Here is a 72,089-nt window from a genome sequence, read left to right as displayed (position 1 = left end):
TGATGGGAGGAGAAAAGAATACATAAAAAAGTCATGAAGGCCATGTCCTTGTGCTGAGCCTCCAGCCTATGTGGCCTCGGCATGCTTCTTTCTTGGTCCCTGGGTTTCTCATGAGGGAGTGAGCCAGCTGACCTCCAAGGGCTCTTCCAGCTATAAGTGGCCCCTCTGCATGGCATCCGACTTCACCATGCTTAATCACAAAGCTAACAGCAGAGATGAATTCTGGTAAAAGAGCAACTGGATTATTTCATTGTGTTTGTCTAACCAGTTGAGTGTTTTGATATAAAAGAAGCAAAGAAATATGTGAGAGAGTAAAAGAGGAATTCAACACACTTCATAGTATTTTTAGCCCATCACCAGCATTTGTTCAGAGTCTTTTCCTTTAATCAAGTGGTATGTATTTATCATACAATCATTACCTTATTTAGCTATAATAAATATCTAGTTAAGTGTATACAGGCCATTTCTGTTGCAATTTAATTACCAACACAGTTAATTAGGCAATATAATTCATCACCATTTTTATTCAAAAACTTTCTCAACTTTATTAAAGCAGTTTTGAGGAAGAACTGGTGGACCCAAAACCCTTGGTTAGGAGAGATGGAGAAAACCATAAACCACTGCCACCATTTATTGAGTGCCTACTATGTGCCAGTACTTTATAGAAACTGTCTCCAAATATCTATAATGATTCATTGAAGGGCCTTGGACATGGAGAATGTGTGTTAGAGTGCACTTGGTCAGAGGGCCAGTAACACTTGCACCTTTCTGTCACAGACAGCAACTATGTGCTTAGGAGGCACAGGGAGAAGAGCCGGGCACTCTGCTCTGATCCTCGCCCCTCAGAGCTGCCACTGGAGAGCCCTCTCAGAGTTTCTTTGGAGTTTGTCCCAGTGCCAGATGCACCAAGGTGGGGTTTAAGGCACCATGGAGGAAGCCCAAATGTACCAACATTTCTCATACAGCTAGAGAAAAACAAGTGGAATTCCATCATTAAAAACTTTTGGCCCTCTCTTAAGTTCTGAAGGATGTCAAATGCATCTCCTCATAGGAAGCCTTGGATTTTCAGCTGTTATCAAGCCCTCAGGGGGAATGAAGAAATTTAGGAAATAGCTATTGATTTATATGCAAGGAGAATTAAGATAGTTGGGGGATTGGGTGGAGGTGGGCCAGAGGAGGAGAGCAGAGACAGATGTGGAGACTTCAGACTTATGCCCAGAACTGTCCTGAGATAGCATGACAGACTAGCTCTGAAGAGAAGGGACATATAGGGGTTGGAGAATTTGATGCAGGAGTAATTTGGGAGCCTACTCGAAGGCATGGGTCTTGGACTCTGATCATCATGTATGTTAATCTTTACCTGATTACTAAAATCGGAGGCACTGTTTTCTGATACTTGGAAAAGGGCAAGGAATACCTTCATCTTACATCAGTGAAGAGGGTTCAATGAATCAATCTGTACTAGGTTGAAAATGACTCATTTTTCCCCCTTCTAACCCCAAAGTAGGTGCTCAGTACACATGGGAAAGATACCAGGATCATGGTCCCTGATTTGTCATTTTATAAGATATGTGTTTTGGTGCTGTGTAGTTGGTTGCAAGGTCATTTAGCAAGCACCAGGTGCCTTAAATTTTTTTTAAGCATTTAGGAGAGTATCCTTCATACATATCAGCCATTTATTAAATATATTTGAATTTGTTGATTAGCCATAGGATTTATTTTAATCACTTAGTCACATGATCCATTATATAATATTTTTAAAAGAAGTATTTTACTGTCTTATACCATTAGCAATTGATTTTTGAACTACTTATTTCCTTGTTTAGTTTTGTGTTGTGGGAGAGTGTGGGTGGCAAGTGGGCAGAATCTGTATGCCCCTGAAGGTAGGGGACATGTATAACTTGCCAGCCATTGTGTCTTAAATTTGTAACACAGTGTCTGACACATAGTAGATACTCAATGAATATTTGTTGAATAAACACACTTTTTCCCCCCTGGAGTGACAATTATGTAGAGGTCATGAAGTATTAAGCTGCTGGGAGAGAGGATGTACATATTTAAACATCTAACCTGAAGCCAAACTGACAAGGTGAAGCATGCAAAGGTACTAAGCAGTGCTAATGTCCACCATGTACCAGGTGAGCTCTAGGCCCTGGGGACACAGCGATGAACTAATCAGACAAAAATCCCTTCTTTTATGACACATCCTAGGAGGAGAGAGATGATAATACAATATAAATACACGGAGAAGAAAGGGATGGGGAGTGTAGAGAATGTGTGAGAGTAGGGTTGGAAATTTTAGATAGTGTTCCTGGGAAGACATCACTGATAAGGGGACTTTCAAATGAATACCTGAAGGAAACAAAGGAGTGAGCCATGAAAATATCTAGGAAAAGAGCATTTCTGAAGGAATAGGAAGTATAAAGACCCAAAATAGGATCATGCCTGGTACACTGAGGAAAAAAGATACTAATACAAAGGGAGTGAGTGAGGGCAGGGGTAACAGGAGACAGGATTACAGAGGTAAACTAAGCCCTTAGGTCATTATAAGGACCTTGGCCACTACCTGAGGAAGATGGGGAGACACTAGATTTTGAGCAGATAAGTTACATAGCCTGACTTCCAATTTAACAGGATCACTTGGACTTCTGGATTAAGACTAGCCTATTAGGGGATCCCTGGGTGGCGCAGCGGTTTGGCGCCTGCCTTTGGCCCAGGGCGCGATCCTGGAGACCCGGGATCGAATCCCACATCAGGCTCCTGGTGCATGGAGCCTGCTTCTCCCTCTGCCTATGTCTCTGCGCCCCCCACCCCTCTCTCTGTGACTATCATAAATTAAAAAAAAAAAAAAGACTAGTCTATTAGAGGGCAAAAAGGATGGAATCAGGTGGATGGATTTAGAGATGGTAACTGAGATGAGAAATAATGGTAATTCTGACAGGGTTGTAGTAGTGGAGATGGTAGGAAGTACAGCTGACCCTCGAACAACAGGAGGGTTAGGGGCACTAACTGCAGCACACAGTTGAAAATCCACATAAACTTTTACCTCTCCAAAAACTTAACTACTAATAGCCTACTATTGACCAGAAGCCTTACCAATAACATAAACAGCCCATTAGCATGTATTTTGTGTGTTACTTACATAAAATACTTACTATAAGGTACACTAGAGAAAAGAAAATGTTATTAAGAAAATTGTAAGGAAGCAAAAATATACTTACAGTACTGTCCTGTATTTATTTAAAAAATTCTTGTGTAAGTGGACCCACGCAGTTTAAATCCATGTTGTTGAAGAGTCCACTGTACTGATAGTCTGGATATACTTTGAAGGTAAAATCAGTTGGATTCTCTGATTATGCAGGAGTGAGTGAAAAATAGACAAAGATGATCCCAAGATTTCTGGCCATTTACTGAGTTGGGGGGAAGGGGGAAATTGTGGAAGAGGCACAAGCTGGGGGATTGGGGAAATTTTAGGATTGCAGGTTTATACCATTACCTTTGAAATGCCATTTTAGTATCAAAGTGAAGCTGTCAAGTAGGTAGTTGGATGTATGTAATTGGAATTGTTGAAGAGGTATGAAGTAGGCATAGAATTAGAAAAGCACCTGGATTGAGATACCGTTAGGCCATGAGACTAGAGGAAATCACTAACCAAATGACAGTAAGTAGACAAAGAAAGCAGCCCAACAACTGAACCCTGGGGCATATGAGAATTTAGGAGAAATCAGGAAAAAAGACAAATCAGTAAGTGAGATGGGAGGAAACCCATAAGCAAACCATTAAAATAAAGTGCTCCAGGGAGGAGGAAGTAGTCAGGGGGTCTTGTGCTGCTGCTGGGTCAGGTAGGATGAAGACCAAGAATTAACTATTGTATTCACTGTATTTGGTGAGGAGGAAGTCACCAGTAGCCTTGTCAAGGGAATTTTTATAGGAATAGTGTGAATAAAATCTTGATAGATGTGTGTTCAACAATTTGGACAGAGAAGTTAAGGATGGGATAAAAAGTTTTCAAGAGGCATTGGTATTTTTATACCAAATTGTACTGCTGCAATTGGTTTTCTGTGTGGAAAATAAATTGGATCCCAATTTCATACCAAGAAGGAAGAAAAAATAATGTAAGCAAACTTTAACACTTATAGAAGAGAATATAGAAGTATATCATTATGGTATAGGTGTAGGTAATAATTTCTTAAATGAGGAATAAAATGGAAATCATAAAGCAATAAGCAATATTTTTTCTCACATTCAATATTAAATTTTTTGTATGACTGAAGACAGCATGTATACAAAGTTCAAAGACAAACCACACATGGAATATGTGTGCAGCAGCTTTAATCAATAAAGGAATGGCAACCAGAATGTAAAAAGACGTTCTACAAATCAGTAAGAAAAAAGCTAAACAGTTTAATAGAAAAATAAGCTAAGGAAATGATCTAACAGTCAATGCACACAAAAGGAAGCTCAGCTAGTACATATTCAAATAGGAGCTCAGATGCACTGATGATTAATAACAATAATCTTAAAACAAATTCTTCATCACACATGTCAGTTAAAAGGTTTAATAATTCCAAGTCTTGGTGAAGGTCTGGAAGACATGGAATTTTATGCATTGTTGATAGGAAATAAATAGGTAACAAAAATTTCAAAGAGCAATTTAACAATAAAGTAAAAATGGAAATAATCTCACTGTTCTCCTTGGTGTATACTCTAGAAAAACTCAGACCCAGATATAGGAGTCTTTAAAGTCTCTTTTTCAGTATGGTCAGTGTTAGCAAACAATGGAACAAACATTGGAAACAATGTATATGTCTATCAATACAAGAGCTGATAAAAATTTGCTTGTTATAAATTGTATGTTCACCTAATACACATGTATTACAATGAATGGACCGGGGGGCTTGCATCCATATAATGATCTGAAACCTCAATACTATGTAAAGAATACAGTACATACAGATGAAAAGCTTGAAAATGGTGTATGTGCACTTTTATGGCTATCACATGTAGTAAAAATAAAGTCATGGGGAAAGAGCAATGTGGGCATCTGTTCTTGAGACATTCAGGTGAATGAGATAGGAGGGAGGTATAAAGAGAACTTTAACCCTATCTGCAACCATCTACTCTCTCAGGAAAAGAACCACCTGAGGCAAATATGTCAAAATATTAATATCTATTAAATCTGTATGGTGGGATCCCTGGGTGGCGCAGCGGTTTGGCGCCTGCCTTTGGCCCAGGGCGCGATTCTGGAGACCGAGGATCGAATCCCACATCGGGCTCCCGGTACATGGAGCCTGCTTCTCCCTCTGCCTGTGTCTCTGTCTCTCTCTCTCTCTGTGACTATCATAAATAAATAAAAATTTAAAAAAAAATCTGTATGGTGAGAATACAATAAAAATTTTCTCAAAAAAAAAAAAAAAGACAACTTAGATAAAGATACAATGAGTAAGTCACAGGAATTTCAAAAAGAAAAAAAAAAAAAAAAAAACAGTGAACAAGCATTTAAACAACCAAACAACCCAGCCCGTGTGGTGCTTTTCCACAAATGAATAAATTTGCTGTCCCTGTGGGTTGCCAGGCAGGTACTAAATGACCCTTTATCAGAGAATCTAAAAGAAGAATCTTGCTTTGAATGAACTCCTTTTACACGATCTGGAAGTTTCCTTACACATTTAAAGTGATAGGTCTTTGGCCCAAAACTATCTGTGGCTCTTTCAGGTATACATGTGGTAGTGGCAGTGGGCAGGACTCTACAGGGTGCTGAGAGGGCAGCAGCTGGCCTAGACTGGTATGTGGGTGTGCAGAGGGGTCTGTCAGAATGAAGGGGGCCATGTGGAAGAAACAACCCTCCCTGGTCCTCTTCTTTCTTCCTGATAGAGCCTCTGTCCTCTGTGGTTCCCTCCCTTTTGCTGACCCTTACTTCCTCCCTCTATACCAAGTCTGATATTTTCGGGTGCTAGGTTGTATAGGCCTTTAGGTTTTCTCCATCAGGACTGCATGTCACCAGGTGATGGGTTTAAAGACAGCTGAGTTACTGAATTTATCAGGACTCTTTGGTTGCAAATGACAGAAAACCATCTCAAACTAGCGTAAATAAAAAATAAAATGTATGTATGGGAGTTCTGCCTCTTTTGGCTCATATCACCAAACCACAAGGAAAGCAGGCCTGGAATACAGCCAACCTTGGGAAGGGCTGGACTCAGGGTCAGACCCCAACAGGGCTCTCCACTCCTTTCTATTTGGGTGAGGGCCAAACCAGCCTTCTAAGGCAAGAATTATGACTGTGGGCAGCTCCCAACTCATATCCTGCAAACCTCACTACTAGAAAGGAAGAGAAGGATACAAATGAACTCAAATGGCACCCCAGCACAGGTGCCAGGCAGCACAGTCCATGCATCTTTCCTTTTCTGGTCAGGTCTGGAAAAATCGTGGAAAAGAATTCTGATCAGCCTGGCTTAGGGTACATGGGACATGCTAGCTATGAAACCTGTATCGGTTTACCTAATATCTCTATGCTTTAATGTCCTTTACAAGGGAATAGTAACAGGGAGAGAATAATAGAATATCCCTCATAAGGTTATTGAGATGATCCATGCAAAGCTTTTTGTTTTTAAGATTTTTATTTATTTATTCATTCATGAGAGACACACAGAGAGAGAAAGAGAGGCAGAGACAGAGGCAGAGGGAGAAGCAGACTCCATGCAGGGAGCCCGATGTGGGACTTGGTCCTGGGTCTCCAGGATCAGGCCTTGGGCTGAAGTCGGCACTAAACTGCTGAGCCACCCGGGCTGCCCCACACAAAGCTTTTAACAGCAGGCTGGGCTCAGAGTAAAAGGTATTTTAAAAATAACAACAAACAAACCTTAGGCTGATATGATTAGGTTAGTGAAGGACTGTGATTGGCTGAGCCTGGTTAAAGATGACCCACCTTGTCTTCAGGCTGCAGCCTGAAGGGTGCTCAGCAGAGCCAAAGGATGGCCACAGGTGCTTACTCAGGACTTCCCACCTCCTCAGCTGTGCATGCTCCCTTGGTTCTTGAAGAATGTTCAGGACTGCAATCCCATTCTTTCCTCTGATATCTGCATGTTTATCATCAGGTTTTGGCAGGCAGGCCTGCAGGGGGCCTGATCTTCCATTGTCCTAAATCTTTTTTTTTTTTTTTTTTTTTTTAATCCTAAACCCTTTTGATTTGAGTGCATAGCTTGGTGGGTTCTAGCTCCCTGCTTGCTCCCCTCCAGTGATGGTTTCAGATGGTCCCTGGATTCCACAATTAATTATTAAGGCATCTCTGGTCACTAAGTATCCTTTCCTAACCTTTAGCACCAGCTTCTAAGGCTTGGCAGCTGAATGTTCTGTGAACAGTACACCTCTGGGACGATAATACACCTCTGGGGGTGGGGGCATCATTTTTGGCAAGTAACTCTGGGCAGACAAGTATTCCCTCACTTAACCACACAAGTACAGCATTTCTGTGTATGTCTGCTGAAAAGGACTGTAAAAAGGTACAGGAGAAAAGCTGAAACAGGAAGAAGGAAAAGAAGAAGGGTACTGCATTTCCACATCACCTTATTTGTGAAGAGCCCATGATGAATATGTATGTATTCCCATGTACTCTTAGAGAAATTAAAGCTCATAGAAGGTAAATAATTTGCTCAAGGTCACACACTTTTTGGATGAGAGAGAGGAGAAGACAAGGATGAGAACTAAGAAGTATGGTGGTGGCTGCATGGTATCCTTGATTTCAATTAATTTTTAATTATTTATGCAGGCTCACTGAATGCTAGCTATATGTTCAGCTCTGTGCTCCATCACATGGAACAGATGAAGGTTTTCTTGCTTTGGGGAACTGAGAGTCTATTGTGAAGATAGTTCATAAAATAAAAAGAGATGGAGTAAGTTTCAAAGTAACAGATAAAAGAGTGTCTACCATGGACAGGACCTTAGGATTCCTGACAGTGGACTCATGGGCTGGGCAGCAGTGAGGTAAGGTCCAAAGGGAAGAGGTTGGCCCCATCTGCCCAGAGGGATCCTCTCTGGTGACTGGCCTCTGTGGTTCACCCAAAACACACAGGTGGATATCCACTGTATTGAACATTTGGCTTTGCAGAGGAAACTACCCCCTACTTCCCTCAAATGTCTGTCTGGATGCAGCCCCCAGTCTTACATAACTAGGCAATAAACCCATCTAGGCCCATGAATTCCAGAAATGAGGGAGGAGAAGGGGTAGACATTTCATTTTTCACTGAGATTCAAACTTCTGTTTTGAAAAAACAGAGGTCAACTTCTATGGACCAAGAACTATTATTTTGCTGAGAATGCTGTTCTTGAGACTAAAAATGCTGACATTCCATGGGAAAAAAAGCCAAATTCATGCCTGGAAGCAAATTTGCAAAAAAAAAAAAAAAAAAAAAAATGTTTTTGCATTGCCAAGGCAGAATTTTCTCTCATCTTTTCCCTCAGTCATTTCCCCACCATTTTCGCCACCTTATTCTTTGTAGGAAAGACAGGTAACTAATCCCAGATCCAGTAAAAGCTGTATTAAGAGATAAAGTGATTGGTTGGGGATATGTCTTTCCTGTCTTAATTTAGCCATGTAATCATGCATAGAACATGACCACTGTGGTAGCCAGGAGAACAAATTATGTATATTGCTAACAAGCTGTTAACTTGGAGAAATCACTTTCTTTCCTTGGCCCTTTGCCTCAGTTTCTCCATATGTAAAGCGACTCTCGGTGGTTTTCAAATTAGGTTCTGCAGAGTTTTCTCAGGAGCCCCCTGCAGGGCAGGGACAAGAAGCAGAGGTTAAGAGCATGGGGCTCCAGCCTCCTTTACCCCTCATCACTGCTTTGGGCACAGCAGATGTGCTTTTATCTGCTTGATAAATTTATGCTTTCTGGTAAAATTTCATTTGAAGAAATGGTTTTGCCCATCTGTCCCTTCCATTGTAATACCCCATGGCTTTAGGTCTTCAAACAGAGTGTCTCTAAAACATTTGGATCTGCCGCTGCTCTAAAACAGATGTTGTTCCTTCCTCAACTGAATTCATCACCAAACGCTAGATGGGGGCTACAGGCCTGGGCTTCAGAACAGGGAGGGAGCCTCCATGTTCAGAGCAGCCCCGGAAAGCCTTGTGGAAGAGGTGGAATGTGACTGTAGGACTTGATTTAATAACACCAATTGTATGCCTGCCATGGTCTGCTTAATCATAAGCACAGCCCGGGTCACACCATGTGAGGGATCTTGGGCAAACCATGCTGCTCCCGGGAGCGCATTACCCTGCCCAACTGTGTCTAATGATTGACGTGCCACTGGTGGGAGTTGGGCTTATAAATTTAGGTTTTAATCCCATCGAATGTGTTAATAGCCCTGTGGGTGATTCCCCAGAGACCGAAGCAAACATGTATTCTTTTGTAATTATTGGATAACTGAAAACAGGGTTTTTCAGGCACACTTGAGCCAGTAGGATATTATGGGGTTTGGAAGAAAGATGTGTAAAATGGACATTTCTGCAGGTTTCTGATCCTTTCTGTGCAGCCACATTTCTGCAGAGAATCATGAGATCTCTAACAGAAAGGCCCCTTCCCTTGGGGCATGTGCTTCAAACCCTAACCAACACTGAGTACTGTCCTGACACATGGTGACCCTGATTTCCTATGCAGTCTTGGTGAAATAGAACTCACAAGACTCGTCCACTTATAGAGCATTCTGGCTAAGACAAAAGTTCTTTCTTACAATGGCTTAAAACTTTCAGCACTTCAGTAATTTTCATCCTTTATCCTGGCAGCTTTGCAGGAATGATCTAGCACTCCTCCCCAAACAGTCTACCAAGGGGTTTAAAGGGAAATATCTATCATGTCCCCTTCTGCTATACTACTCCATCACATGTGGCTTTTCTATTCTAGTTAAACATCTAGTTAAACATTCCAGCTAAAAATTTCTTCTATTTTCTCTTATGACCAGGCTTCGAAGTCTCTCGCTTCCCTGGCCTCACATCTGAATGAACTTATTGTGTTGTCAGGGTCCCTGCTTCAGTTCCAAGCCCAGAACTGAGCATGACAATGCAGAGTTCAAGGAACACAAGAGTCTTCTTCTGCTGGGGCAGACATAATAGTTATCTTTGCTAGCCTGGGACAACATTAGATTCTCCGGCATCTGCATCTAACTGTTGTTAGGCTTGTCTTTCATCGAAACTTCTGTCTTTTCTTTATGTGAATGGTTCTTTTTTTTTTTTTTTTTTTTTTTATTCATGAAAGACATACAGAGAGAAAAGCCGAGACATAGGCAGAGGGAGAAGCAGGCTCCCCGCAAGGAGTCTGACGTGGGACTCTATCCCAGGACCCTGGGATCACACCCTGAGCCGAAGGAAGGCAGACACTCAACCACTGAGTCACCCAGGCATCCTGTGAATGGTTCTTAAATCAGTTTTTTCCAATCCTGTTCCTAAGGGAGTAATTTTTTAAAACTTAGATAGAAGCCATAATGGTTAGTTTATGTGTCAAGCTGACTGGGCCACAAAGTGCCCAAGTATTTGGTTAAACATTATTTCTGGGCGTGTCTGTGATAGCCTTTCTGAAAGAGATTAACATTTGAGTTGGTGTACTGAGTAGGGTAGATTGCCCTCTTCAGTGTGAATAGGCATCATCCAATCCATTGAAAGCCTGAATAGAACAAAATGTCAGAGGAAGGTTGACCTAACTCTGCTTGGATGCTTGAGCAGGAGCATCCATCTTTTCCTGTCCTTGGCATTCCTGGTTCTCAGGCCTTCATGCCCAGACTGGAATCTGAACCTTCAGCTCTCAAGCCTTCAAGAGATACCACTGGTTTTCCTGGGTCTCCAGCTTATTACAGTCAACTGATTGTGGGACAAAAGCCAATATCTTCTGATAAATCATATCTATCACCCACAGTTTCTTTTTCTCAGGAGAACCCCAAGTTAACACAGATTTCTTTATATTTTCCCCTGCTGATCTTAGCATTGTTAATTGTCAATAAGTGTCTTCAAATTAGGGTTTTGTCAGTCAACCTGTCCACTACCTCTGCCTGGAATGCACCCACTTTCTGTGACTTCACTCTGGTTGCCGCCCCGGAGGCTCTTAGTGCAGTGTTTGGTGCAGGGCAGGCACTCAGTAAGTAATTGCTGGAGTAATGGGTAGAGGAGTGATTGAATAATTAGGTTCAGAAGAGCCTTTATGGCCCATCTCCAACAACCTGTGGGTATGATCAGTGCCTGCAACCATGAATCCACTTCCTGCAACCCTGGACAATATGCCATCCCGTATTTCTCTATCTTACCTTCAAGAATATCGTGAGCTATTTTGTTAAATCATTCATAAAAATTAAGGTATGCTTTATCTAAGAAGAAAATGAGGCTATTTTTATATTGCTTTTAGTTAACTCCTTTAGGATCTCTGTGATTACTTTCTTATATAAGATATTCCAATTGTGTTCTCCATTCTAGGGTAGAGTTTCTGAGCCCAAAGACTTGAACTAATTTAAGAAGGCTAAATATTAAAATTCTAATTAAATGCACATACATAGGCACATACAGACACACAGAGAATGGTGGAGTGATAGAGAAATATGACTGGTATTTAATAATGTTCTGCCCTGAATGGTGGTTGTGGATGTTTATAATTTCCTCCTCTCTACTGCTTTATTTACAATTATCCTATTCTGTGTATGAATTACCCATCTTATAATCAGACATAGGAATTTTTAAGAAGTGGATATGTGTGTTACTGCCATCCTTCTACTTATGGTGGAATTTAATTCCTTCTTAGCTATGTTACTCTACCTCTTAAGTTAAAGTTTATTAACGTCGTCAGAGGAAACAGCAAACTAGAAAGTTAGGGAGTGAGATTTCTCACTACTATCTCTTAACCTGATATTATCTTCCTAAAGCAATAGATTTATCTCTCCCTTATTGTCTTTAAAATCACACATGCTGTTTTTATGGAGATTTTTAATATCTTCAGTCTTGTTCAAGCTGTAACCTTCCCAATACCATTTATATAGATTCATATGATTCATATGTTACATAGAAGATATAGGTAATTTATATATTTCTATGTATAAGAAACTGGTCAGGGGAAATTGTTATGGAGCATGTGTTTTGCTCAGCTCCAGACTTACAGAAGATCTAGGAAAGCTGTGGTCTCTAACTTCAGGAAGCATCCAGGTTTATAGCAGGGGGGTGGGGGTTAAGACTTTCACAGAGGGACACATAGTGGGCCATCGAAGAGTCTACAATCAAGTATGAGGCTGCGTAGGGCGAGCTATGCATTTTCTTGAGAAAGCATGATAAAGGTCAACGAAAAAAATACTAAGCCCTAAGGCCATCATGAGCAAATTTTGGAGAGGAGTTATATGAATTCCTTCATTATATGAAGAAACTGAGTCACAGAGAAAATATGTTAGTTGGTCAAATATTACACACTGGCGCATGTGGAACTAGAAATCAGGATTCCTAAGGAAGGGCTATTGCCACCTGTCTCTCTCTTTCTGTGTGTCACACGCACACACACACACACAGCCTCTACCTCTGTTTCCAATTCTGCTGCCTCTCCTTCAAGTGCTGTGCCCTCCTGCCAGATGTTGTCACCTGTCTTTTCTTAGAAGGCCTTGGTAAAGTTACACAGCTGAGCCCGGCAGGCGGCTGCCCCAGGCCAAACAAACAAACAGAAGAGAAATCTTTCAGGCTGGGCACCAGGGAAAAGTGATCTTGATGCCGTCCGTGGCATGAGCCGAGGCAATTGATGACTTGGCATTCTGTCCCCAAGTCATCAATCATACAGAATCAATCTCAGCTCCCTCAGGAGCTGGCCCCCGGCTCACATAATTCTCTCTCCCTGCCACCAACCTGAACAGTCTGATCCCAGTGGTGGGAACTGTTTTGTTCTGCGTTCAGCATTGATTCACTTGGCCTTCAGTAGTATTTTCTACATTCCCTAGAAATGTCACTTATTTATCCTCTCCGAGGTGGCTAAGTTGCCTGGGCCTCATAGCATCAAATGGGGCAGGGGAGCAAAGAAACATGTCTGGCTTTTTGCATCAAGGGCATGGGCCTTGGGCCCCCAGACTTGAAAATCAGAACCCTCCTCTCAGGTTCCTGCCATTTCCTCTGAGGTTGGGGGGTTGGGGGGGGGGAGGGTTGAGCACAGAGGCCAGGACCTGGGGCTTTCACACCCAATGGTCCTGGGGTGTTTCCACAATTCTGCCATTTCAGAGCTATGTGATCTTAAACATGTTACTAATCACTTTATGCTTCAGCTTCCTCTTCTGGTAAATAATATTGACAATAGCACCTACCACGTGGAGTAGTAGGACTAAGATGAGAGCAGGGGCACATGTGTTTGGCACAATGCAGGGGCAGATGTGATCAGTAAGTGTAGGTGATTATTACTGCAGTTATTAGGATGCAATATGGATTTGTCTGGTTGACCATATAAATCATAAAGTTGGTGGCCATGAGAAGAAGGCCTTGAGAAAGTGGCCTGTCCAGAAAGAACTGCTTTTCTAACTTGTCTTGGAAGCTAATATCTGACTGGCACTTGCTTGCTTCCATATCTCAGACTCTGAGTCTGCCCTAGCCTGAAGGTTTGTGTCCTCTTAGAATTCATATGTTAAAAGTCAATCCAAGTGGGATTAGGTAGTAGGAGGTGGGGCCTTTGGAAGTTGATTACATCATGAGGGTAGAGCCCACATGAGTGGGATTAGTGCCCTTATAAAAGAGACCCTAGAGTGCTTTCTAGCCTCTTCCACCATATGAGGATATGGCAAGAGATGTAAGCAGTCCTTCAGCAGACACCAAATCTGCCAGAAACTTGATCTTGGATTTCCCAGGCTTCAGAACTCTAAGAAATAAACTGTTATTTGTAAACCACTCAGTCAATGATATTTTATATAGCAGCCTGAATGGGCCAAGACAGAGCCCTTCTTCCAAGCAGTTGGGAGTGGGTCACACAGAAACTGGCCCAGCAGTGTGCAGATGGACTAGAAGGAGGAGGTAGAGGGAGTGATCAGGAAACTCTTCACAAGTTTTCTGTAGGCCAGCTCAAAAGGATGTGCACAGATGAAGGGGAGAATCCTCATTCCTTCTATGCAAAGACTTTCTTTCTTCCTCTTTGTAAGTGGAGAAGAGGAAGAAGGAGCCTTGCTGGCAGGTGATGTGGACTTCCTGGACCCTTGTGGGGGGGAGAGGAAAGAAAATTGGCACAGGAGTGGGTCAAGCTGCAAACCTCTGGGAGGTGGCACTGCCCTGGGAGGAACCATGAAATCCTTCCCTTAGGCTAGATCTTGGTGTATCTCCACATATTTCTGTCCGTTTCTCCTGGCAACTGGAGTCATCTTTTCCAAGAGATTCTGAGGGCTGCTTTATTTGTTAGGAGACAAGGAGGCACTAATAAATTCCTCTGTGTGAGGTATTTAATTACATAATAATGTGTACACTAATCAGGGTAAATGTGTTTGTGAAAACACCTTGATATGGGAACAGTTAATCACCCAAGGCATTGCTTCTTAACACACCTTGGAAGTTAACTTAATTAAATTAATTACAACAATGAAAAAATTGAACTGTTTATTGGTCCACAATGGCCTGAAGAAATGCTTCCCCTCTACTGCCGGAACATCTCCCACACTTGCAGACCATTTTCCCCCAGACCCTCAGCCCTTACAGCTATGGCTACACCCCAGAGGCTTGCAGCTGGCAAAACAATCCAGTGTTTTACCTTGGTGTCATTTCCTGTCAGAGACAGAAGGCAGTCTACGTGCCTGCATGCATGCAGGTATATACACACGAGCATGCCCCCCCCATCCTATCCCCCGCCCATACGTGTTCTTCTTGTGCACCTTACGAGAAGCTGAGGGAAATCAAGAAAGGTTTTACCCAGGATTCCTAAAGTGTACGTTTTGCAGTCAACCACTGAGCTGGCCAGCCTGTGCTTTCTAAAGGGAGGAAAGGAAGAATGTTTTCTGAGGGATTATTATAATCACCATCATTGCTATTACCATCATCATTATCTGTTAATAATGATAGTGTTAATAATCTGAATTTGCATAGTGCTTAAAAAAACTCTCTATTTCTTAACTCCACCTCTCTCTCTATTTGGGCTTTATATAAGGTAACAGAAAATGCACGATGTCTGCCCCTCGGGAGCCTATAGGCTATGGCATCCAGCCCTGACAAGAACAAACTTAAAAGCCCTTTGACAACTGCACAAACATTGAATAGTGTGCACATTTAATTAATCAATGAAGAATGAGCTTGCACAGCACGAAAGCTGAGGGCCACTCGGGGTGAGAGTCTTATTTTGGCAGAGGAGTGCCCAGAATGAAGAAGGTAATAGGACCCCAAGAGACTGTCCCCGAAATCCAGGAGCAGGAGGCCTCAACGATCTGGTGAATTGCATACATCATAGTCTGCTTCTTCCTTAAGAAGCCTCCTTGACCTTGACACTGCCACAGAAGTATGGCACAAAGCTACCTCTACAGAATGAATTCACCACTATGAAAATAAGAGACTTGATAATATAATATCTGGCCTGGAATTACTTTTTGCATGTGTCTTCCCTTTCCTCATTTCAAAAAATTAGAAAGAAGTCAGTAAAAAAAAATCTCTCATGGGTTTACCATAAACCTTCCTTTCTGAAATTCCTATTAGCTCCAAGATAAGAACATGAACCAGGGATGACGCACAGAAGAGGCCTCCTTCCACAATGTGCTGAGGACAGAGCCTAGGAGTTTGCGTCCTCTGAGATTTTCTACTGTGCTCATCATAAACTTATTGATGGGACTTTTCACAATTTTATTTGATTAGTCAAGATCGAGGCTTCAGATGTTGAGCAAATCTATAGAAGCAAGCCTCCAATGAGCTCAAATATCCCTGCATTGCTTGGTGCTATTTCAAAAATCAAACTGATCCTCACTCAGTAGAGAAATAGAAAAGTGACCATCCTCTTTCTCACTGAATATTTCTTGAGTCAGTGGGACCTCATGTCTGTCAGGGTCCTTGCAGGAAGTAGGGGTAGGAAGCACCCAAATAGGGTGGGGGCATTGGCAATATTAGGAAATCAACAAAAGTTGTTAAAGTTCTCAGAGCTGGCAAGAGCAGTGGACATGACCAGCGTTAGCAGCTCAAGGCCTAGATGATGTCCTACCTATCCAGAAATCTTTTCTTTGCTGCTCCCAGTCCCCCTGACCTCCAAGATTTGTGACCCCCAAAGGTGGAGCTTCACTCTTTACAATCTTGACCTCTTCGTGGGTTAGATTTGTTTTTCCCAAACACACTATGAATGGATGCCATGCTTTTCTTCCTAAGTAGCTTCCATGTTGCCCATCTGATTCTGGAAGAGGGCTCTTTCCAAATGGGACCCAGGGGACAGATATTTCGGATTGCTATCTTTTATCTTAGTGATCTGCCCCAATATCTGGAGAGGCATACATACAGGCAAACCAGGTCTTCTGACAGTGAAATGCATGGTTCTGGATAAACTCAGCCCAGTTGCAGGGACTCCACACCCACTGAGTCGATGATCTAAGTTTCTGAGCCATTTATCCAACTCCAAGTTAACGTTTTTCTCAAAGATGATTATGGAGGGAAGATGCGAACGTAAGCGGAAAAGGTCTTCCGTGCTTCATCAGCTCAATCCCCCTGTAATTACAGCCCCATCAGATGGGAAGGACAAACGTGTTCCTGGGACCTGATTCCTCAGCACTCCTCGTTCATCACCGGTGCTCTCCGCCCCTGGACTCCTGCCCTTGCCTTGAAGCCCCTCCTCCTCTTCTCTGGGTCTTATTCTGGTTCCCTTCCTGCTTGTCCTTAGGACCTGAAGCCCCCCACCCCTCCTTGTGGATAAGGTAGAAACCTTAGGGCTGCTCTGGATGTCCCCTCTGTGTTATTACTGTCACTTCATTTGTGAATTCTTGATAGCTTTCCAATGCATTATGCCCCTCAAGAAGCATAAAAAGCAAAAGGCAAGAAAAAAAAAAAAAGAAGAGAAAAATCTTTCATTTCTTCTGCACAGTTAGATGCCTTTCCCCCAAAAGTTCATACATAAAACCCAGAACAGCATGTGGTGCAGAAAGATAAGACCTGCCCAGAGGGAGCTGCAGGCCAGCACAGGGAGGGGCTGACTCCTGTAACCCTAGATGGTTTATCTGATGGTCATACACCTTCACATGCCTTTCACGATTACTGTAATTGTTGGATAACTTGAATGTGTCTTTGTGACTCTATAGCTCCAACTGAGCTGAAGCTGGTCTAAAATTCCGAGTGGAAGTTTCCATCTCTTTAGGGGAATTTGGTCCATGTCTGTTCATTTCTCCATCTTACAATTTAGATCTGTTCATTCAATTTGATTTCATTCAGTTTAAATGCATATTGACTTTTAGAACATTTCATGTTGTGAGGTGCCTGGGTGGCTCAGTCAATTGAGTATCTGACTCTTGGTTTCTGCTTAAGTCAAGATGTCAGGGTCATGAGATGGAGCCCTGCAATGGGCTCTAAGCTTAGCAGGAAGTCTGGTTGAAATTCTCTCTCTCTTTCTCCCTCTGCCCCTGCCCCCCCACTCTACCCATTTGTGCTCTCTCACTCTCTCTGAAATAAATGAATAAATCTTAAAAAAGAATATTTCATGTTTTAAGGAGGTAATACCTCATAGTGGTTTTGATTTGCATCACCCTGATGAAGAGTGATGTTGAGCATCTTTTCAAGTGTCTGTTGGCCATCTGTATGTCTTCTTTGAAAAAAATGTCTATTCTGGTCCTCTGCCCATTTTTTAATCAGATATTTTGTTTTTGTGGTGTTGTATAAGTTCTTTATGTATTTTAAATATTATCCCCTTATTGGATATATCATTTGCAAATGTCTTCTCCCATTTGGTAGGTTGCCTTTTTGTTTTGTTGATGGTTTCCTTCACTGTGCAAAAGCTTTTTATTGTGATAGTCCCAATAGTTTATTTTTGCTTTTCCCTTGCCTTAGGGAAAGATATATCTAGAAAAATGTGGCTATGCCTGATGTCAAAGAAATTACTGCCTATGTTCTACTCATATGTAAAGCCTAAAAAACAAATGAATAAACAAACAAACAAAAAGCAGAATCAGACCTATAAATACAGGGAACAAACTGATGGTTGCCAGAGGGAAATGGGGTGGAGAAAGGGCACAATGTGGGAAGAGGAGTGGGAGATACAGGATTCCAGTTATGGAATGAATGTGTCATGGGAATAAAAGGTATAGCATAAGGAATATAGTCAATGATATTTAATAGCATCATATGGTGACAGGTGGTGGCTATACTTGTAACCATAGCATACTGGAGAGAAGTTAAATCACTGTGTTGTACACCTGAAACTAATGTTACATTTTGTGTCAACTATAATAAAAAATTGTTAAGGAATATTTTGCATTTTTTTTCACACACATAGGTTCTATGTCCCAAGAAGTATGGCAGAAATGAAGTTCTTCACCAGACAATCTAGTTCTGCCCTTTTATCCCGGGCAGAGTTGAGCCCTGAGTTCTGTCCTTCCTCCTAAGCTGAAGTGGCTAAACAATCACAGGGCATCCAGTTCCCTTTTTCCTGGCCTTTCTCCTTTAAGTCTGCACCTACACTTGCCCAGAATTCATTCATCCATTCCTGGTATCCATTGATTACCCATTGCTTCATGGATATCAACTCATGTTTATTATTGGCAGTCATTATGCTAAGCGATAGAGGTATAATGATGAACATGAAAAGTTTTCCTTCATGGAATTAGGACAAATCCATGGGTTTCTCTACTTCAATCAACTGTCTCCCTCTACCTCTCAAAGGGACTTGCCAGTCAGTTCTAACCTCTTCAGCTCCTCCAGGTCCCCTGACTTTTAAATTCCTTATTTTTATCTGAAGTCTTATGTCATGCTCAGGGGTGTGGAATTTGCCCCTAAGTGGAGAAGCAGGTGATAGCTTTCCTTCCCTTGACTGAGGATGCAGCATTTTCTATTTTTAAATTTTAGTTGATTGACAGAGCATCTTTTCTCTTTCTGAGTTGGCTTCTTATATGATCTTCCTCTTACTGGGCCTTGGATTTTTCTCAGATTTCATGAAAATCCAGTGAGGTAGTGAGGCTCTGGAGCTTACATTTATTCTTTACTGAGTGTCTTATACCGGATTCCATGGAATTTGTAGATAAATAGAATCCAGACCATGACTCCAAGAGGCTTAGGATTAGGTAGGGGAAATAACATATACACCCCAAATTATTTTAAATTGATTAACATGAAGAGTATAGATGAAATTCTCTGTTAGCTTAGGATAAACAGTGAGGCTTTTCAGGACTTTAGAGAGGTAGGATTTGCTCAGATCTTGAAAGATACTTAATAAAAAGGAGAAAACACCTTTATCCTTCCACCCATTTTCCCACATCAGGCCTGCGGCTTCTGCCAGTTTCTTCTTTGCTCCCCTTTAGCCCCAACAAAGAAGAAGGAATAGCTCAATCTCATTAACTGAGTCTGGCACTATGACTGGGTTGCATTTACTTGTGGGTAGGTCCTTGAATTCAAAGGCACAGATCTGAATGCAGCTCTATGTTTTTCTTAATACGAAGCTGGAAAGGCCCGATGGTCAGGCCTGGCTTTGGCAACCATCTTGCCTGCCTTTCCTACCTCATTTGGGAAATATAGCTAGGAGGATGATCTGTGTCTCAGCTTACCCTGAAGACTTATCTTTCACATTTCCTTTCCTTTCTCAAGTTTACTTCTACTGTGTTTCCCTCCAGAGGTGATGAGATTTCCATTTGCTTCATCGTAGCTGAATTCATGGGCACTTTGCATTGGGTTATATATCTGTTATATACGGCCTTGTTTTTGAGATATCTGTGAATATCCTACTCCACTCTTAACCCTGAAATGTGGTCAGATTAACATTTTCTTCTTTGTTTTGTTTGTTTGCACCAATATAGTATGGCAGAGCTAGAGTAGCAAATGGGTCTTTTTTGAATAAATGAATGGAGTGTTCAAGTATGGATGATCTATGGCTCTTGTTTCCCATATACCCTGGATGTCCTCCCTACCTACACACTCTTTATGATCTCAGCAAATGGAAACAGAATTGTATCAGTTCACCATGTTTCTAGTCATCCATGTCTGTGCCTTCAAGGCTATGGCTAACTATCCCCTTCTTTCCCACTTTGTACAGGATTGGTCTCTAGGATCTGCCTAATTTCTCTTCCTATTTTCACTTGAGCTGGCCTGGGGGCAAACCCTCATCATGGCATGTCTGCATGTTGGCAAAAGGTTCCAGTGAAGAACTCTGCCTCCAGGCTCATGTTCCAAGCAGACACATCCTGCTTATGGCCTCCAGGTTAATCCTCCTGAGACAGCATGTTCACATTAGTTCTCTGGGACTTCTCAGTTTCTGTAACATTCCCATATTCTAGTCTCTCCAGAATATGAATTTACTGTTCTTACCCAAGTTCATGTCTCAGTATTCCCCAGTAAATATGGCCAGTTCTTACTGACTTGGTCATGACATTCTGCCAAAATCAAAGTACCAGTGTCTCTGAAAAGTCTTCAGAAGGTTTCATACGAAATGTGAATCTATAACAAAGACTTGATACCCATTCTTACAATAATTATGAAATTGTTGCTACTAACCAAAGGACATAAAACTCCTCAGCAGAAAATGATTAAAGCATAGCTGGGATGGGTTATGTATTAGGGTGAGAAATCAGCCCATGAAAGGAAGGTATTATGTGTGAAGTGTGATTGTAAAGCAATGTTCATGCCATAGAGTGATGGTGGATGAATCCAGAAAGCAAATGGATTTCGCCACTAACTTTGCCCCTTTCCCTTGTTCTTGACCTATATATAGCAGCAGTATGACAGGATATAGAGTTATACTAACAAAACAAAACACAACATGATGAAGACTATTTTGACCAATTGGTCCAGTCCTAGAAGCCTGGAGATGATGGCCAACCAGAAGTAAGAGTTACAAATACAAAAAGTTGGATGAGGTTTGTGGGCTTCATGGGCCTCTTTGAATCCTTTTACTAATTTAGGATCACTTATTAGCAATAGACCCAGGTTGCCTCACTATGATTAATAGCCATGGTTTATAACTATCCATCTTTGTATGGCTTGATTTGTAGGTTTATTCTTATCCCCTCAAATATATTCCACCTAAGGAAAGTTGGAAGACAAGGATCTATTTAACATGAAATAGACAAGACTAAGGAGACCAGAAAAGCTATAGTGACTATTAGCTGTCATCACATGGAGGAGATGAGAGACTGTGTTATATATATATTTAAAAAGCCTTTTTTTCTGGGGATCCCTGGGTGGCTCAGTGGTTTAGTGCTTGCCTTTGGCCCAGGGCGAGATCCTGGAGTCCCGGGATTGAGTCCCGTGTCGGGATCCCAGCATGGAGCCTGTTTCTCCCTCCTCCGGTGTCTCTGCCTCTCTCTCTCTCTCTCTCTCTCTCTCTACGTCTATCATAAATAAATAAATAAATCTTAAAAAAAGTCTTTTTTCTTCCAAATAAAAAACAAAACAAAACCCAGAGCACTTGGGTAAAGTTCTAAGGGCCTGTGGAAGAACTTGTACAGATCCTACCTATCTGAAAACATCTTGTGGGCTTTATTAAAAAACACATTCTCTGCCATGAATTGCTAAAGCTGAGGTTCAGTGCTGGCTTAGACGGGCTTTAGAAAGACCCTAGCATTCTAGTGGGAGGCTGGAATTTTGAAGTCTTAAGGTTTTTTTTTTTTTTAAGATTTTATTTATTTATTCATGAGAGACACACAGAGAGAGAGGCAGAGACATAGGCAGAGGGAGAAGCAGGCTCCATGCAGGGAGCCCAATGTGAGACTCGATCCCAGAACTCAGGGATCATGACCTGAGCCAAAGGCAGACACTCAACCGCTGAGCCACCCAGGAGTCCCTGAAGTCTTAAGTTTTTTAAGTTTTAAGTTTTCCCAAGCCTCCTGAGTTTCCCATTCTAAGCATCTTCAATGTGCCTTACTTGTTCTGTATTTATGCCGGATACTGAAGTGAGCATTACAATAATCATTAAAAATTGTTATTGATTGGTAATAGGTGTTCAATGAAATTTCAGTTGAATGAATGGATATTACTCTGTATAAATAAACAAAAATTTCAAAATAAGTAATCTTCCGGTAAAACTATGTAAATCACTCCAGAATCCAGAGTTAATGACTTTGGGGTTATTCATTTTAATTGGAAGAGTCAGAATATGCTGCTTCTCTGGCTGCTGTTTATCAAGAGGGTTTTTACCTACTGAGGCACTCCTATGATTTTTTGTGAATCGATATTTGTGATGGCACTGTAAGATTGACTGAGCTCTCGTCATGCTGTCTGTTACATGTGATGGGGTTTACTCTTCAGCTGGGGATGGTGTACTGGGGTCTAATGTCCCATGGTTATATCTGCTTAAGATGGAAATAAACAATCACACTTGGAAAAATCAGGGGGAAAATCATGATATTACCAACATGGGACCTTTGAGGGCTTTCTGCTGAGAGTTAGTAGGGTACACCCAAAGCTGAGTTCATGGAAGCTGGCCTTAAGGCTGTCAGCTTTTCTCCTTTGCTTCAAAGACTCAAGGATCCATTTCATCCTCTAGGGAGGGGGTAGCCATGACAACATTTATGTTATATTGCCTGTCAGGATGAGAGGGAGCAAGAGATAAAGAAGGCTCAGGGCTACCTTGTGAAGGGACCTCATGCCTAGTTCACTCTAAGTGGGCAAGGTAATGAGTCTCCACCTCAGTCTGGAGCCTAAAGCCATAATCATATTTATAATAATACTCTGGAATGTGCTGAAGACTAAGGAAAATTGTTCTTTCATTAGTCTCTGATGTACTTAAGTTGTTCCTTGGCAAAATCTGTAATTCCCAAGTTCTCCCTGCCTCTGCTTTCAGTACCCCCAACCCCAGATTAAATACTAGGAACTCATGGGAATGTCTCTGATTGCCGTGTGGCACATAACTATTCTTCAACTGTCTGCAAAACATTTTTAGCATTTTGCTTGCATCTTTCTTTCATCCATGTCTATGGGGGCCTGTCCTCTGAGAGCTTTCTGGTTGATGACTGATGAGCATTACCTCTTCCCTGGGCCACTGCAGAGAGGGTGTCACCTCTCCCCTGGTATTTGTCTTCAAATGAGTGTTCTCTTGGGGAACCAAGGAATCTTGAAGATATACTGGAACATCCAGGGGGGGATTTCCTTTTTTGAATGAGAATTTTAACTTTAATATATAGCTTTAAAATGATTGCTGCCCCTTGCTTCCAAACTAAAAAAGCCTAGTTGGCTTCTTGGCCCTGACTCTTTCCCTATCCCTCTGATTTAAAAATCCATTGGGCAGCACCATGTTTACCTAGTGACTCTGCCCCACAGCTTGGACTCAGCATTAACCCTTCCTTTCCCCATGAACCAGCCATCTGAAAAGTATTTTCTGTTTCTCTCCTTCAGTAACTGGTCCTTCCTTCCCATCCCCTATCCAGCCTACCATCCCCAGCTCACTTTTTCCCGAATCTGACCTGCCCTCCCTCCGGTGAACCATCAAGCCGATCTTGCCCTTGTTTTCTGTAAGGCTGATATGCTTGTGCCCTTCACTTCCTAGCATTTGCCCCATCTCCGCAAATGCTGCAAAGTAGACCTCTTGCTCTGTGCATCATGTCCATATGGGGTATTCCCAGGTTTGACTCCATGTTTCCAACTTCATTTTCCATTTCTCTTCTATACACATACAATTGCATATGCATTATACAAACACACACTTGCACATACACAGACATCTATGCATACACATGTACATAAACACAAGTACATTACCATACAGTTGCACACACATGCACCTAGACACACATATACCACAGATATAAACTTACTCTCGCATATCTATTCTTGAACCATACACTTTATACTTACCAATTGTCTCCTGAAATACCTCCTTTTTTTTTTTCTGAAATACCTCTTATCCCCATTTCCAGTAGAACAACCATAGAAGTCCAGTTTAGATGTTACCTACTTCATAAAGCCTCCACTGATTCTCTTCCAATATGATGCTATCCCATTTCCTAATAAGGGAAGGATGAGGAGGGGTGGGTTACTGTCAATTGGATATTTGCTTAAAAACAGCATATTTAGCATACATCTTAAAATTATTTTTTGCAATAGTCCAAGCCAATACTACTGTCATCATTTTGCAGATAAGCGAATAGACTCTAAGCCATTGGGTTGATTTCTTGTTCTCTTTCTCTTAAACATCACTCAGCTTGTAAATCACAGAGGAGGAGTTAGAATCTTGTATGTTTGTTTGTTTTTAACTCAAATCTCCACTTTTCTCCTTTTCCATGGGTCCTTGCTAAAGCCCTTTGAAAGATTTGTAATGCAGTATTTTTGTCTTTCTAATTAAATATGTCCTTTCCCTGTGTCTTATCTCCTTTGGATCTCTCAGTGTGTAAGGTCAATGACTTGCCCATAGCATATACTTATGAATCTCTGCTCTTGAGAAGTAACTGAAGTTCACACAGCATTTCATTGTGATTCTATGTTTAGCTCTATGTTGAGCTAAAATATGGGTCTTTCCAGCCTATTCCAAGGATTGTCCTGGGGATGACTTAAAATTTTCTGAGATGGGAACATGGAAGCATTTTATAAACTGCAAAGCATGATACACACTTTGTTCAATAGACATTTATTAGACATCTAATATTGACAGAGGCACAAAAGGAGACATGAGCTCTGATGTCAAAGAGATTACATTCCAGGAAGAATCAGATATGTAAATAATCTCAATATACTGTGAAACATATGACCACTAAAATATGACCACACTACAAATGCTAGTGAATGGTAAAGGGTAATCAGGGAAGGTGTGTCTGGTGCTGGAGGATGGACAACATTGACAGAACCTTGGAGGATAAGAAGGGGAACAATTCCTGCCAATGGGGTCAGCAGAAGCAAGCACAGGAAAGATTATTACTTACTGAAGGCATAAATAAATTAATTCCTGGAAGGACTCTGCCTCCATGCAAGGTGATAACTAAAATGACCCACATAGACCATTCTGATGATTTTCAAGATCCATCTAGGAGCCATCTTCTCCCAAATCTTTCTCTTGACTTTGCTCCACCAAATAGAACTTTTTATATAGAACTTTTGGCACTCACTGTACAAATGTTTTCATTTTCTTTAAATGAGTTAACAATGATAAAGAAGTATGATTTGTTATGATTTAAACAACTTTGCAAGGTGGATATTACCATTTACATTGTAGAGACCTGAACCACTGAGGCCCAGAATGATTAAATAACTGCTTCAAAATCAGACAGCCAAATAGTGTTACATTCAGACCTACACATTCAGCAAGGAATATGATCTCTGCCTTGTGAGCTGATGCAGGGGACCTAGCAGGAGCTTCAGGGTCAATAGGAAAAGTGGAGGGGTGGCTCAAATAGTTCTTGTTTTATGATAATGACCTATGTGGTCAGTAGAAAGGTGAGATAGTTATAAAGAGGACTAGCCAGTGTCATTTCTTTCTCCTCAAGGTAATGGTTTCTGAAATCAGAAAGGGGACTTTATTCACCTTCAAACTTTTGAGTTCCCCCTGGAAGCCTCAACACCCTTCCCCAGTTCCAATTATTGCACAGTTTTCAACACAATAAAGCTTGACTTTGGGCTTAAGTATGAGACAAAGGCATGGATTTGTGTCTGACTCTTCTTAACCTCAATTGGGCCTGGCATAGTGTTGTCACATACCAGAGGGCCAATTAAAATTTGAAGAGTGGATGGATGGATGAATACATGAATGAACTTTAGGTCTTAGTAGCACAAGTGATTTTCTTGAATGCGCCTCTGTATCTACAGCTACCTCCTCCACAGCCCAGAATGCATCCAGTATAACCATGACTTTCAACTTCCTGATCAAAACTTACCACCTCGAGAAAAGCTTCCCTAATCAGCCTACAGTTTTTCTTACCTGTTCAGTCGCATTTCTTACCATTGTTTGCCTGGAACTTTTACTTTCTTCTCTACCTTCTTTCTGTTCCCTTTAAACACTTTGCTCCAGTCTTACTGAATTACTGCAAACCTTCCATGAGCCTTTTGGGGTGCTCTTTCTTTGGGCTGGAACACTCTGCTCTCTTTCTCTCTCCTTTTCACCAGTTAAGTCCTTTTCTCTCTTTAGATCTCAATCTAGAAGCCTTCCCTGATGCTTTTGTCCCAAGTTTGAGTTACATGGTCCTTACTTGAACTCTCAGGACTCATAGACTTCTTTGCCCCTAGTTGCTTACTTGCACTTCCATTCCCCCCATCCAACTGAAGGCACCTTCAGAGCAGAGAACTTACTTTGTGGTCTCAGTAACCAGGGCAACACACTCAGTATTCAACATATAGCTATTAAAGTAACGAATGAATGGATGGCTGGTTGGATGACTACAACTAAACTGTTTATGTGTGAGTGTGGGTGCCACTGCATTTGGGTGACGGCTTCTCATAGAAATGCTGCTCTCAAGACATGAAATTGACTAAGAAGATATGAAAGATGCTTATGAGGCTTCTATGTAATTTTAATGGGCCTTTTATGTATCCTACTTCATTAATAAACCAAAGAATGGAGTACTCCAGCATCTTTTATCTCCCATCTGTATTCAAATTCAACAGAAATTTCCCCCAATAAAATTTGAGAGTAAATTAATGATTTTCATTTTCTCAGAAAATTCATTTTTCCCTGAATGGATAGATTGCTGACCCAACACATAAGTGTGATTTCCTGCTTAATAATGGGTACTGGCTGATATGGTAAACTGTAAAATGATCTTTGGTCTTATGAATCTGTGGGCTTTGGGTTCAGTGGGGTTATCCTTTCTGTAGGGGCAGATGTGGGGGTCATGATGCAGGTGCTCCTGCTCTGAGGTCACTGCTCCTGTGGCCCAGTCAGTTCTTGTTGGCTTGACATTCTTGGTCAGCCTGTGTGTGTGGGCTCAGCTTGACCTGTTGTTTGACTATTCTTTTTGCTGTCTTTTGGCTGTGGGTATCTCAGTCTGGCTACATAGGAAACTGGCTTTGGGGACTTTCCAGTAAGCATTTGAATATCTGTGATAGCCAATAGGTTTAACAAATGTGCTTCTGGAAAACACAGAGAAAAGGGTAAAGTAGGTTGGGGAGTGGGCTGGCCACAGAAACCTGTGAGGGAAGGGCAAGTGAGAGGGTTGCCTGCCTGGGTACTCCGGAGAACATACCAAAGAGTGCTTTCCTCGTATAGGATGTGTGAATTTGTGAGAGGCCCACAGGGAAATGCAACAAAGCCCAGGGCTCTGGAGGCAGCCTGTGGTGAGAAGGGGAACCCTAGCAGAGGCATTGGAGTAGACCAGGAACCTCTCCAGATGTTGCAGTGTCCTCATTCTGCCCTGAGTTTGGAGCTGCTTTCAGTGAGGTGGGGTTCAGGCAGAGGGATGGGAACTATGCCCAACAGGGCTATACAAACCAAACCATTTATGGGCAGAATTTCACTGTGGTTAACACCTAGAAATTAGCAAATGCTGTCCATAGGCCAGTTATATACAAGTTCTAGCAGGAAAAAAGTGACACTAGTTATAAGGTCTATTTCTAGAAGGGTAGGAGGATATAGGGAAGCCACATAGGATAGTGCAGTATTCTGTGGGCTAGTGATAGTCAGGGGGCTAACTATTCTTGACCTGAAGGAGCAGAAGTGGAGAGCAATCACTAGACTCTGAAAAAAGAGAGTTGTGTGGAGGGGGCATGTTGACAGCTGCTTTGACCTTTGGTTGAGGGATGATGCATGCAGCCTGGGGTCACCATGGAAGGAAGGAGCCAGAAAAATAATTACCTCTCAGATCTCTGTCCCATGTGTGCCATTGGCCAGACCCACTCAGAAGCCAGAGGGCAAGGGATCCCAATACTACAGTTAATGCAGGTCAATCTCTTGGGATGCAGACCAAGAAAGATAGAAGGATGCAGTGTGGATTTGGAGGGGAAATGGGAAATAGTCTACATGCGTGTACTATCTCATTTAATCCCCACAGTAATTCCACTAGGAGGGCAGTATTTGCCCATTATACTGGTAAAGAAGCTTGCACAGAAAGGTTAAATGACTTGCCCAAATATAGACAGTACATGGTAGAACCAGGGTTTGAACACAGGTAGCCTTTGTCTGGGGTCTGACAAGTTATCACAAATTTAAGAAATCAGCTATTGAATGTATTCCTTTGGTGGTGGGGGACGACAAAATGTTTTCTTTTTTAAAAAAATTCTGAATAATCAGTTTTTGAACATGTCAGACTCATCTCAGGTTTGGGTTTGCCTTTACCTGGACCTGGCTCTCTAGGAGCTGGAGGTAGCAGATATGAGTGCAGAACAACTCTCTTGATTTAGAATCCTGATGGGAATTGGGGTTCTGCACTGCTTGAGATGAGGCACTTGGGAAGAAGAGGTACCATCAATGAGGATCAAGTGTAGCAAAGAGAACTGACAATCATGCCCTAAGTGTCCCTAATTTTGTAGTTCATTGATCGGAGGTAACTGGTTATAGTGGATTCTACTATGCATGGATATTTTCCCTTCTGGACTGGTAGACAGATTTCTAAGATGACAATGAAGATTCCCAGGCACTGGTATACACACACCTTTCCCTAAGTATGTCCTGAAGGCAGACTGCACATGATTAACTAATAGAGTACTAAAGTCTTGAGACAGTTTCCTCCATCTGAGGGGTCACCCCAACTTTAGAGCTGCCTATGGAATGGTCTGGAGTCCCTGTTAATCACACTTTAACTTTTCTCTCTACCCAGTCCTGCCTCCCTCACTCTCTTACAGATGGTTTTCCTGAGAATACGTCCCAGTAAGCTTTGCATGCAAATCCCCATTGAGATTCTTTCTGCATGGAACCAGATTTAAGGCAATGCACTAGATGAATGTGGAATGGGGGTGGAGGAGCAAGAGGATTCTTGTCTGATAGGAGGCCAGCTGGGGAGAACAGACTCCTCTAAGGAGCCATAAAATAATAATGTGAAGTACCACGTGGTAAAGGGTTGGCATTTGTAGTCCAGACTTAGAGGGACCATGTATTTCAGTTATCACAACAAAGACTCTGTTTATATCTATTACCCTGGTGGTTTTAATTAATAAGTACCCATTTGACTCTCAAAAGTACAAATTATATGGCCAGTGTTCCCAGATTCCATGGGATTTGGGGAATGCAGAGGAAAGAAGAGCCAGTTTGGGGAGGGGTGGGCTGAAGATAAGGTAGACTCTGAGCTAGACTTTGAGGGATAAGCAGGAATTTTGTTATATGGAAGTTGCCAGGTATCCTTGTATATAGAAAAAGTAGAAAAGCATGGACAGAGAAGGAGGGCCAGGAACACATATGTGTGCAGAGGAAATGGGGAGCAGCAGCAACAGCAGCAGGAGGAGGAGGAGGCTTTCAGAGTTGGAATGACATAAGGAGCTTGTTAATGGGTGTCATTTTATGAATATATAAAACAAGGAAATCAGTGCACATTGGTCATAGAGGAGATGAGTGCCCACATACAGAATCATGCGACATTTCCTCATATGTCTTGGGGAAAATCAAAAGGAGAAAGGGAACAGATGGCTTGCCTCCCACTGTCTGAGACCAGACCATTTTGCTTATTTGGGCAGCACTATTCTTTTGTCTCTAACCCAGTTTGCTTGTTTGTCCTGTGAAGATGCCTTTGTGGATCGATGATGAAAATCATGATGTTGATGGTAATGACCATCCCTTACTTTTGCAGCCTTTGAAATGCTTTCAAACTTGTTTCACACACATTATTTCATTTCATGTGATCCACGATTCTCTTTTGTCTGCATCACTGTTCTATGTAAAAGGTAAGGCAGGTATTAGTTTTTCTGATTCCACTGAAGAGTTAAAGTCATTGGTTGAAAGAATTCTCAAGGGTAACAGTTGTGGGACTCAAATGACAACATGGATATGGTGGCTCCTACAACAATGGTCATTCACACATTATGAGGAAATAATGGTGGATCTTTGCCCATGGGTGGCCTGAAAAACCCATCACTGCATTGATTCTTTCTTTGGCTTCCCTTCCTGGATTTTGGGTGCTCGTTAGACCCTCTGTTGAATGGCATCCCCACTCTGATAGATCCATGCAATAGAGGAGTGAAATTACCCTGAAAGATTTCTACAGAGGTGCATAGATGTTGTAGCTCTTCTAAGAAAATAGCATTATTTCATTCTAGTTTGGATTGGAATATCAAAAGAAGAATAGTTTTATTTACTGCATGCTATACACTTTACCTCCGATCTTGACCACAGCCCTGCAAAGGAAGGAGAGTGAAGCTTCTATGAAGAAACTGAAGTTAGAATATTGCAATCCCTCACCGAAGGCCACAGATGGTATTGGTCAAGGTAGGGATTGAACCTGACTCTCTCTGCCTGTGTCCACATTCAACACCTTTTCTGCTGAGCCACTTGGGCTTTCTGGACTCTAGTGGTTTCAGTGGGAGTGAAGGGAAGGACCCCCTGGAGCTGTTTTGCAGGCACAGGGTTCTTTGAGAATGTGGTATTTTAGTTATAGACTTTCTCCTTGGAAACATGCATATTTATCCAGTTTTTTGTATGAAATTTCAAGTGACCAGTGGACTGCCAAAGCTGCTCTATGGTCTCCAGGTCAGGAACTCCTGCCATAGGGGAGGATAAAATTCAGGAAAACAGTAGTTGGAGACTTTCAGTAGCTCATGTGGCCTCCCAGAGCTTCTCATTTTTAAGCTGTCAGGGCTTAAAGGGTTTGGGTCTTTGCCTTAATAAAATAAGTTATTACCTCAAAGTCTATTAAAGCAGCAGGAAAGAAGGTGAGCCAGCTGCTGGGCAGAGTGGCAATCCACTATTCTCTTCAGCAAACTCAAGCTCCAGAGAAGTCTCAATTGGGGGCACTAAAGTTTTGTTATTTCAGAGTATGAAATTTTGGGCAATAATGAGGCTTGTACATTTTCTATGACTCATGCACACTCCCTCCCTCTCCTCTTTAGACTGACTGTCTGAAAGCAGTCAATGTAGAGTCCAGTTTTCCTGGATCAGGCTTTTGTCCCAAGGCTGTGTCAAGATGATGAAATACATAAAATCGAGAAACAGTGGAGAGGGCTTTTTAGGACATCTTAAAACTGACTCGGATCAATTTTTAAGATGGCCAGAAAAAAACTATATCTGACTATTAAGAATCTCCTCACATCCAATCACAGTTCCAAGATCAGATTTTAAAAGACTTAGATGCATATTTAAATATTTATTTAGATTAAATATTTAAATATTTAGATATTTCTTTGGGGACTCCCTACTACTTCTTTCTCCAGGAGTATGGCCATATCTGATATCATCCCAGCCTTCATATCCCATTGTATCTCCTACTACTTCTGGATAAAGATCCTTGGTCCCATTTAGGTCTGTTTTCTTGCTCAGCCTCTGAGAATGTCACCCTCCATCCATCTAGAACTCCCCAGCCCCTTCCGCCAACCCCCCCCCCCCCCTCACACACTGGCTGCCACTTCCAGCCTTATGAATTTTGAAGCAGGAAAGGCCTGGGCAATCTGTAGATCTGGTGTGCCTCCTGCTTTCCACCTCACTGAACCTCATTTGCAACACAGGGTTGTATGTTGTATTATATGATATAAATTAAATGAGATAATAAATGTAAAACAAATGGCATTTATAGCTACTCTCAGCTTCCTTCCCCAAGGCCAGAGCAAGTACTGCTTCCTTTAGAAGGTCCCCTGGAAGCTTAACCCAGGATTATATTCCTTTCTTACTCTTGGTTTGCTTGGACTGCCAATGTATTTTTTCACAGTTTTGGAGGTTGGAAGGCCCAGATCAAGGTGCAGCAGAGTTGATTTCTGGTAAAGGCTCTTTTCCTGCTTTGCAGATGGCCACCTTCTCACTGTGTCCTCACACGGCCTTTTCTTAATGCATGCACATGGAGAGAGGAGAGAGAGAAAGAAAGAGCTCTTTGGTGTCTTTTTTTATTATTATTTAGATAATGACACTAATACATCAGGGCCCCACTCTTATCACTTCTTGAACCTCAGCCACCCTACTCCAAATACAAACATGCTAGGGATTAGTTAGGGCTTCACCATATGAATTTTAGAGGGGTACACATACAATCTAGTCCATAACACCCTCCAGTGTAGAACCTCCTTGATACTTATAACAAACACTCTCTCATTTTATGTAATGATTGATTATTAAATATTTATTTAAATTCCAGTGTATACATTTCAGGTATACAGTATAGTGATTCAACACTTCATTCAAAACTCAGTGCTTATCACAACCCTCCTGAATCCCCATTACCTGCTTCCCCCATTCCCCACCTCCCTTTTGGTAACCATCAGTTTGTTCTCTGTCATTGAGAGTCTGTTTCTTGGTTTGCTTCTCTCTATTTCCCCTTTGCTGATATGTTTCTTAAATTGAGTGAAATCATTTGGTATTTATCTTTCTCTGATTTGTTTTACTTAGCTACTCTAGCTCCATCAACATCACTGTAAATGGCGAGTCATTATTTTTTATGGCTGAGTAATATTCCATCCAATATATATATATATATATATATATATATATATATATATATATATAATATGATAACCCCTTTATCAGATATGTCATTTGCAAATATCTTTTCCCATTTCATAGGTTACCCTTTAGCTTTGTTAATTGTTTCCTTTTCTGTGCAGAAGCTTTTTATTTTGATGTAGTCCCAAGAGTTTATTTTTGCTTTTGTTTCCCTTGCCTCAGGGAACATATTTATGAAGAAGTTGCTATGGTCGATGTCAAAGAAGTTACTGCCTGTGTTCTTCTCTAGAATTTTAATGATTTCCTCTCTCACATTTAGGTCTTTAATCCATTTTGAATTTATTTTTGTGTATGATGTAAAAAAGTGGTCCAGTTTCATTCTTTTGCATGTTGCTGTCTGATTTTCCCCACACCATTTGTTGAAGAGGCTTTTTTTTTTTCCATATTGGATATTCTTTCCTGCTTTGTGGAAGACTAATTGGCCGTATAGCTGTGAGTTCATTTCTGGGTTTTCTATTCTGTTCTATTGATCTGTGTGTCTGTTTTTGTGTCAGTACCATACTATTTTGATCACTACAGCTTTGTAATGTAACTTGAAATTTTGCATTGTGATGCCTCTAGATTTGCTTTTCTTTTTCAAGGTTGCTTTGGCTATTTGGATCTTTTGTGGTTCCATGCAAATTTTAGGATTGTTTTTTCTAGCTATGTAAATACGCTTATGTTTTAATATTTAAACATTTTTCATTGCCTGCCTGCATGAAATGTGTATTTCCAGCTAAGACAGCAAGCCTCTGAAGATAGAGACTTTTTTTCCTTCTTACGTATGACTGGCATGCAACAGGGCACTTCTTAGAGTTAATAAATACTAGTTAATGAACTGGCTGTCTGCTTTGCTGGCATGAAGCCAACTAATTTGACTTTTGTTTTATGAAACTGCAGTGATGCATTGAGTGGATGTATTATTCAGGATGGGCTAGATTATGCATTACTAACAAATAATCCCCAAATCTCAGTGACTTGATACAGAAAAATGTCCTTTTTCTTCATACTATGTACCCATCCTGGAACACTGGGTGAGGAGGACTTATTCATGATAGCCACCCAGGAGCCCAGGCAGACAACAACTCGAACACTGCTGGCTGCTGTGCCAGAGAGAGGAGAGAGCATTGTGGGGTCCAGCATCAGTAATAAAATGCTCACTGGCCACAGTTCATTCATTAATCAGAATTAGTTATAGAACTAGAACCCCATCCAACTCCAGGGGCAGGGCAGGAAGTGCAATCCTACCATGCGTCTAGAACATGGAGAGCCGCAATTACTTGGTGAATGTCCCTAATGACCACCACAGTGGAGAAACAGATGTTCAGGTTTCTAGGAAGCAGAACAGTTGACAATCATTTCATAATATTTATCTTGTATGCCACCGGGAGACTGGCTGCTACTTTCTTCTCCTTTTCCATGCAGAATCAGCCAAGAAGATTCACACCCTCTGTAAAGCCTGGATTGCTAGCTCAGAGTTGCAGTTTGTTGCAATTAAAGGGAACTTTACTTTCCATCTAATCCAGGAACTTGCCCAATGACCCTAACAGATCCTAGGAGTGATTCCTTTGAAATGTCTCCAGAGAGGGCTGTAGGAAGGGCTCTGGTCAGAGTAGGAGAGACCCCAGCTTTGTTTCCTCTCTGCCTGATTTAACATGTGTTGCTTCTTTGTTTTAGATATATCTTTGAAAACATAAATGGTGCTAAAGGAAGAAATTGACACCCATAAATGTGGTCCAACCACTTAGTCAGGACATAGATGATTCTACAACATTGTTTCTAAAACCTCAAGCCAATCTTTATGGACTTAATTGATAATGTGCCTCTGTAATGACTGGCACCATGTCTGCCCTTAACTTCAGGGCACTCCCTCCTGCTCTTGATGTCTGCTACTGAGCTTGATTTCAGCTCCTTGCCTGGACAGCTGCGTGCACACACATTGGGCTGCCTCTCTCTGATAGAGCTGTGAAGCAGCCCATTATCATTGCAAACAGAGGTACCTCCTCTCTGCTTGGAGTCCAGTTCTTGTCTTGTTTGGACCAATATATTGTGCAAAGTAAACTAAGGAGGAATTAGAATATTTTTGTCTGCTGTGTCTCCAAAATCGCAGAGTCCCAAAATGCTTAAGCTCCTTTTAAAGTTGTTTTCCTTTTGTTACTTTAAAAACCCTTTCTGAGTAAGCCAAGGACTGATGAGCTGTCCCCAAACTGCTGCACTTACATGCAAATATGGGAGAGTGACAAAGACCCTGATTACAGCTTCATTTGCTTTATGCAAGATTCCAAAGCCAGTTAAAGCCACAGAAAACACAAGTAATGGACTCCAGCAAGTGATGATGGAGCCAGCAGGGCTTCCTGGCAGGCCCTCTGTGAAGTCACACTCTCCCTTCCATGGAGCAGCACTGACTCTAGGCTGGTAGAGGGGCCCTCAGTAGCTTCATGAATGTTGCACTCACACAAAACATCTTTTCTTCCTGCTGCCTGAGGTCTAAAACACTATTTCATCCCTTAGGTTTTAAGTTCAGTTCTTGTTGAAATGCCTCTCTCACCAGGAGGGCACTGTCTTCAAGTGGTCATCGTGCATGATTTCTTCAGTGAGAATGAGTGTGTGAGAGTAAGTGTCTCAGTGTAAGAAGGAGGAGTGAGTGAGGAATCTCAGGGATTGATGATCAGGGGTTGAGGCACTGGGTTGAGAATGGGTATGCTAGGCAAGATTGACTTCAAAAGTTGAAACTGGACCTCATCGTTTTAATGGAAGGATAGCAAGTAATACCAGCTTTTGTCCCAAAATCTATAGTAAACTTAATAATATTACTGAGTGAAGCCTGGCGTCTAAAGGAACAAGGGAGTACATGCACTTGGACTCTTCACCACCAAAGATGTCAGTTCATTAATTTAATTAAATACATGACCAAAACAACAGCGACACCACACATATCTTCTCTAATTAAAGTAGGCAAAACCCACAGCAAATTCTCTCGATTTATTAGATCAAATTATTCAACTCAGTCAGGAAAAGTGAAAGTCCCTGAACGGAGAAGAGTACTTCTGCTTTAAGACTAAACCAGTCCAAATATAAAAAACAGTGAAAGGGAATAAAGGGGAAAGGAGAAAAAATGAGTGGGAAATATCAGAGAGGGAGACAGAACATGAGAGACTCCTAACTCTGGGAAACGAACTAGGGGTGGTGGAAGGGGAGGTGGGCAGGGGGTGGGGGTGACTGGGTGATGGGCACTGAGGGGGGCACTTGATGGGATGAGCACTGGGTGTTATTCTATATGTTGGCAAATTGAACACCAATAAAAAATAAATTTATATAAAAAAAAAGACTAAACCAGTCCAGTCAGGAAAATGTAAAATCTGGTTTATTAATAAGCTTAATGTCAGGAAAACAGGCAGTTAAAGGGTGGTAACAAAGAGTCTGGGGCTTAGGGCCAGATCAACAGCTCTCCAGCCCCTTGCCCACTGCCTGGCCCACAGCAAGGACTGCTGCTGTTTTTATAGGTGTGCAAGCACTATATAAATGAATGAATAAACAAGTGATTGATGGTAAGGGCAGCAGGGTGGCTCTATGACCTCCAAACACTGCAGATGCCCCTCTTGTTCTTTATCCTCAGACTCTTAAGTAAGCATCTTTAGGTAAAAGTCCTAACTCTACCAGAAACAGATTTTGAAAAATGAAATTGATTTGCTACTCTGCTGCCAGAATAATGGGGCCTAGTGACAACAAACTGAGCTGGCTGCATAGGAGGGTCTCTGTGAACATATGCCAAGAGTGCAGTTTGCTTGGTATCATCCATTAAGACATCATAAGTGTCTCTTTGTCCATAACTTGTCATTGATGAACATGACCTTGTGGATTTGGAGCCCAGGTGGGTGTACTGATAACAGACAGGGGGACAGGGAGGACTGAGCCACTTCATAAAGAGATCTGGGTAAGGGGACAGAGGCCAACCGGCATAAGGACAGCATGGGCCTCAAGGAGAAGGGCCTTGAGAATCATAAACACTCTTCCTGAGGGCCTCTCGCTTTGGAGACTGGAATTCAGTGATGGGCAAACAGATGGCTTGCTCCTTCTCTGGTCCTCTCTTCCTCTGGACCATGGGGACATCTGAAGTTTTGTATTAAATTTCAACAGGAAGCTGGCCTCCCAAATATGGTATCTGCCATTCTGAGGGTCATGGGTGTTTATAGAACCCATGAGTTATCGTGTAACTGGGTGGCTGTGCCACTAGGGTTCTGGAGCAACTTCTCTGGCCTCCTGCAGCCCATGATGTGAATTAGCAACACAATTTATAATAATATATAATAAACCTTGAATTATAGCTCCAACTTACAAATATTCAAATTAGCTCAAGATAAATATAAAATAATGATTTCTACGATTGTCTTCTCCTTCCTGCTATTATTATTAGTAGTAGTTGTAGTAGTATTTTACTGCAGAGGCACTGAATATTTTTGGAATCCTGCTTACTGAGTCCTCTCATCTCTACCCTCTTCCTCAAACATAGGCTAGCCTTTTGTCCTTAAACTTATATTGCTATACAGTATGCTTTTGGAAGAAGCATATACTAGGGAAGGGGAGTTGTTCTGGCAACTATTTCTATTACACAATTGATTATACTTTTATGCCCACATCTTCACAGTGATTAGCCTCTTCTTTAGGGCTTATCTCTCACCTCAGATACCCTTATTGTACTATTTAACGTGATAAGAATTGAAGGATATCTGTTTTCCTCACTCCCAAATCAGTGGCAGCACCAAGATTGGGCTTAGAGACCTAGAGCCTTCCATTATCTCCATAAGCTATACCAAAAGTTACTGCAAATCAATAGAAATTATAAGTGAACACAGTATTCTTGCAGAGTAATTGGAACTTCAAAACAGGACTCTCTAGTGACTCCTTCTAACTGGACTGCAATCCCCAACTCTTACTATAGTTTCTGTTACTCTTTATTATGTTTTCTTATGGGTTTTTATGATACCTGAGATTCTTTGGGATTTACTTTGTAATAAATGTCCTTCAAGAGATGTGTGCATTGTCATTGGGGTGAAACATCCTGTCTCATATTCACTGACACATAAACAGGGATTGATTTCCTTTATAAATAATTAGTGGGCATGCAGCATAGAGCGAGCTCTGGGGGGACCAGACTCAGGACATGCATAGGTGATGGGGATGTGGAAGGGAGGAGGCAAAGGGAATGGAGGAGGAGGAGGTGGCATCTAGAGCAGGAGTCTGCAGGAGAGTTGTGGGAAGGTTTAATAGGGGATTATGATTGTCGACAGCAGGAGAGAGAATGAAGTGGCCAAGATAGTGGACTTTGATGTCAGGGATAAGCTTCATTAGGGTATTCTACTAGATGCTTCTAGGGATGTCCAGATAAGCAAGGCCAGGAGAAACACAGAATCACCAAATTTCAGAGTTGGGAGTTCATTTAATCCAATCTTCATCTAATGACTGAACTATAACCAGGACAACCAATATCCAGCCTCTGTTTCAGCATTTCCCAGGATGCAAAAAGGTTTCCAGGGAGAATTAACCAATTCCATTTTTGAACATTTCAAAATGGTGAATTTGGCATCCCTGTATTGAAATATAAAATGACTCTATGTAATTTCTACCCAGAGGTCCTTGTTCTGCTTTTGGAATTCTACCCAATGTGCCTATGACCCTTCCCACATGGCAGGTCTGCAGATATTTTGGTACAAGTTCTGACCTCCAGAGTCTTCTTGGCAGCCTGAGCACTCTCCCTGAACACCCTCCAGTCTTTCCTTGTCCTGGAGAATGCTAGTGATTTCCACTCAGCAGTTTAGTTGGGTTGTGTTTGTCTCTGCTATTTTAGCATATTTATGCTTTAACAGTTTAAATTGAATGAAGTCATATATTTCCCAACTTACATTTGTGTAAAACAATTTCTCTATTAGATCTCACTTTTTGCTTATGTTCAAATATAAAGAACTTTCTTTAGAAATGTGTTTATACCATTCATTTATTCATTCATTCGACAAATAGTAATATGTGAACACAACTGGATGCCAGGCACTCTTTAGGAGCTGGGTATGTACCAGTGAACAAAGCAAAGTGCTTTCCTTCTTGAAGCTTACATACAAGTTAGAGGAGGGAAATGATACATGAAGGAAGAGAAACCTAGGATGATTAGGATGGGCAATGTTGCTTTTCATATAAGCTAGATATGTGTGTTGCTATTTCATAAACTGTATATCTCAGCCTCTGTATTTGTTCCATGCTTATGTCATTCACACCCAAGGGGAGACAATTTTGGATTAGGCCATTGCTAGTTCTATCACTACTAGTGCCACTAGTGCCATGTCATCAACTACACAAGAGAGAAGCTCTGGAAAGATCATGAGTCCTGTGTGGCCAGTCTGATTGGATCTAAAAGCACTTTCTAGCTGTGTAACTTGAGAAAGATTTTTTTTTTTAACTTTGAATCTCAGTTATTTATAAAGTGGGGATAATAACATCTTTTAAGGTTATAGTTTGGATAAGATCAAATTCTGCACTAGTTCTAGTTCATAGCAGTTGGGTTGTAGTTAGCAAACATTAGCTCCATTCTCTTTCCCCTTTCCATGTCTCCGGCTTATATGCTGATAAAAATGTCCAATTAAGAAGGCTGAGAATTGAACCACTGGAATTCCTTCACATATTGACCTTACTCAATAATTTAGGGTCTTTGAACATGGTAGGCAGATTTGGAGTCCATGTAAGTGGAGTCCCAATTTCTCCCTATTTGTATCTTTTTCCATAATGAGCACACTAGCTCAGGAAGATTACTAAAAATATTGTTGTATATTAGATGGGCTAGCTTGGTTAGGATATATAGTTTCAGGCTGAGTTGAATTGTGAAATATGGGATGAAATTGAACAAAACAGTTGTAATCAGGATAGGATATAGGATAGACAGAGGAGAGATGGATGGGAATGGAATAGAGTGGGAGAAGGTACCATGAGTGGGTGATTTGGAATGAAAAGGATTGGAGGACAGAATTGTATGGAAGGGAAATGGGTTGAGACCAGGTGAGCATGTATAGTAATCAGAGTAAAGGCATTTCTTAGACTTTACTTTTACTTTCTTTTTCTACAGAAGCTCTGAACATAACCACAATGAGCATCTTGATTCTCCGTGTGTTTTGCACAAACTGATGCCAGTGTTGACAGAGACTTAGTGCTGCCATCAAGGGATTTACACTGCCTCTTTAATGTTCCCCTTCTGTGGGAGCTTTATGGCCCTGCTGTCCAACCTAATATCTGCAGCTTGCCATTTGGCACATGAGTCTCTCTTTGTCCCAAATGCATGAAGAATGGGAAGGGAGTGAGGCCCTCTGTGTGCAACAGCTTTGTCTGTTTCTGGGCTGGGTCTGGGCTAGGGCCCAGTGACCATTCTGCCCTTAGACTTTTAAATTTCCTGCCCCAGTAGGGTGGTTTTCCCAAGGGAATGCTATGTGTAGCATCTGGACAAGATAAAGGAACTGGGATTTCCATGGGTCACAGGCATGCACAACTTCTCTTGCAAGTGTCTAAATCTCTGAAATTTGATATATTGAGAGCATTCCTTTTAGGTCCGGCAGGGGCTACATCATATCCAAGTGTCTCTTGATATGTGAGTGTTACGTGGCACCTCTAGGAACAGTTCTGGCTGACATTGATTTATCCATCTTCATTTTCCTGCTCCGTCTTGTCTCAGCATCATCTGGGATTATGGTTAGTTAGCATGTGGTTAGGAGCTAAGATCCCTAGGCCAAGGTTTGCCTGGGAATAATTACTCTCTATGGGCCCCTAAGGGGCTGATATTATTGTTGAAAAGCTGGTGGTAGAGAATGTATCTGTCCTGTAAGAGAAAGAGCATGGGTTTTAACTCAGACAGCTTTGCAGGGAGGGCCAGGATTAGAGTGAAGGAAGGCACTCACTCTCAGGGTCTTACAGGTACAGGGGTCAGAACCTGAGAGTGAGAGTTTCCTGAAATTTTATATCTTGGGTACTAAATTTACCTTACCTTGCTCCTGCCTCTACCTATAGGGCTCGAAATCCTGGTTTGGCCACTTCCTAGCTGGGGCCTTGAGAGAGTTATTTAACCTCATGGAGCTTAATTTTTCTCATCTGTAAAATAGGCAGCCTAATGCTTCCCCCTCAGAATTTCAACAAGAATAATATGAGGTATCATAAGTAAGATGTCAATAGAGGAGATGCTTCTGAAACATTATCTCTCTCCTCCAGCATATATTCCTGCTTGAAAATAACAGACAATAAAAAAGAAAACACCAAAGATCTGAGTGCAATGGCAAGGGCTATAGTTGATATTTTCATGGAGTCCCAAGAGATCTCACAGACTTGAGTGGACCTGTCACACATAGAAGGAACCAATGAGCTACAAAGCTACACTGGGACATGGGTTCAAGGTCACCAGATTCCATGCCTTGCTGTACTTCCAGAGCAAACTTTCCACCTCTCTGCCTAGAACAGGCAAACAAGGAAATTATCATATCCTGGTGTCCCCAAAAGGTATCTAAAACTGTCACATAAGGAATTATGTCTGATAAAGATCACTCACATGAGTTTAACATGCTGGTTTTTCCTCATGGCTCTTAACCCATCTGCTGTGTCCTGCCCATTCCACTCCTTCTAAATGCTACCTTCTCCTTAAAGTCCATCTTAGAGTCTTCCTTCTCTTTGAAGTTTTCCTAGCCACTCCAGCTCACCTTTGTTCCTTTGCCTACTCTGTTTTGGAAGATAGTCATCTCAAATCCTTCTGGGACTGGGTTAGGACACAGTTGTTAACTAAGATTTGGTGCTGACTGTGGATCAGGCACTGTACTGGGCTCTGGGCTCTGTCTCTTCTGACACCATTAAAGTATTCTGAACTTCTCCAGCTAGAGATCACTCGATGGGAACACAAGATGTCTGATTCAGGGCAAATTATTGGAAGCATGTGATATCCAAGGTCACACGGTGCCTTAAATGACAAAATAGACTAGATCCCAGATCTTCCTAACCAAGTCCTCTTTCCACAGTTACTTCATAATTGTCACTTAACGATGTACAGCTGCCTTGTAAGTATCCATTGCAGGGCTGGATAACTGCAGACCTCCTCCAACAAACCAGATAGTGATATACTTAAAGGAAGAGGCTGTGTTTGATCAATGTTTTATCCCCATGATGCCCAACACAACATCTGGTACACAGGAGAAGCCTTTAAAAAGATAAACAAAACCCCAAGCCCGCAAATACTTATTGACCGTACCAGAAGCATTCACATTCCAAAAACAATTCCTGCATGGGAAAGAGTTTTGTTATCTAATGGGATTGATTTCCAGTGTTAGCCATATTGAATTCCAGCTGAGTGTGATATGTTGGGGTCAGAGACACCTTTCTCATACCTTTCATATCTCACAGCACAGATAACTATCCAACCCCCAGAGTTGGAGTCTGCTGAAATCCAGGTGACTGAAAAGATCTAATTAATACAGTTTTAATTATGGCAGTAATAATACCTACCTCCCAACATGAGAAGGTAGGATATTAAGTTAGTAATACTAAATTTCCCAAGGGTGCTGAGACCCTTTAAGATGAGTTAATTTGAAAGTTACTGATATGATTAGAGAACAGAAATAGGCATATCTGAGAGATTCCAAAGGAGCAAGCAAACATCAATACATCAGTCAAATGTGCAATCAATCAGCAATCCAAGACACAATGTTAGGTTCTGGCTGTAAAAAAATAGATGTTACCCCTGCTTTTATACCATATATAATGAGACAAGACAGGCAAAACATAGATCTCTGCCCCTCTCCCCAGATTAGTTCAGTGACCTCCTCTTCTTTCCACTTCCCACCATTCATCCTGTGTTAGTTGTTTCAACCTAGCATATATTACCTTGTATTGTTCTTACCTAAGAATGTGCCTTTCTCCTCAACTAGTTGTATACCCCTTGAAGGCAAGAGTTTGTTTTGTATTGCTTTGTATCCTCAACTCTTAGCATAGTATTGGCATTTAGTAGGTACCCTGTAAGTATTTCTTATAACTGGAGATTAATTACCGCAAGAGTCATTAATGTTAGCCTTATTTCTTTGGGAAGCTTTCATAGAGATGGAGAGACTTGACAAAGGATTATTCTGTAAGAGAGAAATAAAGCGTAAGGATGAGTCAGTAGAGTTGGCTTTTATAGGGCATTTACCAATTTGGAGTTTATTGTTCAGGAAATGGGGAAGCATTGATATGAGTGTATCAGGGTGGGAGTTCTAAGGATTCTAAGAATGTTGCTCTGAATGCGGTTTTAAAAATGCATAATAGGTTTTCTCCAGAAGACCCTGTGTCAGCCACTCAGTTGGGTCCATACATTTACCCCACCACCATTTAGCTCAGCTCAGTTTTGCATGAAGTTTCAGACTAAGGCTGGGAGTCTATGCAAAGCCTGAATTGTCTCTCTAGTTTGTTTTAGAATGAACTCATTCATCTAGACCTAGAATTCTGGCCCAGGTCATGATCTGTGTTGCTAATAGATTATCTTTTGCTATTAGTCATATTCTGGATCCAACAAATCAGTGATGATCCCTTATTCCAATACTGTTCTCAAGTTGCCAACCATCCCTCATTTTGTCTCCTCCTGTATCCTTCACTTTTCAGTCCTAGACTGAGCATTTCCTTTACTTCCATGTTGTGAAATTAGCATGCAATATTAAATGCTGCCTTGACATCCTTAAGCCTCACAGGGCCCCAAAGGCCTATCCATGAGTTCCCTTGTTCCTCCCCAGCTGTGTCCCCAATTCAATGAAAAAGACTTTCCAGCTGGCTAGTTCACTTATCAGAAGGACTAGTATACTCCACCAGATTTTTCGCCTGATGGCTAGCCCATGAAATTATTCAAAGAAGCCAATTACATCCACTCTTAGAAACTGGGAGTCACTTTACCCTCATCACTACAGAGCTTGCCTCCTATAACCCCCATTTGTGCCCTGAGGGCAAGCCCTGTGTGGCATGTGCTATGCTATCCCTCTCCACCTGCAGTGTACATGATTAATGAACTATAGTTAATCTCTTCTGTCCAGTTTAAGGTGTCATGTATTTGGCCATCTCATACTACTTAGGGTGAGAGATCCTTCCTGTAACCAATAAGGTGAATAGGAGGTGATCCGAACACATTCCTCTTCCTATCCAGTTAATTGGCACATCAATTGCCAACCCTTCTGATTTTCCTTAACTCAATAGTTGTGGAAAGGGTGGTGGGTTGCTATCTTGGTCTTAGCAGCCCCACATGGCAGGGCTCTTATGTGGATTATAACTGCCGAGCATTTGTTTACTTCTGACCAGTGCCTGAATTTCCAAAGACTTGGATTTGGTGACTGGGTCAAGAGAGACTATAGCTTACTTTTTACATTTATGTCATTTATTCAATCACCAGCTTTTATTGAGCATTTATAAAAACTGCATCCTGAACATACAAAGAAGTATAAGACAGCATGGCCTCAAGGCACCCACAGTCTGGTGAGGAGACAGACAATAGCATCAATAATTTTGACAGAGACAGATATGTGCTATAATAATGAAATGCCTGTAGTATTATTGGAGTTCAGAGAGACAGCAAAGAGAAGAAATTCTGAATTTAACCAAGGATAACAGATTTGAGAAGGATTCCAAGAGATAATGATAATTTTGAAGGTCAGGTGAGTCTACCACCTGGATGTATTGGGGGAGAAAAATATTCTCGACTAAGGAGACATTATGTGCTGATGTTGAGACTGTCTCTTACCACCTTCACTGTTACACCCTTGTTTGATCCACTGTCATCTCTTGCTTGGTTCCTTGGAAGAGTCTTCTGGCTCCCTGATTTTGTCCTTGCCTTCATCCTTGTGCCCAGAGTGGTATTTTTACGATATCAGTTACATCAGTAAGTCTTCTATGGTTTCCCTATTTCACTCAGAGTAAACTCAAAGCCCTCCCAGTGTTCAAGGCCTTACATGAGTTGGTCTCCTTAAGTCTTCTAATCTCTAATAATACTATTATTTTCCCCTTTTGCTGACTCTGCTCCAACCCTCCTAGAGGATCTTTGGGGCTCTCTCTCCCTGAGGACTTTTGCACTATCTGTTTCTTTTACCCAGGACACTCTTCTTTCAGATGTCAGCATGGCTGTCTCCCTCAAGTCTGTCATTCTGTACTTAGATGTTGCCTTCTCTTGGGGCTCACCCTGAGCATACTGTTTAATTATAAACCATAAAAGCTCTTGTTTTCCTTTTATCCTATGTCATTTTCTATTTTTTTCCTATATTACTTACCCTCTTCTTTATGTACTGTAGAGTTTACTATGATTTATCATTTGTTGTTTGCTGTCCTGCACTAGATTATAAGCTCAAATATAGAGAGATCTCTGCTGTTTTGTTCACTGGCATAGCCCAAGGTACCCAGAACTGAGCCTGGCACACAATGGCCTGGCATACAGATAAATAATTATCTGTCAAGTGAAAGCCTGGACAAATGACAGATTGCACTGGGATGCTGCAAGCAGATGGGTGCATCTGAATGCTTTCAACAGACATGGATAAAGAAGAGCATACAGGTAGTTGAGGGCCAGGTTGTGGAGGGCTTTGTAGGCCCTGAAGAAAAATTTCCAACTTTATTCTGAGGGAATTAGAGGGCCTCTAAGGGATTTTGAAATAGGAAATGGAATAACAAGATCAAATATCTATCCCATTAACCAAGATAGAAAATCCAAGGGGAAAATGTCCACTTAAGTGAGATCTTGATATTTTAACTTTCAGGTATCTAGGATATAATGTGAGAAAGTCAGAAATCAGTATGTGAAATTTGACTGACACATCCCAGGGACGATGGCACTTGGGCAGTGTGGAAGATGAGCTGGGAGTCTGGCAGGCTGACTGGAATCTTGGCTTTGACCACTCAGCAGGACAACTCTAAAGAGGGCCCAGAGTTCATAACTCCAGATTTCTCATCACTTTCAAGAGCTGGTGAGGATTCCAGGAGACAAGTATAAAGTGTCTGATTTATTTCTCACTTAGAGTAGACAGTGATTGTTCCTACTTTCTCACAAGTGTGGGATTATGCATGTGTGTGACATCTAGGAAATGCCTCTACATAGTTGGAAGTCACCCTGGAAGATGACAGACCAAGAGCAGACAGGGTGTAGCCTGGAGACACCACCACTCTGGGTGTGGCCTGAGCTATGGGGCAGAATGAGACCTAGGCAAGGCAGGAATGGGAGAATGCTGAGAAACAGGTAGACACCAGTGTTTTAGGCTGGAGAGAGGCCAAGGAGGAAAAGCTCTGACAAACAACTTCAGAAAATCCCTAACTGCCCAAACCAGGTACAGACTTCTTCAGGAGAGGACTGTGTGGAGGGAGAAAGCACCAGCAGGGAGCATATGCTAAGATATGGAGAAGTATAGTCATAAAGGGAAGACAGAATGGACATTTGAACTAAGCTGGATCATGAAACTATATATATATATGTCTTTGGGTGGAAGAAGCCAGTAGAAAGAATATTTGGAGAATGCCAGAAATAAGGCATGGTGGCTAAGTGCTATTAGGGTTTGGAATCTGGGCTGAAATTCTGGTTTTGCTTCCTTGTAGCTGCATAATCTTGAGCAAGTTACTCTAAACTCCTAAGCCTCAAATAAAAATGAAGATAAAATGATCACACCCTCTACTGCTGTGTTGGGGGGCCCAGGTAAGAGACTTGGTGAAGCTCTTAGCAGCATATTGGGGAAGGAGTAGGACACCGAGGAAGGAGGCAGTAGGAAGAGATATGCCCCAGCCCCTGCACGGCAGGGTCTGTCTTCAGATGAGCCCTAAATGTTTTGTTCTGCCAGAGAAGGAATGGAGGTATTTGGCTTGAGACAAGGACAGAGGCAGGTTGGACAAGAGCAGAAGGACCTGGGATGGTTGCTGACTTTACCTGTGAAGTGTGGGTCAGCTCTTCTACAGCTGGCTGGTCAGGAAGGGCAGGGGGGCCAGGAAGGGAGGTGTGGGATAGGAACCCTCAGCTATGAGAATGATGGGGAAGAGCTGGGAAGGGTTAGCTCAAGAAGTTGGTGCCCAGTGCAGTCACACAGGACCTCACAGTTGGGTTTTAATGTTCTGTGCTTTCCATCTCGAAATTTTAATACTTTTATCTTTGAATTGTGTCCTTTAACTGAGTTCAGTGAGAAAATAGGGAATGTACTAGGGACTTGGAGCCTAGCTCACGTGTGGTTCTACCTCCCCGGACAGGTCCTCTGCTTTCTGCTCCCCTGTTCTCACGTGCCTCAGCCTGAGGCAGGAGTTGAAGTCAGATACACGCCTGCATTGAGATGTGAACAAGGCCCAAGCATCTGCAAGAGTCAGCACTGGCCTGCCAGCTAGTGTCCTTGCACTGGAGGGAGCACAACATTAAATAGCAAATAAAGAGATATGGAAGCAAGAAGAAGGCTTTTTCTTTGTTGTTTGAACAAGGATACCTGCATCTTCATTTTGCACCAGGCCCCCATTTATGGGACTACAATTATGTAGTCAGCACCAAGGAGAAGAAAGGATTTGCAGAAGCAAAAGGGCTGCAGAACAGACTGCGCAGAGCAGCCGGACTTGGAGCCCACCAGTTCCTGGTGGGCAAGCAGGATGGCATTCTCCAGAAGCTCCATCAGCCCAGACACAGGAGTGTAGGAAGTAGCGAGGGCAAAAATTAGCGAGGGATGGCTGTGACAGGTGAGAATGGTGGAGCTCCAAGGCAAAGGGACTATCTGTGGTAGGGCAGGAGAATACAGATGATCCAGAGGTAGACCCGTAGAAGGAACTCAACCCAGAAGGAAAAATGTGAAGATGCAGCATGAGGAACAGATTTAGTAGGAGCCAGGTACAGAAGGAAGTATGCTCATGGAAGATTGGTCAGAATAGGGCATTTGAGAGTTCAGAATTTCCTGAATATTTCCAGAACAAGTTCTCGTACATCTCATTAGTAAAGTTTGTAATTTGCACCCTCCTTTTTTTGCCGTGCATTTGCAAACAAAACATTGCTCTCAGATTCAAGATTTAGACTTCTGAATCATAGTACAACTCATTTTTTTGTATAAGTAACATATGTTTGGTGTCTTTAAACACAATTACTTTTGTATAATAAAAGTGTTGATTTGATGATGCGACATTTTCTGCAAGTGTGTTTAAGAGAGTTTATGTTTTCATAAGTTGCAATGAAACTCAATTATGTATGTGTAATAAGGCTTCTGATTGTTACACTTAGACTTTTCTGTATAATGAAGCCAGCAATTAGAATTTGCTTGCTCTATGGCTTAGGAAAACACACTTGTTTTGGAGACAAAAGACTCTTAATGAGCCCCCTTTTTTGTTAATTTTTTTTTGTTGTTGTTAAAAACCAGTCTATAACTCAAACATATAATTAGATTTCTTAAAGGTTTGGATTTTTTTGTTGTTGTTATTTTTTCCCTCTAACCACAAAACAAAGCAAATAGCAATAACTTCAAGGCACACATTGTTTCAAAGCTGTGAATCTTGCTATGATCTGCAGTTTTACCTTAGAGGTACCTCCAGAGCATAGTGTCATCCTGCTTTGCTAAGGAGGCAGAGGCCTGGCATGGCAGCTCTCTGACTGAGTAGAGAAATGTTCTTTACAAGTATTGCACAGGAATTGGTCTGGACACTGCCTCGAGGTGAGCACTGATGTTCTGCTTGAGTGTCAGCCTCAAGGTTAGCCTGGCTCAGGAACAGAGTCCCACCTCCCCTCCCAGAGGCTACTACTTGCCTTGGAGCCCTGCTAGTGCTAAGGTGGAGGAGGCAGTCCCTGCACTGACTGTGTGAGTGCTGGCAGGAGTTATCTCAGTGGCCAAAGGAACTTCCTTGTTCTCCCCCTTTCCATCCCCGCCAGGGTGACAGCAGTTCATCATCCCTTCTTCACTTTTGGCCATACATTTCACTGCTAGCCATTTGCATCATTTTCAGAGAAGGCTGGTTTTCTTCTGGTTGTTCAAGCATGTGGGGAAGGGCCCATGGGTGAAAATTTCCTCCATTATGTATCAGTTGGAAGGAAGCCCTTCTGCCTTTCAAGATGTTCTCTGTGAAGCCTACTGTTAGAAAGGCCCTGTTCTTAAAGGTGCTAAACTGTTTTGTCATTATCAATCATTGTTTACTGAAAATTCATTTTTATAATTTATAATATGCTGAGAAAGTTTTCAGTGGTCTTGATCAGTCGGTATCCAGTGAGGAAAACACAGAAAACTCTATGTCAAGCAGAAGAGGGTTTAATATAGGCAGTTGGTTACACCCATGCTCGAATGATGAGAAGAGAAACATGGTAGCATGGTTTTACCCAGGGCATAAAAGCATGCACTGGTGCTCTGATATACCTGGAGCTCCATGAGAGGCAGATATTGCTGCCATTGGAATCACTGCCCTCTGCTGCCAGCAGGAACAAGGAGCTCACACCCTGCTGGTCAAACCACCAATGATACTGCCAGAGCCTTCAAATCGCCTGAAATCCCTTGTTGTTGCTAGAGCCAGAAGGAGAATAGCTTCCCCCTCCCTCCTGCCTTCTAGTCTCCAGTGAGCACCACTCACTAATAGCCTGTATCTGGCCAAGGGTTCTGGGCCCTACAGTTTCCAGTTTTTCACCCCCTGTGTTAGAGATGAAGGCAAAGCAGGGTGGAAATGGGTCTGAGTATCAACCTACCATATTTGGTACATTGAGGGCATGTGACAAGAGTGATATAGAAAACATAACCTTGTAATCGCCAGCGATATATCCCAGCAAACCCCAACCACAACTGTGGATTTCATGTTCAATCAACTCTCTGAGCAGTGGAGGAGGGAAAACGTAGTGGGGCATTCTGTTGGGAATTATCAATATGAAGGAAAGACAGGTTGGTCGAGTCTGATTGCTGGAATTAACAATCTCCAAAACTAAAAAGTACTCCATTCAGCCACTTCTCAGAGGCAGACTTTTAAATTTTAAACAAAGGATCCAATTAAATTTGATCCAATTTAAATCCATTCAGTTCAGAAACCTTTATTAAATATCTACGATGGATTGTGCCCTGGGCTAGATAGTATAGGAGTTACAAATTTGTGGCTGGCAGGCAGGCTCTATGCTGCCACTATAGATCTAAGTTAGAATAGACTCTTGGTCCCCCAAACTCTTGGTTTTGGTTTCTTCGTTATTTAACTGCATAGACTGTATATCTCCTTGGGAGAGGCATTATCACCCCCATGTTTCATATAAAAGGTCATTTATACTGAGAATTTCTTATGTGCTCACACTATGCTAAGCTCTAGAAAAGCACCATCACATGAAATTCTACCAGGATCCTTGAATGTAGCTATAATCTTAAATTTTATTGTGCTTTTCACATAGATGAAGAAACTCAAGCTCCAAGAAGTTAAAATGACCTGGCCAAGGGAGCTACCAGGCTGTCGGCAAACTGCTAGTCCTTAAGCCCTGTGCTCATACTAAGATGTGCTATTTCTCAGGTAAGACTCCATGTTAGTGATCTAGTCCAAGGAGCTGTGGTATTGTTCAGTTCCAAAGATTTTCCTGCTTAGTTGCACAGTCCATGAAGTCTCTGGACCTGATTTCTATTTCAGCTTCAACATACCTCAACCATGTTGCTCATCTTTGGCCTCCATTCCTTATCTGTAGGATGAGAGGTTGAGTAAGAGACTTTCCATGTGGGAACAGGGCTTGCATAGGTACCTCCAGCACTTCCATTTTCCCTGTCCTGTTGACAGTCTAATTTTCCCTCCCATCATGCCTGGCTCCTCATTGCCTGTTTCACATACTCACCAAACAATTGTATTCTTGCCTGCCTAGAGCATGCTGTCTTTTCTTGCTACTTGCCTGGAGTAGACTCAATCTCTAGGCTCCTCCTCCTGCAGATAGCCTCCAGCTGAACCTGCAGAATGCACAATGTTCTCACCCTCCTCTGAACTCATACCTAGCATACATTTGGTGCAGGTTTTTATCTGAACTGCCCATTTGACCAAGTGATTGGGCATTTTTGTTAACTTTTCACATGGGCAACTTTCACATGGGTCTCCCTAGTGTTTGAACTTTAGAAGTTGGGTGCGACACATGTGGCATACTTTTCTTGTGTCCTCATAATGCCTAGTATGGCCCTCAGCTCATGATGGGAGTTACTAAATATCAACTAGTGAAGGAACTGGAGAACCATCTACTTACGTGTTAGTGGGTCAGGGAATGGAGAGGCCAGTTGTGGCTGTGAGGGTTAGGAAGGAGTTCTCTGAGAAGGTGGGCTTGGAGTAGAGTTTTGGAGTTTGGAGAAAATTTGGAAAGGCAGAAGCAACTGAGTATGAAGAATATAAATGGCACAGCACAAGTAAGGAGAATGTGGGGAAGGAGCATGGTACTTGGGAGAGCCTGCAGAGAGAACTGTTAGTTGAAACATGTGAACAGACTAGGCTATGAGAAAACAGGCTCAGGATGTGGAGTTCATGGGAAATAGACCGGCATCAGAGGGAAAAAGGTGGTGGTAGATTTGGAGGGTTACTTGGCACTTTCTATGTGCTGGGAAGACAAAGTTGGGGAAGAGATAATCTCTTCTTGATTATACAGGAGTTTATAATTAAGGGAGGGGGATGAAGACAAGATCACAGTGAGCCTCCACACTAAGAGGAACATACCTATGTCAACAGGAGAAGTGCTCTAGGGCTCAGAGATGGGCTCAATAAACCCTGGAATGTGATGGTGGTAGGCATGGGCACTGAAGGCAGAGAGCTGGGCCAAACTCAGAGCTCTGGAATTTACTGGCTGCCTTATTGTGGGCAAATTCCTTGATTTCTCTGGGCCTCTGTTTCATTATCTTAAATATGGAGAAACAGTAGTTCCTAACCATAGAGTTACTATGGGGATTAACTAAGATCATGGATATGAAATCAGCACAGTGTAGGACCTGTGTGAGCACTCCATAATTGTAACTTCCTATTGAATATTTATTTCAAAGAAAGAAAAGATGACCTGTGATTGAAAGAGGCTATTCTAGACTTCATTAAGGTGCCATGTGGGATAGACTTTGAGGAAATGGTGGAACTTAGCAGGTGGAAACTCAAGACTGGCATGGCAAGAGACCGGACAGCACAGGGGCCTGTGTGGAGGGGAGGATGTGCCTGGCCCCTGTGGGGAACAATAGATTGCCCAGTTTTCTGGAAGCAGAGTGACAGTTTGGAAAGACAGCTAAGGGCTGTTCAGGGCCTTACAGGCCAGGCTGCTAAGCTTATTCTTAGTGGCCCAAGCAATGGAGTGACTGTGGCATTCCTGTGGACAGAACCAGGTGACATCAGACATGGGCCTGGGATGGGATCCAGAGCAGTACATAGGCTAGAGGGGCTCTGTCCCCCAGATCTGTACTGGTTAACCTATTGAGGCAAATTCACTTTTTTTCAAAGTCAGTCTCAGAGAGAGAAAGCCATGTGAATCCAAATATCCGGGCAGCAATCCCCAGAGGCACCAAAGGTAATGAAACATCGGTATCTGCCACTCTTATCTTTTATTGCTGATATTCAGATAATGATGCCAATACCCAGCTTGGGAGGGAGGAGGAAATGCTGCTGGTGCAGCTTCTTCAGTTCATCTCCTGGATGGTAGAGAGGAAGGGAGAGGGGACAGGGAAAGTACCTGAAAAACAAGCCCTCCTCCTCATTCAGGTATAAAGTGAAGGCAAAATAAGCTATTCCCTACCACAGAGAGCCATCTGAAAATAGTGAAAGTTTCCCCACCCTTCTGCCTGGTGGTAGTGCCTGGCTCCATTACCATTGTACCTCATGGCTATATAATGTTTCATAATTTTCAAAGTGGTTTTACATCTAGTATCTCATTTAGTATGCATCATGAGGAAAACTAGACTCAGGAGGTGACAGGACTCAGGCAGGGAACCTGTCCAAGGCCATTTTGTCACCTCCAGCTCAACTTGAAGAAATTAGTCAGAGTGGGGATGGTGGAGAATGAGGATGCTCCCCAAGTGGTCTCTGGTAGATCTGAGATCAGAGCTGGAGGGTGAGAAGCTGAGTGGCAAGTCTGCCTCACCTGCCCCTTCCACACCTATGGCACACATTGATGATGGGTCATGACAGGCTTTCCTCTGAGCCCAGACAAAGCCTCAGGGTCCTTCTCAAAGCAATGTTGGGCAGCCACTACTAATTGGTCGGAACTGGCATTCAGGATGGAATCTATTTGCTCTTCTGCATTAAGCCATTGTCCAGAGCCTCTCCTTGTTAAAATGTCAATAGTGGAATGTTAAGGTATTAAACCATTATCAGCCCCTGGCACCTTCATGTAAATTCATTTGTCAGATTGCTGTGTGCAAGCCCTCAAAGGAGCTAATCTAGAATGGAAGAGTTTGTTTACTAAGGAATGTAAGGCCTGATGGGAGCATGGAATGACTAGTGGTGACTCCACCAGCAGATAGTCAGATTGTTTAACAATCTTTAGAGAAAATGTATTGTCTATACTCAGAAGTTGGTATGGGACCTTGGGCAAATCATTTAACCCTATTAGTTTCCATTTCCTTACCTGAAAGATGAGAATAAGGACATCTGATCTGCCCACTCCAGAATAACTGTGAGAGTGAAAGCTTGTGAATGTATTTTGTATTTTATAAAGTATAGTACAAATGCAAGGGCTGATCATTTAGTTACATTAGGAAGAGACAAGCTCTCATTCCTCAAGTCGCGTGCACATGAAGGGTAAAGAAAAGAGAGAGAGGGAGGAATTAATATTTATTAGGTTCCCAATTGCCATTCATCTTAAGTATATTGGCCCATTTAATTTCCACAACCACCCAGTGAGGTTGATACTGTGGAGCCCATTGTTCTATGGACCACACAGCCAGTATTTTTCAGAGACAAGATGTGAACCCAAGTGTATCTGAGTGTTCTCCTTACAGCATAATCCAGGACCTCAACTGCACACACGTGTACTCTCTCCTTCACTGACTGCTTCCTGCAGAATAAGTTAGGGCCCAGGTCAGAATGAGATGAGTGGGGAACAGGCAGGTGCCCTGAGACCAGAGCCCTCCAGACAGGCAAAGCTGGCTGGTGATTTGGAGATCCACAAGAAATTATTAGAAAGGCACAATGGGAAGATCAGAAAACTACTCTCCAGGCCTATAGCAGGTGAAGGGCAGCCACCTTGGGCAGAAGCATCCAGAAGACCTTTGCACTCAGGGTAATTAGTGCACATTCCCCATGGGGGCAAAGATCAAGTTATAGAGGGGCAAAGCTGGGTTATAAGTAGAAGCAGCTTGTATAGCTGTTAGAGGTATGAGTGTAAATCCTGAGATGTGTCAAATTATCCATATTCTCTGAAAATATTTTAGCCATGTAATCATCCATTTAAGTTATTTGCTATCATCATAGCAAAGATGGATATGCAGTATGGGTACATATGACCCAAAAGATATATGTTCAATGAAACGCTTAAGGAGCATCGTGGCACAAATAAATGCCAATGGTTTGAAGTAATTTTAGTTTGGCTTTCATGCACTTGAGGAGTTGCACGGAGTTTGGAACACCATGATAAAGCAATGCTTTGGATATGGCTGCATGCTTTGGATATGGCTGTGTGGGGTTTGATGGTTTGGGGATAAGTGATGCTCACCCTGTCAATGTCCCTAAGGGACGTAGCATCATGAAAGATCATTTCAGTGTAACATAACAACTGATTTTTTTCATGCTCTTGCGCTGATTATCTCAAATCAAACATCTTTGATATACTTGACCAAACAATATGGAATACTATTTTTTTTTTCATGTGCTAGTTAAACATAGTTTGTACCAAAGGCTAAAAGTGGGATTGGGGGAAAACAGACTGCCCATGTTTCCTGCTTCATGGTTTTGCTTCACCTTGGAGAGAGAAAGCCCAGGGTAGTTACTCACAGAGGAGAGGCATTGGGTCCTATGGGCCCTTCCACGTAACACAGAAGGAGGAATCTGCAAGAACAGTGTCTCTTCTGGCTCCTTTACTGCTGTGCCAATCTGTATAGTCATGCTACCAGGAAGCTATGGGGAAAAAAAATCTTGAAGGTTGTGGAATGAAAGGAGGAAAAACAGCAGTACAAACAAGAAACAGAGATGAAGCAGGCCAAATTAGTAGATCGTAGCTCAACCTCCAGGTTGAGGAATTGTTATATTTTACATGGATGCAGAATTAAAGTAACAGCTACAGCTCCTCTGGCACTTCAAAAGAATTCCAAAATGACATTCTCAGTTCTCCCAAAGCCGTGGCCCTGGCAGAGGCTGCAGAGGCCTGGCAGGGATGCATGGGGCTGGTCACAGGATCAGAAGACATTCTGGCTCTTTTATGGATGAGATCACTAATTATTAAGAAAAAGGATTCAGCTTGTTCTATGAGGTCCCAAGGGACAGAAGCAGGTCCCAGCGATGGGCATTGTGGAAAGAGATGTTTTGATTCATTATGTGATAGATCACTCTGACAAAGCAGAGTGGTCCAAAGATGGAATATTTTGCGTTAGGCTCTCATATGCCTGTACCCAGAGCAGTGACACTATGGACTAAGTTTGCTGAGGGTGTTAAAATGACTGGCTCCTAAACCTGACTGCATATTGGGCTTACCTGGGGAATTTATTAAAAAATATGGATTCCCAGCCTCCTTCTCTAGAGCTCATGTTTCAGGAGGTAACAGAAGAGAACTGGGAACTTATATTTTTAACAGATTCTCAAGTGACTCTTGTTTGTGGAATAATATCTGGAGTAACTTTGTATGAACAAAATTAAACCAGTGTTTGGCTCATTGCAGTTGGTGTTCTCCAAACCCATTCCTCTAAACTCAATTAGAATTTCAATTTTAAATCCACCCCAAATCTCTAGCTCTTCTGCCCTGAGCAAGTCAAGTTCTGTGGCTCTCTATTGTGTTCAGTGCTCCTCTCTGAGCTCTGTTCAGAGGCTCCATGCAGCCCTAGCTGCTCTCCAGGTCTTTGTCTGGCATGCTTCCTTCCAGATGAAGAGCTGGAACAGGTGCAACAGTAATTCTCAGGCTAGAGTAATTACATGAGAATATTTATGATTTTACATTAAAAATGCTAATAGTTTATCTAGGAAGCAGCCACAGAGAAATAAAGTGATAACCTCATTATTTTTATTAGTATTGATAATAATGATTGTTTCTCAATAATTTTATGGAGGTATATATATATTTTTAAATTCAAGAAAGTGACTACCCATGGTCTAGGTTATTTTTCATCAATCAATCAATCAATTATTATCTCCATCATCTAGTTCTCATTTTTATCTTGCATGTATTTGATGGGGAGAAAGTAACCTGAATCCTTTTACTATCTTATGCATTTGGATACAAAATAAATAGGAGGAAGAGGAAATGGTCAACTCACAATTCAGTCATGCAAGAAATTTCTATCCTTCTTGGGATGACAAAAGTGACTCCTCAGAATGTGACTCTGGCACTTGAGTAGGATAGCAAGCAGGTTTGGACAACACTTCCTAACCCTGGAGGGTTTCTATGTGTTCTAAGCAAATGAGGCCTTTCTTTTTTTTTTTTTTTTAATTTTTATTTTTATTTTATTTTATTTTATTTTTAAATGAGGCCTTTCTAAATGTCAATGCTGTTTTGGGGTCACTTGGCCATACCACCTGCGGGTCAGACATGTACAGACGTAACTGTGGTTGGTTTGTATTGCGTAACAAAAGCCAATTACAGAGAGGAAGAACAGAGCCCCATGAGGGTAGGTCAGAATGAGCAGTCTGGTATTTTAAGACTGTATTTGAATTCATCCTAACCCAGGATTCCTAGGGGACTGATGCTCACTGGAAAGGGGACAGCACTGGGCTGCTATAGTACACCATAAGCTGGTCATGAGAAAAAGAGAGAGAGAGAGAGAGACTGATTCACAGTTAAGATTAAGCTTAGAGCCTCCCAACAGGCAACAGAAGAGTGATGATATGGAATCTACTGATTCCCAAACCCTCTCTCTTTTGTGGATTCCATAATGCTATTCCTGTTACTATGGAGAATGGCAATCCCATTATTGCACATATCACTTCCTATTTGGTATTTATTGAGGGAATGCCACAGACCCACAGTTGATGTTGCTGCCTTGAGGAGAAGTAGTTTCTTTTTGTTTCTTTTTTTTATACCTCATCTCCCTATCCCCATGCTCTGCACACTGTCTTTCAATGTTGAACTACACGTGTTTCATGAAAACACTGTATAAGGCATTAGGAAAATACTGAGGAACAACAGAATTGTTGCTCTATTATCTGGTTATTCTGAATAAATTTCAAATACTCAGTTAAAAGCACACTCTCAAATACTCTGTTGGAATTTTGACTCCATTGCTATTTTAGGGTATTGGTATCTTTGAATAGATTTATGTGACCTGGAGCAAGTGAGTTAATCCTCTAATTCTCAGTTTTTTCATCTATAAATGGGGAATAATATTTAACTGATCTTGTTATGAGGATTCAATTCGGTAATGTGTCAAAATACTCACCAAACAGCCAGATACTTTGTAAACACTTAGCATGGATCAGTTCGGCTTTGTAGGAGCAGCACTGTGTTATTCGTAGTGCTTTTTCACTTGCATGAATTGGACACCTCACCACCTAGAGGTCAGGGCCATGCCTTTCTCTTGTGGACTTCATAGCAACCAACACACAGGAGGTCAAGTAATTTCTTGTTAGATTGCCTCTTTTGGTTCTTCTTACACATTCTACCGAATTGCCTTGCCTCTGGCTATGCTATTTCAATACAGCGCCTTCATCCCCTCTATGTTTTGTGGTAATAAAAATATGGCAATGAATGTAGTCGTGGCATTAATTACACATGGTTCATGTAGTATCTGAAGTGAGTGAATGAAGAAGGAGAATTTGGTTACTCCAAGGCATCGGGGCCTCACAACCAATAATTTACTGTCTCTACTAAGTACTTCTGGATGCTCTCTGGAGAGGGGACATGCTGTTTTATAACCAAGGGCATAATCCATTCCTATGAGATCAGGTGGTCAGAGAGTCAAATGACGGCCACATTGAGTAGAGAGATGGCAAAGACTTCCTTTCCCAAAAAGGTAACAATTTTATTTTTCCTCTTTCAGAGCTATAAGGCAGAGCATATAGGAGGCCACAGTACTCTATGAAGTCATAAGGCAAGAAGATGTTTTGGAGCAGAAAACCATGTGCAGGGCCTGGAGATTGAGGATAACTTTCTGAGATTCAGTGTGTCAAAGAAAGGTTGTACATACATGTGTGTATGTGTATAGGTGGGCATACTTGTGACGGGGGTGTATGTGCATACACAAGGCTTATATGTACATGTGTACGCATATATAAGCATGTGTGTCTATGTGTGCAAGTGAGTGCCCTGTGTATCTGTGTCCTGATTCTGTGTCCCTGGTCCTCTGCGCCTTTCTTTTCTGCTGGGTTTATCTCTCTATCTCTCTCTTTCTCTCTCTCTGTTTCTATCTATCTAAACTAGCTAGCTAACAATATATCAATCATCTATATATTTTTATTGAATAGCCACGTTTTATTGAAAACACTCTGTGGCAGGCACCCAGTGAAGTGTATCTGCATAACAATCCTCTGAGCTTGCTTTTATAACCCTGGTTACCTTGAAGAACCAAGACTTGGAAAGTCAAGCAATTTGCCCAAGGTCAGCCACCTTGTGAGTGGCCCAGCAGGAGCTGAAATTCAAGCCAGCACAGTTATATTTATAAAGTCTACTTTAAAGATTTCTGCCTTCTGGCCAATGTGTCTTCTCTGCAACACTCTCATGTTTTTCAAATTCCTTTTAAAGCATTACATCCAGAACCTCAGCCATGATCCTCATGGAGTTGTCTGTCCAGTTAGTGTCCATTCCTATAGTCAAGCCATCTTTCTTTCTCTAATGTAGTCCAAGGTAACATTATTAGCACCTGCTTTAGAGCAGTGGAATTCTCTTTCCCTGACCTTATACAAAAATTATTGCTTTTCAGACTTGGGCTCCAGAGCCCATGGAGATTTCCATGACTAGTTTACAAAGTATAAAGATCAGTCACAGGTCAAGTAAGGTGGCCAGAGGGTAGCACTGACCAGCTGTTCAGAGAAAGGGAAGAAATGAACAGGTTTATGTGACACTAGGCCTCCTGAGTGCTTTAGGGTCATTTTGGAGCTAGTAGCAGACCCAGCAGTTCTAGGAGAATCCTTTGAGTAGAGAGCCACCCAGACCAACTTCCCACCAACCTCTGCAAAACCACACATGGGAAGGAACCTGTTGCAAGTACTGGAGGGAATGGGAGGCTTCCAGAATTTAATGGGAATTTCATATGCAGGCCTCCATCTACTCAGTCTGGTTTGAATGCCAAACATATTTTCCCTGCCCACATGGTCTGTTTCAATAAGCTGCCCTGGAATGTGAAAATTCCCACTCTAAGAAAATATTATTTAGGAGGGCTGATCAAGCAAATGATGGCTATATTTAGCAGTGTCTCAGGATGAATTCGTTTTTTGAACTAGGCTTTGAAGGGATCTGTGACCTGAGAGGCTGAAATAGCCAGGTCTATGGCTGAGCTTCCAATATGGTAGCTGTTAGCCATGTGTGGCTGTTGAGCACTTAAAATATAACTAGATTGAACTGAATTTTGAAAATGTATTATGAAAAATGAGTACAGAATATCTCATTAATAACTGCTTTTTTCATTAATAACTGCTGTACATTGAATGCATGTTGAAATTTTTTGGATACATTGGTTTAAATACAACATATTAAAATTAATTTAACCTGTTTCTTATTACTTTTTAAAGTGCGACTAACAGGGGCACCAGGTGGCTCACTCAGTTAAACGTCTTCCATTGGCTCAGGTCATGATCCTGGGTCCTGGGATCAAGCCCCTCATCCAACTCACTCCTTAGGGGGCAGTATGCTCTCCCCTCTCCCTTTATCCAGCCCTCCCCCTTTCCTATCCCCCAGTCATGTGTGCATTCTCTCTCTCTCTCTCTCTCTCAAATAAATAAATAAAATCTTTTTAAAAAATCAAAATGTGACTACTAGAATTTAAAATCACATATGTGGTTTGCATTTGTAGCTTCTTTGTATTTCCATTGGATAATGCTGCTCTAGAAGTACAGTCCAGTGAGGGTCTTTGAACTGCCAGGGAGGGAGGCTTGGGAAATGTGGGATTTCTGTGTGTAGCATTGATAGTGGGTACCAAAAGTATACCCTACGTACATTCCAGGCTCTCTTGGGCAGAACTTGACTGCGTTAGCTTATGAAAAATAAGTCTCTTTTGGTGAAGCAAATATGTGTCATACATGTGCATGACTTCACACTTTCTTCTCCTAATAATCAAATCAGCCATTTGGCTTTTACATCTAAAATATCTTTCTAGAGGATCCATATTCTGTACCTTTCAAGTGTCTCTAACCCAGTCTGCTTTAATAGGCTGGTGTCCTCCTCCTATGTACCCATTCCATATTTACACAGATATCTTTTTTTTTAAAGCTCATTTTCTCACTTGTTTCTAAACATCAAGAACATTAAGCACCCTTCAAGTCTCGGGAAACATTCCTTGAATGCATAGATCCTTGTTAATCTTCCTTCATTGACCTTCTTGAGTACTTAGTTCCTAAACTATAGCTTTGATTACACACTGCCTGTCATTCTCCTCTTATGTCACACATGGAAGTCCTGTCTTGTGGGTCATATTTTATCCCCTACTGGACCAACCAGAGTAGATGTGTCAATAAATACTTGATTGCTGGCATCATTGCTTTGCTCTGCCTTGTTATGCCCTCCCATTACATTTGTTCCCTTTGTAGAGAAGGGTGGTGATGGCAGCTTGATGCCAGGTTCCATGATTTCTGCATTTAAGGGCTCATTTTTAAGCTCAATATTATTTACTCAAAATGTGTCCATTTGTTACAAGAAGAAGGACTTGGTGGTTTTTTACTTACCATGACTTGTGAGCACATAGCTGGGCTAGTTGCCATAAATCTATCCTCTGTGGGCCTGACATGGTGCCTATGTCTCCTCCAGCAGAGATGTGTTTTCCTTTATAACTTGGTCTTCTTTGAATATGTACAAGCCTTAAGAGAAAGAGAATTTATTAATCCCCTCACCCAAGAAAAGAGTGAGGCTCAGGGGAGATGCTAAGTGGGGTGTTTATGAGAGCTCTGAGAGAGAAAAAAAACATTAAGGAAGTGTGGGAAGGGGGTCTTCTTCCCAAAATTCCTCAGGGTAAGCCCTTTCCTGGTTCTAGAAAGAGTTCATATCCTCATTCTTCCTTTTATCCCTGTATAGCCAAGGCTGAAGGAATAAACCTCGAGTCAGTAAATCAACAGAGCTGAGAGATCAGTCAGTCAGTCAATCTTAAGAGCATTCTTGGATTTGTGGATGCCTTGAGAAGGATGCTTAGAGAAACCGAGGATACGGTAGTTATTAAAAGAGATTAAAGGGTATTAGCGAGTGCCTCAGTAAGTTATAATTAAAAAAAGGGAACAGAAAGGAAACAGGAGACTAATTTTTCCAGTCGCTGAAATTTCAAGGAGGAGTGAGCTGGCCTGTGAACCATTACCGCTTTATATTAATTCTCCTGTATGGTTAAATCTAACCCAAAGACACGTCTTTCTCAGTTGGAAATGTCCTAGTCAATTTCACTGTGTAATACCAAGAAGAGGCAGCCGGAAGGCCAAGCAGCTACGTTAAACTCAGACCGTATTCTTCTCTGAAGGATCTTAAATCCTGTTCTGAAAATAAATGAATTATTTCTAGGTCACACTCTTGACACAAGAGCGGGTATTATCATGATGTGCATCTGGGGAAGCTGAGTCCAGTAGAAGTAAAAGAGCAGATCCTCCTCGGGCACCCAACAGTCATGTGTATCACTAAGCAGCCCCATTGTGACATGCATGACAATGATTTAGTCCCTTTGCTTGGTTGTTAGTGTGGCAGAAAGAAGGTGGGAGGCCACATACCTGATGAAGTGTAACAGGAACTCTCTAGTTCTTCACTCTCAAAACTCACCAATTTCAAAAACCTTAGACTCCCCATTAAAACTTCTGTTTGATAACTTCAGACATCTCTGTTAACATGCAGATTATCTGAGTAACAACATATTTAATTGATGCCATTCATCTACCCTTAAGTAAGGATTTGAGGTCTGAGAACTGTTTTTGAAGAAAGGCTAGGCTAGATTATTAAATTAGTGGGTAATTGATGCAATAGAGGAATAGATCCCCAATATTTCACCCTCACATTTCTGTGGAAGCTTAGCTTTGATTTTTATTATGAGCAATTTTATTATTTTAAAAGATAGGGCAACAATGGATCTAAAGCCTTTGGTGTTACGCAGGAGAAAATATTTTAAAAACTAGCCACACATCAAGACTTAAATGAAACAGATGTCTGGTTTTATGGGGACTTCTGGATTTCTGATGGATTTTTTCATCTTTAATCCCTAAATTCAGGGTTGAATGAATGAATTTAGCAGAGTCTCACAACGCTTTCCTAGTCCAGAGCAAATTAGAAGAACACAGGCAAAAAATGACAGAATCTGAAAATGGCAGGCAACAGTCTGAGAAAAAGAGAAAAAAGAAAATAAAAAAAATCATCATAAGATTTTCAAAAGGACAGCAGTCTGAGATCAACTGCCATAGGAGCTAACAATACTTTATATGTTAAGACCTCCTCAGATATCACTTTGCACCATTGCAACAACCACTGATTTTCACTAGGGGTGGCCACACAACATAAGAAAACACTGGAATTAGATTCAGTTTCTATCCAAGGTCTAGCTTACAATTCATCTCTTCAAAGAGGTCTTCTTACCCCACATTACATAGCTGTCTTCTTTGTCTGATTTTCTCAGCACTTGTGGCAACTCTGCTTAGTGATCAGTGATTATTGCCTATCAATCCATGGCTTTTGTTATGCCTTATTCTGTACAGCCTTGTGACAGGCGTTGCCTCCCCAGTCAAAGACTTGCTTCTTTACGTCAGAGACCTCATCTTTTCTTTCTTCTTTCTGTTTCCTGATTCCACATGAAACACTTATTTACTTCTGGTACATTCTTGATGTGCAGAATGTGATTCTACACAGTGAATCTAAGCTGTCTCTTCTGTACCTGTGCTTTTTTGATTAGCTGATGTCCATCTATCTTCTAGTCTCTGAAATAAAAATCTCCAAAAGCCTGCTATAGGAATGTATCAGATACTTTTTTAAAACTTAAATTCAATTAGCCAGCATATAGGACATCATTAGTTTCAGATGTAGTTTTCAATAACTCATCAATTGCATTTAACACCCAGTGCTCATGCTATCACGTGCCCTCTTTAATGCCCATCACCCAGTTACCCCATCTGACCACCCATATCCCCTTCAGCAACCCTTAGTTTGTTTCTCAGAGTTAAGAGTGTCTCATGGTTTGTTTCCCTCTCTGATTTTTTTCCATTCAGTGCCTGAGATACTTTTAAGAATTCTTTCTCTGCTTCTCACTGTCTAAGCCCATGGTATGCCAAGTGACCTTATTGCCTAAACTATCCCCAAGCACAGAGACATCTTCCAAGGCTTGAAGTCCCTATGGACAGTAAATATGTTGAGCATTGCATTGATGAATTGTTTCAGTCCTAAAAATTAGACAGCACTAATGCAAATTTCTCTCCTGTATTCTGCTTTCCACTGTTCCTCATCTATCCTACCACATCTTTGGCCAGAGTAATTTCTCCACAGTTTCTTCTGCCCACTTGCTTCCCTCTTTCACTCCCTGTTAGGTCACAGTGAGAGCTCCTGCCTCATCTCCCTCCATCCCCAGGAGTCACTGTCCTTTGCTAGCAAACCCTTTACTCCCTTGCTTTCTGTGCTGGTTAGGTCACTTCATCAAACTAAAGCTCATTAAAGGAAAAGGCAGAAAGGCGATTCAGTATCCTGACCCCAGATATTGTAGCCAAAAAAGGCCTTTGCCTTTTATATTTCAACCTGAATAGGTGTATGACTCAGTAGTGGAAGGATTTGTAGCTGACACTCAATAGAAGCTGCTCTCGAATTTTGACAAATCCCATCTTGAGCCAAGAAGAGAAACAGATATTGATCCTAAGTGTACCTAATTCATCTCTGCACTTGTAATCCCAAAAGAAAATGCCTTCTATGACCAGAGGGCAGTCAATATTTTTTCCATCTTGTAAAATAAATAGCAGTTATTTTGGTGTGTCTTCATGTGTCCAGGGCACCAGAAGTAAACAAAGAGTTGATTTTTCCTCTTTCTATAGTTGAGTTATAATAACTACTGAGTCTCTTGTTTGGGCTAATTAAAACCACATCAAATAATTTGGATTGATGAGTGACTAGAGGCAACTGTACCATACTCTGGCCACATTAACAAGGAAGCTTTCATTCCCCAAGCTGGGGAGTGGCATATCTGGAGAGATTCAGCTGGAGACATACAATAAATTGCAAGAATTCATTTCAGGGGATTCTCTCTGACTCTAGCAGTATTACAGTTTTAGCCACACAGGGGAGGGGTTCGTATCAGTCAGGGGTCTACTTAGAAACATGGTTTTATTTATTGTCCTTCCTCTCCTTTACCTGTGAGAGTAGAGTTAGTTATGGGAGAACTTCTAGAAGGTCAGCAGGTCAGGCCAGATAGAGAACTGTTCTGTTTCCACAATCATTCTGTATATTCCCAATCCAGATGGAGGGTCATAAGTTGTTGGAAATTCTGAAGAACTGATTTGTGTCTATATTGATCCAAGCCCCACATCATTTCCCAACCACCCCAGGTCAATTCCAGCCAAGGAGCACAGCATCTCCTTGAAATGATGTACATCAAACACTGTACCTACATGTGGGCAAACCATCTGCTCAATTTCAATTTTTTCTACACATTAATAATTGTTTTGATTATCACACTTGACTAGTTTCACTCAGAAAAACCAAACTTCCAGCTTCTTGAAAATTAATAACAATATCAGAAATCAAATTTGGATCATTCAAGGCTTTGAAGAGATATTCGTTTCAAATTATAAATCCTTTGATTTTGGCAATCTAAGGGAACCATCTGGATTTTCTCCAAATTTTCTCTCAGTGCTCTGTCAGAATTCTTACTTGGATGGAATATGACTCTTACTCAGAGAAGCAATTCTGATTTTAGCATAACTTTCCAAATGATTGGATGGGTGCTGGACAAACAAGTCCTCATCACACAACAATCAGATGTTTGGGAATTGTGTATATATGTTTCATTTTCTAGCCAAAATAGCCTACTCCTTCTTCCCATCATGGACCACAGACTCTCCCACCTAGACTGCTGTTTGCTCCTGGAGTGGCCTCTGCCATCAGTTCATATTACATTAATGTCCTGGCTGATTTGCTCACGCCTCTTGAGTATAGGCCTACAACTTCTATACCTCAGCTTTGAGATGTTTTCATTGAAGGCACAGAAAGTTCAGGTCCTGGGCTCTTCCTGTCCACTGATATGGAGATGAGCAGAAAATATGTTGGGCAAAACTAATAAGCAAGATAGTTTCTGAAATTATTTCTACTTAACATGTGATTCAATAACTAAATGTCAACAACTTTAATGGAAATGTAAAAGCCATAAAACCAATTAATATGAATGGGCAAGTGACATATTTAAATGAAAGAATAAAATTTGATGAGGAATTAGAAGCCCTGAAAACTACCTTTAGCCTTGGCCCAAAGTAACTGTGTCCTTAGTTAAGTCATTTAATATTTCTGCATCTCAACAGTCCTCATTGTCAAATGAGTGGGTTAGGATTAGGTGGCCTCTAAGCCCCCCTGCCACTTTAATATTCTATGACTTTGTATCTCAAAGGCATGTAAATAAGCCATTTGGGAAGATTTACATTGTTTTCTTTACAACTGTAATGCAGAAATAGAGATATTGAGCTTATCTCAGCATGGTTAAAACTCAAGAAATATCAAGCTTAAGTTGTGAATCTCCTTAGTGGATCAAGGCATTTACCAAGGTTCTTCAACACTTTCATCTTCTAGGGTCCTAGGGATGAAAAAACAGTGGTGCACACTGACAAAACCAGTACAATGAAATGGTCTATGGCATTGCATTTCATATAATAGCTGATGCACTGACACACATGTATACTGGGTGTACATATTCATGATCATGGGTTCTATTGTTGAAAACCAAAAAATAAAGAACCTCAGAAATGACAACATGTGGTCCCTCCTTTCACATACGAGACTATAAAGATTCAGAGAAGAGGAGTGGACTAAAGCTGCTTAAGTAATTTAAAAGTATGTTCCTACTTTAGCGTAACAATTGGCAATGCCTGTATAAATATACGTATATTATGCCTTAAAGGAAAATATTTTCTTTCATTCTGATGTTATTAATTGTTATAATAAGTAGGCCTGATTTACAGTTTAAAAAATTGAGATCTGAATGGCTTAGCTGATACTTGTCTAATTCTTTTTTTCTTTGTTTCCTTCCACAATTACACAGAATGTACACATCATAGCCATGTAAGCATTTATATCATGGAGGCAATATGTACACATCTTCATTAGTTACTTGTGTACCTATAACATACCCTTATGGGTTAAAAATGCATTCTTACAAACAAGGCAGAATTATGAAAGGTCATCTGTAGACTTCAAATCTCCTCCTTAATTCCTCTAGGAGTCTGCTATAGCTAGTATGTTCTCTGGCTTGTAATTTAGCCACAGTCGCACAGTAAACCTGGGCTAAATCTAGATTTCTGTCCTGACTGTATACTTTCAGAGTTGGATTTGGAGCAGGGGGCTCTTAGTTCTCAGTCTGTGTTCTATCTCTCTCATATCACATCTCTTCTCTTTTATCAAGCTGGCATTTATCCAACTTTCATTGCTTTTTCAACATCTTACCCAGGGTTTGCTTGAGTACTTCCAATAGAGTCCACCACTGCCTGAAATAGCTAATTCCACCAGAAGAATATTGTTCCTGATTTGGACCTTAAATTAGATTCCCTGTGACTCCCACTCATGTGTCCTAGTTTGTCCTCTGCTCCTTTATGTAGTGCCACCCACACCGTGACACCCCTTATATATTTGAAGGCAACCACAGTGTTCCTGTCATGCCACTCTCCAGTCTTCCATTACTGGGCTCAGCTTTCCTATTCTATTCTCCCTTTCATTCTTCACACCATGTTTCCCCTCCTTTGGGTATTTCTCATTGTCCTCTGGGAAAGATTGTGCCCCAAATAGAACACTATTCCCTAGGTGTTCTCTGATCAGTGTAGAGTGTAAAGAGCTGTTATTCACTATAAACAGGATACCATGTTTCCATCAAGCATAGGGACTCATCAGTTTTCACTTATTGCTTTGTTAAGGGGTGATGAATTTGTTCAATCCTTTCCTTGGTTTCCTAGCAGAAGGCAGGCAGAGGAGCAATGGGCTTGATTTCAAGAATCTCTTTCCTGCTAGAACACTGAAGAGCTTGTCAATATCTTTTCTAGGTGCATTTTGTCAAACCAATATTCCAATAGACAGCCATTAGCACCTCACCCTATGCTTCAGAATCACATTTGGGGGAATTTACTTTGAGTGATCATAGCTTGCAGGGATCATTTGGTTCTATGAATCCAATCTTATGTTTCAAAAGCCATTTCCTATCAGTGATGATGATACCCCTCGCTTACACGGACTTGCAATGAGCAAGACAGAAATACACCCTTTAATTTTTTTTGTGACTTGTCTAAAGGAAAGAACAATCTCTCTCCCCACCTCTCGCCACCCCAGTAAGAACCAGTCACTGAAGATAAAAGATATGCTACCTCCTACAAAATCTGATGAAAGCAAATTGACCCTATTGACATATTGAGATGAAATCACACAGTGCATTTCCCAGGCCCCAGCAATATGGATGTTTTTCTTTCTAGGAATGTATCTCATTGGGGAAGTTTATTGTCCTATAGAGTGTAATGTGGTGATCAGTCAGATAAACCCATCAAAGGCAAGAGTAACTCTGATTCTTATAATAAGCTGTGGACATATTTTCATCAGGGCACCAAAGAAAGATTAAATATCTAAGCAGAGGGGATTTGAGGATATTATTCTCTTCAATGGGAAGAACAGCAATATAGGGGGAAAAATATGGTTTAATAGGCTAAAGGGAAAAAATCCAATTGGTGACAAGAACAATAGATTTTTCGGGAAAATATGTGATAAGAAAGAAACATTGCATTGTTTGGGACACCTGTAGTTAATTATTGCAGCTAAGACATTAAAATCAGTTTCTTTGCTTATATATCTTCATAGACTGTTTGGCAGTATTAAATGACAAAAGCTTAATAATCAAAAGTACTGAGTTAGCAAATGTTTTCTAATTTTAATAACTTCTTGTTGTAATTACCAAGTCTTAGAGTGAAATGATTTAATTAGAAAGTAATCAAGAAGTGTCTACTGTTAATTGAAGGAATTATAAAAGATCTACATTTTTAATATATTTCTGGGGTAATAAAATTAGAATTTACCATAATTATTTTTAAACCACCCCAATGAGGAATGTCTGACGTGGGAACAAAGTATTCAATACTTCCAGGAGTGGTACCCATCACTAAGAGCATGGTTGGATTACCAAGTCTCATCCCTCTTATCTGGGAAATAATAATAATAAATAATAATAATAATTATAATGTCAGTTAATATTTATAGAGAACTTATCATTTGTCAGAAAAAAAAGAGGTGCAGAGCAACAACCATACTGTTTTATTCACCGATGTACCTTCTGGACACATAATAAGCTCCTGAGATAATGTTAAATGAACCTGGAGCAGAATCAGAAACAAAGAAGTATGATGAGGTCCGTAAGCTCAGTTTTAACAGAGTTGGTGTGGCTATTCACTCTTATCATTAGAACTCTCCTGTTAAAAATGTTTTTTTGGGGGATGAATAGAGTTCTTCATATTTTCCCTCAATTTCAGAGTATAATACACATTTCTACATATATCTAGTTCAACTAAAGTGGGGAAGACCTTGCCACAGACACTAGAGAATAAATTTTTGCTGTTTATCTGCTACTCATGGTTTATCCTCATAATGTATAAGAATTCAAGTATTAGATATTAATGGGTATTTATAGAACAGAAATAGGGGTCCCTGGGTGGCTCAGCAGTTGACCGTCTGCCTTCAGCCCAGAGCATGGTCCTGGAGTCCTGGGATTGAGTTCCACTTCAGGCTCCCCACAGGGAGTCTGCTTCTCCCTCTGCCTGTGTCTCTGCCTCTCTCTCTCTCTCTCTCTTTCTGTGTGTGTCTCATGAATAAAAAAAAAAAAAAAAAAGAACGGAAATAAATGGCAAAAAAAAGAATGAAGAAAAATAAAGAAAAATTAGTGATCATTCTATATAAGTAGGAGTGATCGCACTGCATATTATTACAAAGGTAGAATCATTCGGCTTCATACAATTGATGTGGAGTTGAGAAGGTGAGCTATGCCTTTAAATAGCTAACTGTACAGAAGCAGTCATTTTCATGGACACTGGAAAATTCACATCTTCACTAAACCCACCCATCTCTGGCTGTCCCTCTCAGGCCCATCACTATGATATGCCTGCCTTGCCTTTTTAGCCACAGTGAATTACTGGGGACTTAATAGTTATTTGGAGTTTAATGACTTTTCTCTGCATCTTGGACCATCAACTCCTCCTGGACTCTCATTAATCCCAGGGGCAATGGCTTAGACTGTGATCATTATTGCTTTAACAAATACTTCCAGGATATGACGAGAGTGACTTTCCATTTATCTTCCATGGAAATTCATTCTGCAGGAGTGACACTGTCAGCTTGAAAGACACAAGCTATTGTCTCAAAATTCTTTAAAGAAAATGGTATTACTGCTCTCTGTACGTATTCTTATTGAAAGACAAAGGCTAATTAAATGTTATATTTCCTGGCTCCTTGGAGACAGAGAAATTCTGGCCAAATTTCTTGAAGAAAGTTTTACCAATACTGTGAGGATATTTATTTAGCCCTTACGCAGGTAAAAGCTAATGAGGGGGTAAAGTGTGAATAATCAATATCTAGAAGATTCAGTATTTCAAAGAATATAAACTGCAGAATTTAACTGACTAAACCAGAGAACAAATGAATTAAATAACCAATGTCTATCCATTTAAAAATTCTTGTGTTTGTCATTGATTTTTAATTTTAGATTTGTAGTCAATCTACAAAAGCTGTTAATTCAGCCACTAAAAAAAAAAAAAAAAAAACCAAAATGAAAAGCTAAGCTCACAGTTCATGAGTGGCACCAGGTAGCAGAGCTTACATCAGTCATACACACACAAATCGATTCATCGAAGATCCATATCTTACAATAAGAAACCTTCTCCCAAAAAAAAAAAAAAAAAAAGAAACCTTCTAATCTAGGCATTATTATTAAAGAATATATTAAAGCTGATTAGCATAAATAACATCCAATGGAGAGTATATTCAAATATGCTCTTTGAAAGTGTGATTTAAAGGAAGAGTCCGTCTAAGTGTATAATTACATACTTTTATCAACTCCTACTATTCATTTCTCAGAAAGAAAATTCCAGCTCCCTCATTTAATTTCAAAATCCCAACTCCCGATCCCCAGGCCACTGTTACTTTATTTGGAACCAAAATATTTTTACACTCCGTCAGAGTCATTTGTCGTAAAGTTTACCTCCAGGTATATATTCTCTCATTTAGCTGTGTGGCCAAATAACTAGATGTAAGGAAGGGTTTTCTCTGTTTTCCTGCTTATGCTTTTCCTACAGGCATATTTTTCTTAATCTTGTAGATGCAGGAAGGAGAACATTTTATAGAACATGTCTGTGTCCAGTCTTCTACTACTCTGCCTTCACATCATCTAATGTATAATACAGGGCAAACCATGTAACTTCTATGGTTGTCCCAGTCTACGAGGAGAGGACATTTAGAGGAGGCTATTTTAGAGGATTGCTAAGGTCACTCCTGCTTTAAAAGGATATAATTCAAGAAGAGAAACTATGTCTTTACTTTGCCCCTGTCCTTTTTAGAAGACATTTTTTTTTCTAAATCTAGTCTCTAATATGTTAAGTGGATGCTACCATGATTCCCTCTTGTTGTGGCATAACGCCTTGACCTCAAACACTCATCCATCCAGTTAGTCCTTAATATTAAATTCTCAGAAAACCCCTTCTGAAATATTTTGCACTATTAAAACTAGATTAAATGTTTCAGGAGAAGAGTATGTTTTTATAAGAAGTTCAGAGAAGCTTGTAAAACTTGGACTATAAGTCGACTTCATTGTGGTCCTCATCTCCAAGTATTCTCTCTTTATAACTTACCCATGAATTCCATGTTTGGACAATGTTAGTTAACAAAAGTATTGTATACATTAATTATTTGTTTTCCTTATTAATGTATCATAAACCTACCTGTTTATCATCAGAACTTGAATCAGAATGAACTAATTAAATTTACATTTAGTGTTTTTATAATTCCAACCCAAAGGAAAAAAACATTAGCTCAAACAATATCATCAGTGTCTGTTTTTCATTTAGGTTTTTAAGATAGTGAAAATAGCTTCTCAGTTTCATTTATGTTTAAACATCCTGAGGACCTTTGTACCCAAGCTGGGCCCTATCATTTATCAAGTCAGGAAACCAAGGTAGATGACTCACTCAAGGCAACAAAGTAATGTGGTAGTATCACATCTTCCCATGTTCTTTATCTTTGGTCCTAGAAAATTGGGGCATTATAAACTTTTCATGATCCTAACTACTACCAAGATCTATGTATGTCACCTCTTCTCCAAAACCATGACCACAGCATTAACTCAGTGCAGTGTCTTCATTTTTTTCCTGGATCATTGACTTTCCTGAAAATCAATAATTTCCTCCAATAACATGTCTGACCTCCCCTCAAGAATTAGGCAAGCTGCCACTGTGCTCCAATAGCACACTCTTCCATAATAGCGATGTTTGCCACACATTAGTATAATTACTTATTTATCTTATTTATGGGTTTGTTTTTTCTAGTATACCTCAAACCTCATTAAATCATGGAACACAGAATTTTCCATTTTGACCCCATTTGGTACTTGTAATCTGCAATGAATAATTGTACATAGGCTGTGTATCATAAAGAATTAAGATACGTTGGACTATTTAAACATTTGGGAATTGAAGAAACATAGATTTTCTCACCATTTGTCCAGACATGATAATGGGAATATTCTTTGTGTCTTGGTGGAGGATAGGTAAAGAAACCAACAAGAAGCCCCATTTTAAGTATTTGGATATCAATTGGTGGGAGCCACTTATCAAAGAGGAAAGGTTGCCTAAATGGTAGAGCCATCTTGGATTATTGATGAAAAATTAGGGATTTGTGAGGAGGAGTAAGTTGTTAGCTTAAGGAAATCATTTCAAGTATTGTAACTTCCACAAACATTCTGTAAGACATATTTCGGGATGGGCTCTTGGATTGGAAGGACTTTCTGGAACTAACCTACATAGCCGTGGAGATGATGATGTTTCTTGGATTTCCCCCTACAT

At 41.2% G+C, this 72,089-nt stretch overlaps 1 long non-coding RNA gene across 7 annotated transcripts; it reads right to left on the bottom strand.

The window, feature by feature from the left end:
* Positions 1 to 22,027: 22,027 nt before the first annotated feature.
* Positions 22,028 to 61,430, bottom strand: LOC112647839 (uncharacterized). 7 transcript variants are annotated; one of them, XR_007412077.1, is made up of 5 exons: positions 61,247 to 61,430; positions 60,534 to 60,665; positions 54,507 to 54,629; positions 31,802 to 31,951; positions 22,028 to 24,075 (listed from the first exon to the last, which is right to left on the bottom strand). It is a non-coding gene; the product is annotated as an uncharacterized LOC112647839 (long non-coding RNA). The 7 variants fall into 7 exon arrangements; XR_007412078.1 differs by lacking the exon at positions 22,028 to 24,075 and adding an exon at positions 57,098 to 57,445 and having other exon boundaries at positions 31,626 to 31,951; XR_003128518.3 differs by lacking the exons at positions 22,028 to 24,075; positions 31,802 to 31,951 and adding exons at positions 38,641 to 40,455; positions 42,514 to 42,736.
* Positions 61,431 to 72,089: the final 10,659 nt, after the last annotated feature.

Source organism: Canis lupus, chromosome 7 (assembly GCF_003254725.2).
Source record: "Canis lupus dingo isolate Sandy chromosome 7, ASM325472v2, whole genome shotgun sequence".
Lineage (NCBI taxonomy): Eukaryota > Metazoa > Chordata > Mammalia > Carnivora > Canidae > Canis > Canis lupus.
This window is presented reverse-complemented; position numbering and strand designations above follow the sequence as displayed.